This window comes from Humulus lupulus, chromosome 3, assembly GCF_963169125.1.
Source record: "Humulus lupulus chromosome 3, drHumLupu1.1, whole genome shotgun sequence".
Taxonomy (NCBI): Eukaryota; Viridiplantae; Streptophyta; class Magnoliopsida; order Rosales; family Cannabaceae; genus Humulus; species Humulus lupulus.
Genome location: NC_084795.1, coordinates 23,316,353 through 23,388,441, shown reverse-complemented (window position 1 = coordinate 23,388,441; position 72,089 = coordinate 23,316,353). Strand labels below are relative to the sequence as shown.

Below are 72,089 nucleotides of genomic sequence, written 5' to 3'. Positions count from 1 at the left end.
ATACCAGAAACTATATAAATGATAATAATAAATTATTATCAACGTAATGCAAATAACTCTTCATATAAAACCATGCTTTAAACCTTGCTCATAAGATAATGTACCCTTATGATAATAATAATAATAATCCCAACAAAAATAATAATTATCGTCTATAATTAAACTTATTTCGATATTAATAACAAAATACTTCAATAGCAATACGTATATGGATGTATATATTCAAATAGTCATTTTATAAAAGAAATCATATTTTTAACATAAAGTTGTAATAATCAATATAATGATAATAATATAAATATAAATATTTATATTATTATTAATTAGTCATAATATCAATTCCAGTGATATAATAAATATACTTTCTCCAAACTTCACTGGTCTTACAAATATCAATAACTGTAAGAAACTAATATTTGATATTATTTTAATATTCAAATATTAATATACAATAATAATGGTTAGATAATAGGTTTACTATAAATCATACTTTTCATATATATATATATATATATATGAATCTGTATTCTTGATTTACTTAACAAAATAATAACAATAATAATTAAAATTACTTAATCATAATAATTTCCATATTAATATAAAATCAATTAAATATGTATTTTTATACTTTATTTAATATCTAATATTTTCTAGAAAATTAGACAGCACAACGGCTATAAAGTGGACAATTCCAAAATCAAAACCTGTATCAAAAATATATATAATCCCAGACAGCCAGTAAATTACAGAAAATATTCCATATATCAATAATATATAATTATATACTATAAATACACATAATAACAATTACTCTAATCAATCACAATTAAATCACAATATATAGGTTAAAGAAATTATACCAAAATGATCGGGTTCCACAATAAGTCAAACGATGATTTTCTGAGACTCAAAACGTACTTCGGAACCTCGAACACTAAGTTTCGACCGTCGATCTACGGTGGATCGCGGTGGCTCGTGGTGGGCCCACCACCCAACTATGGTAGATGTAGGAACAAGTTATTGGGTTTTGAAGCCCACAACACGAGGAACACGATGGTGGTGACGGATCGGCAAACGGATGCCCGAGGTGGCCGAATCGCAACTTTAAAGTCGCGGGGTGGCCGAACTTAAATCGAGTGGTTGAGGCGTTTAATCGGCGAGTGAGCTCTAGATTCCCGCGTGGGTCGATAGTTCGGAGGCCTCTGAATCCAACGGTCCGGCGCGTGGCTAAAAATGGTGGCCGGAAAGTACTCCTGCGTCGTCGGCAACAGTGATACGTAGAGGAGAGAGAGAGAGAGAGAGAGAGAGAGGGAGAGAGGGAGAGAGGGGTTTTCTGAGGAGAGAGAGAGAGGGGCTCGGGTAAAAAGAAAGGCTGAAGCCTTTTATTTTATTTTATTTATTTATTTATTATTATTTTTTTAAAAATTACACTTGGACCCAAAATATTAAAATTCTTTTCAAATAAGTCCTTTAGCAAAACTTTCTTAATTTTATAAAAATCCCCAATTAAAATTATATGACATTCGGGTCCTATACTTGACTACTCAAGTTTCTCTCTCTTTAATCTCATTAAAAACATAAAATGATATTTTAAACACTATTTTTCCATTACTATTTCTTAAATTTGTAAACTTGTACATTTTATGTATTAAAACTCTGATTTATAATAAAAAAATGTATAATGAAAATGTTGGATATTACAATCCTTCCCTCGTTAAAATAATTTCGTCCTCGAAATTTCAAACTAAATTTGATAATCGGAGACAAGAACTACCATTACAAATAAACAGAACAACATTTCACAGCATAAGATTTCATACACAACACTTACTTTCATTCCGAAAACAAAACTTATTCCTGACTTGTAATCCTTATCATATATAAAAAGGCGAGGATGTGTAAACACCTCACATGAGGACTACAATATAGAAAGAAAGGAAATAAGCTATAACAATAGTATAAATTACAATGAATGTATACGAAAATACAAACGAATCCTCCTCATCCATACTTTTGAACACAAACCACATAACGTAAGAAGAGAAGATGACCATCATCATGAAAACATCCTTGATATTCATCTTTTACAGTCAATTTTTTTTTTTTTTTTTGGCATAAAATTAGATAACTAGAAAACAATTATATAGCCGATTAAGATTATTCTTTAAAACCAAGTCTTTATGAAACCCTTTCGTTGTCAAAACCGACCGCTTGCCCTGAATGAGAAATAGTGAGATAGGCCATTCATTAGGTACCATTTCAGAAAAGCCTGACTCTCATTATTTCTCTAAGAAAACATTTAAAAAATCAATTTTTTTTTTTTTTTTCCAAATGTATAAAATAATAAAGGGCACATTGATACTATGCTAGAATGCAAATAACCGTGGCCACTCGGAAATTCACACACTTAGCTTAGTATCCCTTCATTGAATAAAACATGGGATAAGTCTTGACTGACCAATCCACCACTTCATCTACGAAAACGAATAATTCTCACATGTCTAATAAGTTAGACATGTCTCATTTCAACACCTATACCAATAATACTCAGTCATCACTTCACACAAGTAATACATTATCTTACTTTCGGGATAAAACAGCTAATATACTATAATTTAATCGCCGAAAGTAATTCACACTACAGAGTAATTCAGTAAATAACATTTATCACCTCGATTCATTCAACAATTTACAAATTGTTTCCATGTTCAAATCAGGATCGCAAAATCAATAGAAGTGATTTCCATGTCGACAACATCTAATAAGTTTGACTTTCATCATCAGAGAGGATAGCGTAACACATTGAACAAGAAAAAAAATCTGTGATATCTATCTTGAAAACAAACAAATTCAAGGATCCAATGACCCAACAGTTCAACACATTTTTCTATAAATAAAATTCATCACATACACACTAAAACACAATCAATCTCAAGCTTTTGAAAACCAAATCATTATTACTTCCGTCCATTACTCAAGCTAAGCAACCCATGGCATCCTCATCATCTCAGCTGAACTTAGACCTAACTTTAGCTTTACCTGAGCCAAATCTTCCCACTATCGAATCTTCACCACAAATTTCTGCACCCCTACCACAGCTAATGGTGTATCCTACGGTACACATCCCAGAACGAAATACTCAATTTCCCAGAGTTTGGCTTCCCAAATTTTATTCTGATACTGGCCTTGTCACGGTGGAGGATTCAGCTATGCTCGATAAAAAGGTGGCCATTAGTATAGGTCAAAGCATACTCACCCCTAAAGACCAAATAATTTTATCCCATAGGTCAGACCTACAAGCTGTAAAAGATTCCTTAGTTCTTACCACTCAGGCGGCAGCATCGGTCTCAAACCTAGGCCAACGGGTTCTTGCAAGAGAACAAGAGGTTGACCACTTGAAAAGGTATATAGAAACACAAAAACAAGAGATGATAACCATTAGAAATGCCAACAAGGCATTGACTCGAGAGAAGGAGAAGTTGGTTAAGGAGAATGGGACTTTAACTACACTTCTTGCTAACTACTCAGTCGATATGAAGGAAAAATTTCAGACACTGCAAACTACTGGGGAGACCCTTAGAGTTGAACAACAAAAGTTGATTGACGAGGTAGAACGTGTCCAAAACCCCAATCCTTAATAGATTATGTATTTTTTATTTTTTTTTATCTATATATTACTACTGTTTCACTAAAGTCTCTTATTGTGTGTGCTCTCAGCAACAACCTAAAACTTTGCTCTCCAAAACACTAACCTGACATATTAACCCTTAACACACTAACTGAACTGATAGATCACTTTCAAAGCTTGAGAATATCAATTAACAATCCAAACATCGACATCGATAAATCATCAATTATTTATCACATCAATAATAAAGGCATGCATTCAGATAAATAACAAACTTCAATTTCTCTACCGTGCATGAGAATATTCATTTAATCCAAACTCATACTTATATCATGGAAACTCAAACACACAATGAGTTTCTAATACAATTATACAACATCATTAACATACATTAACTAAAATATGGATAAATTATACTAACCATTAACGTGTGGCTTGTCTTGTGGCGGAACTCAGTAGCATTTCAGATCCCAAAATCTAATAACATAACGAGTATACGACATCTACAAACTCAAAGCTCTGATACCATTTGTAACGTCCCTAAGGTAGGGTACGTCTGCCACATACTCGTAATTATAGGGTTTACGAGTATGTAAGGCACTTGACCAAAAGAATTAAATAAAATGATACGAAGAAATACAGAAAAATTTAAAACTTTTATATAAACTTATTAGTAGAAATTATTACACGTATGAATACTTTAAATTTAAGGCAGCCATATGAAAACTCTAAACCATTATTGCATTGCTACTGAGTCCGTGCTCCACAAGTTGCTCAACAGCTAAAGCCACACCTGGAAAAATGTTGGAAAATAACATAATGAGCTAACGCTCAGTAAGCAAATCTCATGCATACACATACACATGAATGTCGTGAGTTTGTAGTGCACATATACTAATATGCTGACTTATATACTTATGAATTTCATTTATTGCTCATGCACTTTCAAACTTTACTTTTATGCTCTTTCTTTTAGTTTCACATTTTTATGGGCCCAATATCACTTGTGCACACTGTTTGATTCAGCCAATGCCTGCAGGGCTTGTTACACATATCATATAGAATCCCATGGGTTCTCCTCCGGCTAGCCATCATCTCAGCTAGGCTCATCATAACACTCATTTCATCGTTGCCATAGCTGCCATACTTATTACACATATGGAGGAGAAAGACGGAAACATGGCAAACATATCTGAATGGTCAACTCTGACCTAGCCCACACTAGTGGGCAGCCACTATAAGTCTTATAGACTTCCGTCTTCTTTACTGAACTTACTTGATTGCTTCATCGAAACAGTGGCACCCTTTTTAACATCTTATTATCACTTTGCTTAAGCCTTGTGTCATTAAAATGTTTAACTTTACATAAAACTTTTCAAGGCATTTCATAACTTTTTTCATATTCATATGCATGGTCTTATATCACATAATAATGTATCACATAACTGTACATGCCATGCATACATGCTGATGCTGAAATGCCAATGTTCATGTTCATGATTCATGTTGATGGTATTCAATCAAGGCATTGTATCACATCTCATATAACTCAAAACATCTTTAGTCATAATACATGAAGCTTTGGGTTGGTGGCGTTGTTATACCTTAACGTAGAGCTATGGCTCAGGTCTAAGGTTTCCAGCCTAAAAACTTAAACGCTTCATATATCATAACATATAACAAATCATGAACATAGAGTAATCCACATATCCATCAACATAAGAACACATACTTGCACATAATTCATATCATTCTTAACCAAGTAAGACATCTTTCACATATCACAGAATTCATCAATTACATATCACACAACACCCTTATGGTGTTCATATAACCATTCTTCACATACTTATCATATGCATCATCATCATACCATACTTAACTCATCAGATGTACACAATCAATGTAGTCATGCATCTTACACTTAAGCACAAAAGGTGAGATTTACTTACCTTAGGTCCTTAGCTTATTTTAAAATTCCTCACCAAGAGTCAATCAATCAAATCCATACAAATCCTATTCAAGGCACATCATTTATTAAATTCTATCAAAATCATAAATATACACTATTGATAGTGTATATTAATAATACCAGAAACTATATAAATGATAATAATAAATTATTATCAACGTAATGCAAATAACTCTTCATATAAAACCATGCTTTAAACCTTGCTCATAAGATAATGTACCCTTATGATAATAATAATAATAATCCCAACAAAAATAATAATTATCGTCTATAATTAAACTTATTTCGATATTAATAACAAAATACTTCAATAGCAATACGTATATGGATGTATATATTCAAATAGTCATTTTATAAAAGAAATCATATTTTTAACATAAAGTTGTAATAATCAATATAATGATAATAATATAAATATAAATATTTATATTATTATTAATTAGTCATAATATCAATTCCAGTGATATAATAAATATACTTTCTCCAAACTTCACTGGTCTTACAAATATCAATAACTGTAAGAAACTAATATTTGATATTATTTTAATATTCAAATATTAATATACAATAATAATGGTTAGATAATAGGTTTACTATAAATCATACTTTTCATATATATATATATATATATATATGAATCTGTATTCTTGATTTACTTAACAAAATAATAACAATAATAATTAAAATTACTTAATCATAATAATTTCCATATTAATATAAAATCAATTAAATATGTATTTTTATACTTTATTTAATATCTAATATTTTCTAGAAAATTAGACAGCACAACGGCTATAAAGTGGACAATTCCAAAATCAAAACCTGTATCAAAAATATATATAATCCCAGACAGCCAGTAAATTACAGAAAATATTCCATATATCAATAATATATAATTATATACTATAAATACACATAATAACAATTACTCTAATCAATCACAATTAAATCACAATATATAGGTTAAAGAAATTATACCAAAATGATCGGGTTCCACAATAAGTCAAACGATGATTTTCTGAGACTCAAAACGTACTTCGGAACCTCGAACACTAAGTTTCGACCGTCGATCTACGGTGGATCGCGGTGGCTCGTGGTGGGCCCACCACCCAACTATGGTAGATGTAGGAACAAGTTATTGGGTTTTGAAGCCCACAACACGAGGAACACGATGGTGGTGACGGATCGGCAAACGGATGCCCGAGGTGGCCGAATCGCAACTTTAAAGTCGCGGGGTGGCCGAACTTAAATCGAGTGGTTGAGGCGTTTAATCGGCGAGTGAGCTCTAGATTCCCGCGTGGGTCGATAGTTCGGAGGCCTCTGAATCCAACGGTCCGGCGCGTGGCTAAAAATGGTGGCCGGAAAGTACTCCTGCGTCGTCGGCAACAGTGATACGTAGAGGAGAGAGAGAGAGAGAGAGAGAGAGAGGGAGAGAGGGAGAGAGGGGTTTTCTGAGGAGAGAGAGAGAGGGGCTCGGGTAAAAAGAAAGGCTGAAGCCTTTTATTTTATTTTATTTATTTATTTATTATTATTTTTTTAAAAATTACACTTGGACCCAAAATATTAAAATTCTTTTCAAATAAGTCCTTTAGCAAAACTTTCTTAATTTTATAAAAATCCCCAATTAAAATTATATGACATTCGGGTCCTATACTTGACTACTCAAGTTTCTCTCTCTTTAATCTCATTAAAAACATAAAATGATATTTTAAACACTATTTTTCCATTACTATTTCTTAAATTTGTAAACTTGTACATTTTATGTATTAAAACTCTGATTTATAATAAAAAAATGTATAATGAAAATGTTGGATATTACAGATTAGACCATACTTTATTTGTCAGGTTTTAGGAATTAATCATGAATGTCACAGAAGTGACATTCATGGGTAAGAAGGTCACAGGATGACCCCCCCCCCCCCCTTTTACCAACTTCCAGGTGCCCACTCTTATAAAAATGGAGACCCTGGGAGTTGCAAGGGGTTGGATCCGATTATGTAAAAAAGTATCATGTAAAGAATACCAGAAATATAGCAATAATATTGGCTAGTGGAGTAGAAAGATTTTAACATTTGAACCACCTAAAAACGCAGTTGTGTCATCAGTCCATAAAAAGATCATTAATCTATTTTGGTTCATTATTAAGCACTAATCTCATTCTCTTATTTGGATAAGTTTACATTAATTTTATGGCTGCATGATCATGATTCATAATATATGCAAATGGTGGCTTATACTAGACTTTGAATAGTCCCTCCAATATTGAAGATTTCCATTTCAACATTTATTTTCTTCAACGAAATTTCCATTTCAACTTCACTATCCAAACTTTAACATTTCATGGATTAATATACTTTATGAAAAATAATAAAAATTCCCTTCCAAAAACAATAATAAAAATATAATAAAACTATCAAACCAATAATCATATATAAGTAATATAGCCCTTATTAATTTGGATAAGTTTACATTAATTTCATGGCTGCATGATCATGATTCATGATATATGCAAATGGTGTCTTATACTAGACTTTGAATAGTCCCTCCAATATTGAAGATTTCCATTTCAACATTTATTTTCTTCGACGAAATTTCCATTTGAACTTCACTATCCAAACTTTAACATTTCATGGATTAATATACTTTATGAACAATAATAAAAATTCCCTTCCAAAAACAATAATAAAACTATCAAACCAATAATCATATATAAGTAATATAACCCTTATTAATTTAGATAAGTTTACATTTGTACGCCCTGATTTTCCAACGGGCTATTAGCGAGCTGAGATATGGCCTAATTATATCAGCCACGTGGATACCCCATGACCGGAGCTTCCGTCGTCAGGTCCTACTTCTTTAGCTCGAGGTAGTCAAAAGGTTCATCAAGATTACTCAAGGGCCGAGTCAGGACTATGTAGGCTGCAGGTCGAGAAGGCATCCAGCTCGGGGTACGAACTAGAGTTGGAAGCTATGACCTTTTATAAAGTCAACCACGCAATGTAAACGTGCATATATCAGACATCACGTGTCTGATATATCCCTGAATTCTCGGACACGTAGCATGAACGTGCGTATTCAGGCTCCCACGACTGGGTTGGGTCGTGCAGCCCATTATCCCCTTACCTATTGATTAGACCATACTTCATTTGTCAGGTTTTAGGAATTAATCATGAATGTCACAGAAGTGACATTCATGGGTAAGAAGGTCACAGGATGACCCCCCCCCCCCCTTTTACCAACTTCCAGGTGCCCACTCTTATAAAAATGGAGACCCTGGGAGTTGCAAGGGGTTGGATCCGATTATGTAAAAAAGTATCATGTAAAGAATACCAGAAATATAGCAATAATATTGGCTAGTGGAGTAGAAAGATTTTAACATTTGAACCACCTAAAAACGCAGTTGTGTCATCAGTCCATAAAAAGATCATTCATCTATTTCGGTTCATTATTAAGCACTAATCTCATTCTCTTATTTTCTTAATTACCTGTTGGCGAAGAACCGCGTCAACAACATTAATTTCATGGCTGCATGATCATGATATATGCAAATGGTGGCTTATACTAGACTTTGAATAGTCCCTCCAATATTGAAGATTTCCATTTCAACATTTATTTTCTTCAACGAAATTTCCATTTCAACTTCACTATCCAAACTTTAACAAATATAAAAAAAAGAAAGAAAAAGGAAAATTCCATCTAAAATCACGTAAATGAGTAAACACACACTGATCCATATACAAACCTTTGTCTCTTTAGGGTAAGAATCTCAAAACATGTGTCAGAGCCTACAAGGCCTATGTAGCCATATATATCTAACCTATGTACTACATAGAATCACAGCCGTTGGATTAGTGAGATCATCATCACAAAAAGTTAATGGTTGGTGAGGCTAAGGCTAGAAAATGAGAGTGTAGGCTAATAGAATTATTACTTGGCAGATAGTGATTGGTTTTGTGGGAGTGTGGAGTCAGCATGGGTCCGGACCACCCGATTCACTTTATTCGGATCAGACACATGGCCTGTGGTTCGAGTGCGTGTGTTAGGTAAGTGCTAAACCTTTGTACAAGTGTGTTCTTCTTGTGCCAAAACTTGCTATCATCCAAAAATAATGAGAAGAAACATACAAGCTGTCTATTATTTTTTTAACCAAAAAGACCACTCCAATGGAGTTGGGGACATTAGGGTTTAGGGTTTGGGTTTAGATCATTACTTTTTGAAAATTGCTTTTCAACTCGATTGAAATATTATCACGAGCTGATTTGTAACGATGAAATTAACTTGATTCCTTATAACTAATGTTTTTGGGACAAAGTCGAGTGAAATAATAAGTTACTTGTTTATATGGTTTGGATTGCCACTCGTCTCGAGCATTGCTCTTATTTTTTTTCTAAGTAGTTAGTGAGTTTGATAATACTAAGAATTATATAATTTTATTATAAAATGTATATTATGAACTGAAAAACAACCATTCTAGTAGAGTTGTACATATCAGGACTTAGATTATTACGTTTATCCAAATAATTGATGAGCTTAATAATGGTGAGAGATATGGATTCCGTTTCATAATTATTATTTTATGAAAATAGATAAGGATTCCAAATTCTACCGGACATATATGTGTATCTAAATAATTATTGAGTTTAATAATAATAGGAATAATTTGATTTCATTACAAAATGTCTATTTTAAACAAAAACAACCATTATTCTGATGGAGTTGGACACATTAGGATTTTAACTATTAAGTTATCCAAAGGTTTAGCACTTACTTATCAAAATGTCTAGTTTGAACTGAAAACCACCACTCTAATGGAGTTGTACACATCAGGATTTATATAATTACCTTTACTTAAATAGTCAATGAGCTTAATAATGCTATAAGTATTATAAATTCTATTTCAAAATTTAATTTTTTAGTTGAAAGTTGTAATTCATTTGAAAACATAAGGAGTCCAAGAAAATGAGGAGTAAAATTCTTACAGACATACGTTTATCTAAATAATTAATGAGTTTAATATAATACTAAATATAATGAGATTTCATTGCAAAATGTCTATTTTGAACAAAGACAACCATTCCAATGGAATTATGTGATTTCATCCGAGAATAAATGATTGGGGACAAGTGTAATCTTATCCATATTTAAAAAAAAAAAAAAACATGAATTAATATATCACACATTTTTATATTATACTAGGTGCACTGCAATTCTGGTTAGTTTTATTGAGTTTTTTTATAATTTTTATATAAATTTTAAATAAATAAAAAATATTATATATAAAAAAATGACATAAACATATTAAAAAAAATTAAATAAAACATTATTTATGATTTAAAAAAAAATATTAATAATATGATAACATTTTATATCACAAACTACCTTATTTATTTTTTATTATTCAAATCACACATTAATAATTGGAGAATAATCTTGTTTATTCTTGATAAAAGATAAATGTTATTCAAATTTCTTATGTAGTTACACAGTAATACTATTTGCGCACATACAGAACTTAATTACATATAATGTATTATAATAATGATATTTTATAACATTTGAATTTATATTAATATAATTATTAAATATATAGTTTTGTATTAAATATTATAATAATAATGATATTTTATAATATTTGAATTTATATTAATATAATTACTTAAAATTTATTCTACCAAAATTTTATAAAAATTAGGATTATATATTATTATAATACCATTTAAATTTAATTAATATAATTATTAAATATTTAGTCTTATATTATATATAATAATAATATTTTATAACATTTAAATTTATATTAATATATAATTGGTTTTAAAAGTATCAACCGTTAAATATTTAAAATATTTCGTTAAAATTAACAAAAAAAATCGTTAAAACTAATTAAACTGTTAAATACACGCTTTTTATATAGAGTGTTGATATTTGACACTTAAGATGTCCAACACCATATAAGGTGGCACTCCATGATTGGTTAGTGATACTCCATAATCCAAATATGTGAGACCTGATATTATATTACACTAATAATGGTATGTCACCTCCTTGTGTTGTTGGACACCAATAGTATCCTTTAGCAATTGTCTTTTATATATATCAAATTTATACTCCAATATTCTTCTAATCCGATAATTAGTTTTGCCCACTAATCTTATTTTCCACATGTGGGACACTATTTATGAGTTGCCTGTTTTGAATCATAAACTATTCCAATGGATATCGACACATTAGGGTATTATTAATCAGTGGGTTATATATAACCACTTTGAAGTGATTTGTCTTCTCATGCGTGTGGATTTGCTCTTTATATTTTTCATCAAGAAAAAAACACATGAACAAGTTTAATTTACTACTTCTTTGAATGTTCTTTTTCTCTTAGTTTATTTATGTATGTGTCAAATCAATTAACCAGACCAAATGATATTGTAGTAGAGAATTTGTATTCTTCTTTGGTGAAAAGTTTATACTATTCAAAGTATTGTGGAAAAAAAATCTATGATCTCACTACTTCTTTGAATGTTATTTTTCTTTTAGTTTATTTATGTATGTGTCAACTCAATTAACCAGACCAAATGATATTGTATGTGGAGAATTTGTATTCTTTTCTTTGGTGAAAAGTTTATACTATTCAAAGTATTGTGGAAAAAAAATCTATGATGTCTTTTTATTTAACGATTCATAATCTTTAGGGTTAGATTGGTACAATTATGCTGCGAGGAAAACTAGTTGTAGTTGTGCTGTGGGGAAAAATTGTTAAGTGTTTGGTAAATTACAGATTTTAAAGTGTTGTGAGTTGAAAAAGTTATACGAGAATGTCATATTTATTTTATTTTTAGCATGTTTAAAATAAATATATTTTTGATAAGAGACTAATAAAGTGATCACAAACAAAAATATTATATTATATAATATATATAATATTGTGTATATATATATATTATAACTAATCGATGTACCTAAGATTCAAATTATAATGATAATGATATTATAATCGTGTTCATGATATAATCACAAATATGTAAAATTTAAGTTATCTCAAAACTCTCATTTTTTATGTCTTTAATTATTTTTATTTTTATTTTATTTTTTGCTAAAACATAAAATTGATATGATTTTGATAAATTATAATTTAAAAATACCATGAAATACAAAAAGAATGTTTAGTATATAATAAACTATACATTAAAATATTATTTCTTTTATTATAATATTAATTTATTTTGAGTAATATATATTAAATAAGTTTATTGTAAAAAAATTAAAAATTTATTTTTTAGAAAAAGCTAAAAGTAGTTTTCGCCCATTTTAACTACTAGTTGTACCTTTTGCATAAATTTTTCAATAAGTTATTTTCTGATTGTTTACGGAATATCGTTATTATACAATTTTTTCATAAATAAGCTTTTTAACTTTTTTTAAAATTGTCTCAAACGGAGCCGACGCACACCTAACATACAAACATTGACTATACTTATTTAATTTTATAGCTTTGGAGCTTATGGCAAGTGCATCAATAGTGGCCCTCTAACTCTCTTGATTTTTTATATAGTACTTTTTTTTCCTTATCTTTCTTTAGTAATGGGCATTTTCCATTTGCCTATATTTTGTGGTTATATTATTCAAAAACCCACATGAACTATATAAACGTGTACTTTTGATCTATTAGTTTTGGCTTTAAGATGCTTTATCAACAAACATTATCCTTTATGCAGTGTCCGTATATGAATGAATCATATGCTAATATTCCCTATTGCATATAATAATTATATAGTTGAAGATCAATTCAAATTAGTACTACTCCTACTACTAATACTATTATAGTTCTACTATCAGAGTTTGAACATTTTGAATTAATATGAAAAGTGGAGCCAAAACCCAAATTGGATATTAAACAATTGAATAATTGATCAAATGAACTATTAAAGTGAAGACTAGAGTAGAAACAGACAAGTATGGTTTTGGTAGTGTATATAGTGGGTGGAAGTGCAGGTTAATGTGCTGGACCACAAAAGATAGGAATATTTTTTTAAGCCAATGAAGATGAAGCTCTTAGCTCTCTACCATGTGGTAAAGGAAGGGAACAACCTCTTATTAATAATTAACTTAATCAATCTAATTAGTTGCTTAATGATAGATGAATTTCAACTTTCCCTTCTGCTCATAATAAGGAGACAATCATTTAAAATTCTAAATCTCAATACCCTTTTCTATCTTACATGATTAACACTTAATGGCAATAAAACAATGAGTAATTAATGATATATGTTCTCGATTGAAAATTTATAATAAAAAAGGGGCTTTACATCAATGATATATGTTCTCGATTGAAAATTTATAATAAAAAAAGGGGCTTTACATAACAACAATGACTATAATTTTTTGATATATATATTTTTATAAAATACCTCCAAATTAACAAAGTGTCGAGAATTTTTTATAGAATATTATATGTATCAAATATCGGGAAAATTATTTTGCAAGTAATTATATATATACTAGATATATGTAATACAAGTTTGCTTAATATTATTTATAAAATTTATATATTAATTATTTTTATTATGAAAAATTAAACTGAAATATTATTTATGATTTTTTTTTTAAATATATGTGTAATATGATAACATTTTTAAACATAAATGATAATTTTTTAATAAAACTTAAGAATATGTATTATCTACTATTATTATAATAATATTTTATAATATTTAAATTTATATTAATATAAGTATTAAATATCTAATTTTGTATTAAATATAATTATAATAATAATATTTTATAATACTTGAATTCATATTAATACCATTAGTAAAAAATTAGGATTATATAATATTATTATAATAATATTTTATAATATTTAAATTTATATTAATGTAATTATTAAATATTTTGTCTTGTATTATATATTATTATAATAATGATATTTTATAATATTTGAATTTATATTACTATAATTAATAAATATATATATTTTTAGTTAATTTTAAATGTATATTCGGTTAAATATTTATAATATTTCTGTTGACTGCGTTTTTAGCCAACGACGTGAGAACGTCAAATACGACGAACCTTCAAGAGAATGTAAACGACAACAGACGGTATAAACAAGAAAAGTAAATAACACAGAATTTTTATAGTGGTTCAGCCCCGATTGTCGGTAATAGCCTAATCCACTTAGAGTTGTGATTTATAAATCTATACTCAAGATCAGATGGACTATGCCAACTGAGTTTCTTCAGTATAAATTGTGAAAATACAAGAATTCTCTCTAATTTCAGCACTTTCTCTCTCTAGAATAGACAGACCCAATTTTATCTCTCTAGAAAGAATAAGCAGAAGGGACCCCTCTCTCATCTCATAAGCTCTCTATTTATAGAGATGGGATCCTCAACTGATATCCCCTTATAATAGGGATATTTTATTATATTTATTACATTTATATTACAAATAAACATTCAAAATTCAAAATGTAACAAATTCCCCATTTGTGGGAAGAATGAGAGATTCCCGCGCATGTTGTTGAAGTTGTGTCTGACTTAGTCTCCTCTAGCTAGTTGGTCCACCTCCTACTCACTACCCATGCAAGTGCTGGTTAAACATGCATGGTGGTAGGACATGCTTTGGGTGGGTTGAACGTGCATGGTTCTCCTCGAACATGTACTCTCCTCTAGCATGCCATGTTCCTCCTTGAACCAATCTCCTTGGCTTCTCCTCGGACCAAGGTGGTTCGAGGCAACTTCCTTGGCACCTCACCTTGAACGACATTGAGGCAACCTCACCTTGGACAACATTGAGGGAACCTCACCTTGGACAACATTGAGGGAACCTCACCTTGGACAACATTGAGGGAACCCCACCTTGGACAACATTGAGGCAACCCCCTTTAGCATCTCCCAAACATGTCCGATCGAACAGTGTATAGACTTTCCTTATGAAAGTCTAAGTCTCCATTCTCTTGCATGAGACTCCTCCTCCTTAGCTATTTACCTTGGGCACGTTCGAGCCAACACTTAGAAAACCTTGGGAGGCTTACCTCCTACACACCCTTGGGGTCTCCTAGGACCACACCCTCCTTGGGGTCTCCTAGGACCACACCCTCCTTGGGGTCTCCTAGGACCACCCTCTTAGCCCTCCTAGGAGGCACTCTCCTAGATGCATTCTCCTTAGCCTCCTAGGATGCATTCTCCAATTTTTGGGTATAACATTTGCCCCCCAAGTTTATTATACGATTCCCCTCGTATGATAAACTTTTCTTCTAGCAAAATGCTCTTGAGGTCATCCAAAAGCTCCTATCCAGATGATAACTTTCACATAAACTCCCATGACAAAACTTGTCTTGTGATTTCTTCAAACTCTATTTTCTTGATGTAATGAAAATATAAGCTCCCTCTGTATATGTTGCAAAAACATCATAGTATAGAGGCAGGTTGTTGAATATCCTCGATTTGGTTGCGCTAGGATTAGAATTTCGGTGATGACATGCTCGGCTTGTACCATGCAAAACATGGTCTCCTTGGATGTGATCCGATCGGACCTGGACACTCTTCTTGGCATCTTCAACCATGTCCGATCGGACAATGCACTTTTGGCCCAAAACTAACTCCATCTTTTGGCTTGTATGGGACTTCTCCTCTGACTTGCTCCGAGCCAACCATTTTGGAACACATGCATGGCCTCCTCGGACATGGTCCGATCGGAGCTTTCATGACATGGTTCGATCGGGCAAAGCTTGACCAAGGAAGCGTCCAGCCTTCCTTCACGCGAGCCCAGCGTGAATTCCCCCAGGATGTCCGATCGAGCATGGGAGTTTAAGGGGGTTCAAAGTCTACTGCCAAGTCGGGCATTTCAATGCAAAGATAGGTAAGTGTGGTCCGATTGGACTACACAATTGCCTAAAGTTTTCAATGCCCGATCGGAAGTGATCACTCGCCTCGTTCAAAGAAATGCATGCCTCAAGCCTTAACAACAGCCCACCATCTCCGATCGGATGCAGCCTAGTTGTTCGGACACCAACACTTAGACGCACACGGGCCTACCTGAACACTTATGGCATCCGCTTTGGCTCTCCTCGGTCATGTCCCAGCTACAAATTTTTGGAAGCCCAAACTAAGGTCCGATCGGACACCTCTTGGCTCCTCCAATCATGTCCGATCGGATGCATATACTCTTAGACACAAGGCAGGCAGGCATGCACTCTTGAGTTTATCTTTTGGGCATGCATGGGACCTCTCCTTGGACTTGGTCCGAGCCAATCTTTTTGGAAGCTCACCAAGTTAAGGTCCGATCGGACCCTTGGCACACATGCATGGCCTTCTCCTCGAACATAATCCGATCGAAGCTTTCATGACCTTTCCTTGAACCAAGGTCCAAGCCAATGACTTGGCTTCTCCTCGGACATGGCCCGAGCCAAACATTTGGCTCCTCCATCAAGGTCCGATCGGGTACCACACTTCTTGTCCGATCGGACACTTCTTTTCTTATGGTGCCAAAGACCTAGGTCCGACTGGATACTTCTTGTTTCCTCTTGGTCGAATGTAGCACCTTAGGCACACTTCTTGTCCGATCGGACACTTCTTTTCTTATGGTGCCAAAGACCTAGGTCCGACTGGATACTTCTTGTTTCCTCTTGGTCGGATGTAGCACCTTAGGCACCAATATTTCTAGCCTAGATCCTTGGACGTAGGTGAGATGCTCCTTGGATCAACATGCATCCGATCGGCCATCTCAAAGTATGCTTGGACACCCAATTTTTCAAACACTTTAAGCACCTGTATTGATCGTGAGCATGGACAAACAGGCATAAGCCGTGTTAACATGAATGCAATGCAATGCAATGCAATGCAATGCAATGCAATGCATGGAACAGTAGCCAGCCTTCCAAGCATTCCTTCTCCGATCGGACATAGGCAGCATCACCATTTGGACGCTTCTCCTTGGAACTAAACACATCACCTCAGACGAATGCCCCCCACTCCGATCGGATATAATGTAGCTTCCAACCACTCAAGCGTGTTTCTCCTCCTCAGATGCAGTACCTTAGGCACCAATATTTCTGGGCCTAGATCCTTGGACGTAGGCGAGATGCTCCTTGGATCAACATGCATCCGATCGGCCACCTCAAGGTATGCTTAGACACCACATTTTTATGCATTTGCTTGGGCACTCTTAGGTACTTTTAGGAAAAACCATCAAAGCACCTTGTTCGACCCTCCCAAATTTATTTTGAGAGATTGATTTCTCTCAATCAATCTTAGTGAAAACTTGACTTCTCCTCCCAAGGACAAATTTTCACCATGTAGCATCTATTTTGCATGCATTTGTTTGATTCACTCCAGGGAATGTTGATCGATGATACATGCTTAGCCGACCAGGGAAGTTGTATCTGCTCTCCTGAGCAAGAAAACTTTGCACCTGGTGAGCTAAACTTGTAGCTGTTGGCACTTATACTTTACTTCTCTCTATTAGCTTAAAACATTCTAAGTCTCCTCTAGACTTAAAAAGTTATAAGTTTTTTGTGAAGAGTAAAGTCACTCTGGTGTATGCCTTAGATTTTCGCATGAGTACTTAGTTTTCTAACTTAGAAATTCTAGACATTTCATAAGTCCATGCTAAGTATACTTTCTCACACTCTTGTTGCTCTAACATTTTATGAGCATGATGTTTATGGTCACACGAATATCTGCTCCTAACTTGAAATTTTAAAAATTCCAAGTTACTTAAGCTTTGCCAAGCAAGTTAGCTTAATGGCCTTTTTGGACTTCGAAAATTTACAAGTCAGCCTAAAAACAGATATATTACCTCGTGCTCTTATTGCCTGTGTTAAGTTATATACCAGCATACCCCATGTGCCCCCCAGGTGGTTGGAGGTTGAAAGACCCTTAGTCACTTGCTACATGACTGAATCTGTTCGAGCAGTTAACTACTCGTGAAACACATAGGATATATGGAAAATACTCAAGCAGTTGAACACTGCTTGAACACATCGACCAGTTGAACACTGCTCGGATAACTAACACACATGCATATTTGTAGCAAGAATCGACCACGCTGCGCGTAGTCTCTTTTATTACTCGTAAATTAAAAATGACAAAACATGTTTAACAACGAGTCTTAAACAACCAAAATTGTTCAAAATAAAATGTCTGGTTAACAAATAACCAGTTCATACACCAAACTTAAATAACAAGTCTAAAAAACTCGAAATCAAGCTACCACTCTGAAAGCGGTATTTAAAAATAATATCTCCTTCGACGCTCTATGTGCACGCCACTCCAACGATTCCTGCTCCTAGCACTCCTCCTCAGCATACCCCTCCTCTTGCTTCGTTGCTCTCCTCAGCTAAGGGTGGACCTCCACATATAGTGTCTACGGTGAAGTCCACGGGTCCAGGCTGCAAGGGTGGAGATTTTTGTCGCTTGAATCCGGAGTTGCTTCTACCTCCTTCTCCTTGGGGTGTCTCTGCTCGGTACTTCTTCAACTTGCCCAACCGGAGAAGAAATTCTATCTCGTCCTTGAGGTGGTTGCATTCATTTGTGTCGTGACCATAATCTTCATGGAAGCGACAATACTTGTTCATGTCTCTCTTCCTCATCTCTCTCCTGATGGGTGGAGGCTTCTTGTAAGGAACCTCCTCTTGACTAGCAAGATATATCTCTGCTCTACTGGTTGAGAGAGTGGTGTAGTTGGTGAATTGAGGCTCATACTTGGTTGGCTTCTCACTTGAATCCATCTTTGCCTTCTTTTCTTCATGGTGGTCAGACCCATTACTTCTACGTTTCTTTCCACCATCACTAGGAGAATCACTTGGTCTGCTTGGGTTGTTTATGCCATTCTCCCCTTTCTCTATTGCATCATCCAAATTCATATATTTTTCCGCCCGGTCAAGAAATTGTTGAAGTGTTGAAATTGGATGGCGATGGATGCTGTCCCATAGAGGACTCCGATAAATTATCCCAGCAGATATGGCAACCATCTTCCCTTCGTCTCCTACAGCAGTTGCTCTATTGGCTTCTCTCATGAACCTCTGTATATAGCTCTTTAGAGACTCATCTTTTCTTTGTTTGATATCTGCCAAGTCGTTGGCATAAACTGGTGGAGTCCGGGCAGTGCTAAATTGTCTACAAAACTCCTTCCTGAATGACTCCCAAGAGGTAATGGAGTTTGGTTTAAACCTCCAATACCACTCTTGGGCAGTGTCCGTCAAGGTGGTGGGGAAGACTCTACACCGATAGTCATCACTCACCCCGAGTAGTTCCATCTGGTCCTCAAACTTCCCAACATGTCTTATTGGGTCCGCCTTTTCGGTATAAATTGGCAGTATCGGTGCTTTGTACTTTGCTGGTGGTTGGGCTGCTCTTATTCGAGCAGAGAACGGGCTGCCACTCCGGTAGTCTATCGGATCTATCTCGGAAGGTTGCTTCGACAAACCTTGCACTGCAGCTGCTAGCATGTCAAGCTGGGCTTGGATAGCTGGTGCAACTGATGAGGTTCCAAGGTTTTGACCGCCTGGTCGGGCATTACCATCTGGCACGCCACCGTCAAGTATTTCTAATTGACTGGTAGGACGGTCCAGATTTTGCCCTTCGACCGGGACGGTCCTCCTCTTGTTGGTGATAACGTCCCTCAGATCCTTCTGAGAAGCATGCTCTCCTACCCGATCAAACACCGTACTCTTCGATTTCCCAGTGGGCTTACTACGTGGGACTTCATCTCTCCTGCTACGCCGCTGGTCGGGGTGCAATGGAGGCTTCTTGGCACGCTCTGGGCAGTGTTCTCCTCCTTGTGGGTTGTGGCCCTCCTTTTCCTTGGATTGGCTGGTTGGATGACTATCAGCCTCATCCCCACCATGCCCATCTTTGAACTGAGAGGTCCTCTTCTCTCTAGGAGATTTATTTTGCTCCTGCCCAGGTGGAGTCTTTTTACTGCCCGATCGGTGACTTCTGGAGGGGGTTCTAGAGTGCTCCCCTTGGGTTGAGGTAGTGTGCGATCGAACTCCATCTCCCTCACTAGGTGGGTTATTACCACCCCTCCTTGGTCTATCATTACTCCTACCACCAGCTTCTGTGGTCCTTGCTCCTGGAGTGGTTGCCCCTCGTGCTGTAGCTTGGGCATTGGCCTGGGCCAACTTGGTAGCAGCCTCCAAAGCAAGCGCTGCTTCACGATGTTTCTGGTTGACCTCCTCCTGTTGTTGTCTGAGCTCCTCACTTCTGGCCTCCATATCGCGTTTTTGCTGCTCTAAGGCAGCTCTCTGCCTAGCCATCTCTTCAGCAAACGCCTCTTGCCTATCGTGGAATCGTGCCATCTCCTCCTGGAAGGCCCCCATGGTCTCTTGGAGCTCTTCAACTCCTGGAGTCACATCCTCAAGCATGACCCTAGGTTCATTCTCATGATATTGTGGGCAAGGACCTTCAGATCTAGCAGGTTCTTTAGAGGAGTTCGTCCTCTTGGAAACAGCAGTGGTGTTCTTAGGCGCCATCTTGCTTCAGGGACCGTCTGTTCTTCTCTTCAGGCTCTCAATGAAAGCACCAAAATGTTGACTGCGTTTTTAGCCAACGACGTGAGAACGTCAAATACGACGAACCTTCAAGAGAATGTAAACGACAACAGACGGTATAAACAAGAAAAGTAAATAACACAGAATTTTTATAGTGGTTCAGCCCCGATTGTCGGTAATAGCCTAATCCACTTAGAGTTGTGATTTTAAAATGTTGACTGCGTTTTTAGCCAACGACGTGAGAACGTCAAATACGACGAACCTTCAAGAGAATGTAAACGACAACAGACGGTATAAACAAGAAAAGTAAATAACACAGAATTTTTATAGTGGTTCAGCCCCGATTGTCGGTAATAGCCTAATCCACTTAGAGTTGTGATTTATAAATCTATACTCAAGATCAGATGGACTATGCCAACTGAGTTTCTTCAGTATAAATTGTGAAAATACAAGAATTCTCTCTAATTTCAGCACTTTCTCTCTCTAGAATAGACAGACCCAATTTTATCTCTCTAGAAAGAATAAGCAGAAGGGACCCCTCTCTCATCTCATAAGCTCTCTATTTATAGAGATGGGATCCTCAACTGATATCCCCTTATAATAGGGATATTTTATTATATTTATTACATTTATATTACAAATAAACATTCAAAATTCAAAATGTAACAAATTCCCCATTTGTGGGAAGAATGAGAGATTCCCGCGCATGTTGTTGAAGTTGTGTCTGACTTAGTCTCCTCTAGCTAGTTGGTCCACCTCCTACTCACTACCCATGCAAGTGCTGGTTAAACATGCATGGTGGTAGGACATGCTTTGGGTGGGTTGAACGTGCATGGTTCTCCTCGAACATGTACTCTCCTCTAGCATGCCATGTTCCTCCTTGAACCAATCTCCTTGGCTTCTCCTCGGACCAAGGTGGTTCGAGGCAACTTCCTTGGCACCTCACCTTGAACGACATTGAGGCAACCTCACCTTGGACAACATTGAGGGAACCTCACCTTGGACAACATTGAGGGAACCTCACCTTGGACAACATTGAGGGAACCCCACCTTGGACAACATTGAGGCAACCCCCTTTAGCATCTCCCAAACATGTCCGATCGAACAGTGTATAGACTTTCCTTATGAAAGTCTAAGTCTCCATTCTCTTGCATGAGACTCCTCCTCCTTAGCTATTTACCTTGGGCACGTTCGAGCCAACACTTAGAAAACCTTGGGAGGCTTACCTCCTACACACCCTTGGGGTCTCCTAGGACCACACCCTCCTTGGGGTCTCCTAGGACCACCCTCTTAGCCCTCCTAGGAGGCACTCTCCTAGATGCATTCTCCTTAGCCTCCTAGGATGCATTCTCCAATTTTTGGGTATAACAATTTCGTTAAAGTGAACAAAATTAAAACCAAGAATCTTTGTTATCTCCACACAATTTTGCATCATAACTTTATATATCTCTTCTATATAAAAAGTGTGTAGATGATGGAAATTCTTGATTTTAACGGTTTTATATTTTTTCCTGCTAACTTTAACGGAATATTCATATATTTGACAGAATATTTTTATATTTAACGGTAGATTGTAAACATGACTTAAACTACAATAAAATTAAATAAATAAATAATTAAACAAATTAAAATATGATATTTTTGAGATATTTTACAATGATGATTATTTAAAAATAATACCATATATTTAATAACTTAAATAAAAATTTAATTAAACTTAAATTTAATATTATATTAAACACATAATATATAATCTCTTGTTGTCACTGCTAAATTCAAAAATTAGAATAAATATAAAATTAAAAAATTAATTAATTAATTAAAATAGAATATTTTTATGATATTTTATGATAATTTAAAAAATTAAATCATATTTATTTAAAAATAATAAAGGCATACATAATATTTTTTTTATCTTACAAATTTGTGTGATAGTTTGTTTTTTATTAAGTGATTTGAGTTTTTTTTCTTCGTCAAATTCACTAATGGACATTGTGAGATACATTTATAACTAAAAATAGTTGATGGATGTATACTACTGTCTACACTATGATTTTTTATAATATTATTTTATTTCTATAATTAATTTTTTTTAAATATTATTGTATTATATATATGTGTCTGTAGTCATGTAAATATATATGCTAATATTGTGTTTTTATATCATATATATATATATAGATTATTGATATAAATATTTATATATACTAAAGAATTATAATTCATTCTATTATATATTTATTTTAAAAAAAATACAATAAACCAGTTTTTAATAAAATCATATATAATTTTTACAAATTTAAAATTAAACAAACTTACATCGGACATTGCTTGTAATTAGTATATATATATATATATATAATTGCAAAACACCCTTTAATATAATGTGTGATTTAAGACTACCGATATGTGCTAAAATATGCACCAAACAAAAACATTACATAAAAATTGGGATATAGCGATATGACAGTCATTTATTTAAACATAAGCGAGACATTTTGGCAAGACAAAAATTGGGATATGTAGGAAAATAAGATTCAATAATTAATACGACAACAAAGGAGATTAGTCAATCCTTAATAAATGAGATGATTGTTATGAGGACAATGATTAAGTCATAGTGTCGACACTTTGATGAAATGAATAGGGCATATAGCCTATAGCCTATTGGAAAGGACCACCACAGTCCACAAACACAAACACAAACACAAACACAAGCACAAGCACACCTCCTGCCAATTGGCTTTTGGTTTCTTCACTTCCTTTCCTGGATTGTTCCAGACTGAGGCAAATTAAAGTGGCTTTCTAATTTGACAACTCCTTCTTTTGCTATCTCATCATTCTCATCATCTTAGTCAGCTTATTTTGACAAATTCCATCACCACCAACCCCTTTCAAAATCCACATCATCATGAGCACAAAAAAGGATATTTCCACCTTATTTCCCAACTCAATGCTCAAACTATTCTAACCACAACCACTCTTGTTTTATGTATACTTGTATAATTGTTTTATAAGGGGTTTTACTATCTAGTGATCCAATCTGGTTTCACTTACTTAACTACTGTTCAACCGTTGTTTTTTTCTTTTCTTTTTTGTTCTTTACCACTCAAAAAATAATAATAAAGAAAGAAGAGAGAAGAAAGAATCAGCCTGGAAAAAAATAGAAAAGAAAAAAAAATATCTCTAATTTGATCTCTACTCAACTCTCTCCACTCTTTCATCAATCTATCGTAAAAAATAAAATCAATGTCAAAATTGTGAAAGAAGATAAAAAAAAAATACCGAAAGAGTTCAGATTTTTATGTTCAAAATTTTTGATAAAGTACTAAGGTTTGACCTTATTTTCTTTTCATTACTGTTAATATATTTTCTTTTCTAATAAATTGTCTTCTTTTGTCTTTGGTCGAACTCACCATTGATTTTTTATGATTCTATTCAATTCATTAAATTCTCGAAAATGAGTCAAAATATAATATACTTGTGCTGTCAAAATTATGATTTTGATTAAAAAAACAATAAAACAAGATTAGTATATATCATATATGTAATAGAAATCGGTATTATATGTATTAATGATGTACGAAAGTGAACAGTTATATGACAAAAGAGTATGTATGACTCATTAATTTCTATTTGAATTTCTTCTAGACCCTTCGTTTACTGCCTAGTCACAGGCTTTCTAACACTAAGTCATTCACTTTGTCACATGTACTGTATTTACATATATATATATATGTTCAACTTAAAAAAAATATATGCACATATAATAATGATACATATCTAAGATCTAATGGCGGCGCCCAAGTCTAAAACGATCAAATATTCAAAGCTTATCATGATATACATATATGTGTCACTTATATACATATATGTAGGTGTACATATAAAATCGGTAAATTTGACTCCAAATTCCAAGCCTAACCCACCAAAACAAAAGAAAAGAAAATTAGACACAATTCAAAGAAAAATGGTGAATACAAAACCGAAAGACATGTGCTTTAAAAGAGAAGAATGTATATTTAATTTAATTAGAGAAAATTGAGAATAATGGAATGTGAAACAACAAGTAAATATTTCAATTAAAATTAAATACGACAAGATATAAAAAAAAAATTAAAAATATAAGTCATCATATCTTTATCAAAAAATATTGATGTCAAATATTATATTTAATTCTAAACTATAATATTCAAATTACTTTCATAATAATACAAAGTCTTAAGTAATTTTGAATTTTATTTCTCAATTCTCATTAAAATAGAATTGTAATTCAAATTATCTCCAAACTTATTCAAGTGAGAATAAAAATGAATTTCCTACCAAAATAAACTCAAAGTCTCCAAAGAATACAAATTTAACAAAAATTTTAAACTACATTGGACTTGATTGCTCCAAACAAAAATTCTAAAAAAGGTCATTCACTTTAACAAAAATTATAAAAAAGGTCATTCACCTCAACACAAGTTCTAAATTAAGTCATTCACCTCAAACTCTTCCCTCGAATGGTGAGAATTTCCAAACGAATTAATTCTTCACAAAATTTTCAAAGATACAAAAATTCATAAATTACGTTTGACTTGATTCATTTAAAGGATACGTAGCCGACTTTATCGCTAAAGCTAACTACAATCACAAATACCACAAATTCTCAAAGTTCTCAAATATCAAACACAATTATGAAAATTCCATAAAAGATCATTCATATCGGAATTTTTCATAATTTCCAAACATCAAATAATTCCATAATATGGTCATCTACCAAAATTTCGTAAATTTCTAAATGGTCATTTACTAGAATTCCTCCACTCATTTTCTAATATATCACACTAAGAACTAAAAGTGACATGATCCTTCACAAAAAAAATATGTGGACAACTCAGCGAATCAAATTTACTAAGTGCAGTCGCAATTTTAAATTCACTCAAAATTTTCCAAAAATTACCACAATTAGTTAATATCATCATAATTAGAATTAAAATGTGTTTCTTTAAACAAAATGATCGCAATTAGGAGATTATTCTTATAATATTAGATGTATGAAACTCAAATTGATAAAATTTTATGCTATAAATTTGTCATATATAAGTGAAATTATGTTGTGCATTAATTTTATAATTTAAATTTTGAAATTTTTGTTATTCAAGACATTAATGATAACATAAACTCACTCAATCTCAATCAAGGCTCTGTTGGTTAATCAAAAGTATGAGGATTTTGAGCTGGTTTTCACTAATATGGTACTATAAATACAATAGTGCCAATAATGTACTGTACAAGTGGGGGGCTGAGGAAATTGAGTTGGAAAAAGGAATGGTGGGATATGACTCATAATGTACATATTTGGCTTTGGCAAACCCTCCCAAAGTTGATGTATAATTTGTCCACTTCCCAAATTCTCTGGAACACAACACAAACTCAACCCAAAACAAGGGTATCCATTTATTCTTCAGACCAGGCCTACAAAGTTGCACTAGTCTATTTCACAATTCTTCATGAAATCTTTTTCTTTTCTCTTTTTAATGTTTTCCTATGAAAGACAGATTCCCCTCCCCCCCCCCTCCCCCTGATGATGTACATGTACATTATCTGAAAAAGCTGAAATATCAATCATCATAAGAATGGTCACCCATGAAGATAAGGTTAATACAGCCAAGTATCCAAACTTTGAGAATCTAAGGTTTATGTACATGATGTTTTTAATTTCTTGGCATAGTTTACAATGGATTCATTCTTGTGTACTCAAAACCAAAGTTTGGTATAAGAGTTGAAAGAACAGCTCATAAATAAAAAATACTGTAGTGTGTTACACAGTGAATTATTTACCACACAATGATCTTATCTCCAACCATCAAAACATTTTCTGTATGCATTATTTACTTGTACCAAAAGGGTCTCTGTCTATCCTATCAAACATTTAAGAACCTTTTTAAATATATATATATATATATTGGTGAGATTCTTGAATCTTAGAGAGGATCTTAAATAGTTTATTAAAGAAAACTTTACCAAGCAACAAATTTGTGTTCTCTTCTCTCATGCATTTTAAGTATAACAAGAACAACTTCAATGCATACATAATTGTTTATTAACAACTAAGTCTTTATATATATATATATAATAGCTAGTCAAATGAAATATTATATCATAAAAACTTAGTTATGTTATTAATCAAATAGATTAAATAGATATACAAGGTTAAATACAATCTGATTTTGCCGTTTTGTGCTAGAAATTATGTACAAATTTTTTTCATTGATTGTACGCCCTGATTTTCCCACGGGCTGATTAGCAAGCCGAGCTTCGGCCTAACCATGATTACCTCATGATCATCCCCAGGGCTGGAGCTTCTGTCGTAATGTCGTGCCTTCTTAGCTCGAGGAAGCCCCAAGAGCTCGCCTTCACCGCCCAAGGCCGGGGCAGGGATTCCGAAGGCCGAAGACCGAGCTAAGTATGCAGCTCGTGGTACGAGCTGGGGTTGGAGGCTGTGACCCTTTGTGAAGTCAACACACGCAAGGTAAACGTGCATATATCAGGCATCACATGTCTGATATCCCCCTGACTTCTCGGACACGCAGCAAAAACGTGCGTGTTCAGACACCCACGACTGGGTTGGGCCATGCGGCCCATTACCTCCTTACCTATTGATTTGACCACACTTATGTGTCAAGTTTAGGAATTAATCATGAATGTCACAGAATTGATACGACAGCTAAGAAGGTCACGGGATGAACTTCTTACCAACTTCCAGGTGCCTTCTCCTATAAATATGGAGACCCTGGGAATTGATAGAGGTTGGAAAAATAATCTCTTGTAAGAAATACTTTGTAATCAAATACTCAGTATAGATCAATAATATTGACTGGTGGAGTAGAAGGATTTTAACCCTCGAACCACTTAAAAAACGTGTCTTGAGTCACCTCTTTCATCCTCTAAGATCATATATCTATTTCGGTTCACCTTTAGCACTAATCCATTTCTCTTCTTCTCTTAATTACCTATTGGCGAAGAACCGCGTCAACATTGTTATTCATCATTTGATAAAGACAAATGTAACATGTATATTTATAAGAATAAATAGCATTTTTGTCCCTAGATTATGACCATTATATGATCGTGACATTCGAATGATTCATGATGTTAAAAAATTCTGTTACGTTACTGAAAAATGAGACTTCTGTTAGATTTCGTCTTAGGTGGCTAACAGATTGATGGTGTATCATTTCGTCTGTTGATGTGGCACTGTCATGTGTAGAATAATTAGCAATTTCGTTCCTCGAATTTTGACCTCTACCAAATAATACCCCTTTTATTAAAAAAATATTGATTTTTTTTCTAAAAATAATAATTAAATCCTTAAAAAATTAAAATTTTAATTAATAACAAATTAAATTTTTTTAGTTTTACTTTTTTATTTTATTTTACAATATAAAATAAATCTATTTTATAATGAAAATTTAAAGTAAATATCAAGAGAAAGAAAAACATTTAATTAAAGAGGAGGAAGAATGACGAAGAGTTTCAATAAAAAAAACTTTTAATTTAAGAAGAGGAAGACGAAGGGGAACAAACTTTGTTTTATGATTTATTTTTAATTTTTATTTTAAGATATATTTATTTTATATTGTAAAAGAAAAGAAAAAGTAAAAAAAAAGTTATTTGTTATTAGTTAGATTTTTAATTTATGAGTATTTAAAAATTTATTTAATTAATTTGAAACTTTTAGTATTGTTTATTTTCTTAATCTTTTAAAATGATTTTTTTTTAATTTTTAAGGATATAATTATTATTTTTAAGAAAAAATTAGGTTTTCTTCAAAAAAATTAGTTTAAAAAAATAATATAATTTGGTAGTGGTTAAAGTTTGGGGGGATAAAATTACTAATTATTCTACACGTGACAATGCCGCATCATCAATCTGTTAGCCACCTAATAAAAAATCTAACAGAAGTCTCGTATTTCACTAACGTGCATAGTTTGGGAGGTATCGCGAATTATTCAGAGGACATAACCATATAGTGGTTATAGTTCAGGGGAACAGAAATATTATTTATTCTATTTATTACTAGTGTACAATTTTTGATACGACACTACGATACAACTTGAAAACTAAACAAAATAATTTTTAAAACTATATCGTGTTCGGTCTTAATTGTATTGTGTCATAAACGTTTCATAACGTTTACACGGATTGTGAGTGCTATTCGTTATATTACGTACTTTTAACATTATTTGATATATTATTATAACGGTCAAATTGGGCTTAGAAGCTGCAAGATTAAGTCAAATTCAAGCCCATCAAACAATTAGGCCAAGTCAAAATAACAGTCATAAATTGGGAAATTTTAAAAAAATATGGCTTTTATATTATCAATGTGCAAAAATATGGGAGTTATACTTTTCTTAATTTGTATAGGAAATTTATTAAAGAAAAAGTTAAAATATGGGAAACACAATTAGTAGCTAACTAAAATATGGAAATGTCACATTTTTTTATCATAGTTATGTTATCTTTGATTTTGAAAGTAATTTTTTTATTTTTTTATTTTTTTTCCATCATTTTTTTATTTTTTTTCCTTACTTGTTTTTTCTTCCATTTTTTCATTTTTTTTTTTTCTACCAAATTTTTTCTTTCCATTTTTTCATTCTTCTTCTTCTTTTTTTTCATTTTATTCATTTATCTATTTTTTTCCTTCATTTGTATTGTTTTTTTTTCATATTTTTTCAGTTTTTTTCATTATATTTTTTCTTCATTTTTATATTTATTATTTTATCCTTCAATTTTTTTTTTCACACATATAAGTTTTTTTTTTTTTCTTCTTCCATTTTTTTTTCATCTTTTTCTACCAATTTTTTCATTCATATTTTTTTTTTCTTTTCATTTTTCCATTATTTTTCTTCTTCTTCTTTTCATTCTTATTTATTCATCTATTTTTTTTCATTCATTATTTCTTTTGTTTTTTTTTTCATTTTTGTACTTATTCTTTTCTCATTCTATTTCTTTTTTTTTTTCATTTTTTTCACACATATATTTTAACATTACATAATTATTCTACTATTTTTTTTATTTATTATATTTTATTATTGTAATTTTTTTTATAGTTTTTTCCACTATATGTAAAAAAAAAATCAAATAAATTTTTTCAGCATTTTCTTTTTACTGTAACACTTATAGGAATACCAAAATTTGGAAAGAAAACTAATAAAAATATGAAAACGTGAATGGGTAACTGGTTACCTTCACATTCTTTGTATGTATATTTCTGAGGGTAACTGGTTACTTTCATGTTCTAGTGTGTGCATATTTATGGTTTCTTTATGGTAACTAGTTACTTATGTTACTAAAATCATAGTTACTTTTCTTCCTTTTTTAATGAAGTGTTCTTCAAATTTTTCCTTCAAATTTGATGTTTCTTTTCATATTTAATATGAGTAACTCGTCAACCCTCTTAGGTAACTGGTTACCCCTCCTGGTGCATGTTATTTAACCTAGCTTTATGATTTTTTTTTAAGATCAATCAAGTAACTGGTTACCCTATCCAGGATTTGAAAAAAAAATGTACAATCTTAAAAAAAACATGTTTATAATAAAAAATAATAATTTTAAAAACAATTCATATTACAAAAAAAATTGCAAAACAACCAAAGAAAAATTTAATATAAAATTTGTAATAAAAAAACAATATAAAAAACAAATAACCTAAAAAAATAATAATTAAATTACAAACATACCCTTCCAAATTTGATTAAGAGTAAAACTATGGCATAAACCAATTTTGATACAAAAATATGGGAAAATAAACCCATAAAAGTGAAAATTATTAAAAAAAGTCATAGATTAACTTTTTTTGAAAAAAAACCATATTTTTGTACACTCTATTAAAAATCTCATATAAAATGTAATTTCCTCCGTAAATTGCGCCTATGCCTACGTATCCAAATGCTACATTAGCTCAGCATTATAAGCCCAACCCAATATATTTTAGGCTGTTACATGGACTTCATCAGGTCCAGATTCGTGGGGAAAGAGGGCTCACATTCGTTCACTAGACCCATTCAAAACCACCAACAACCAAGAGGCTTGTTGAAACGATCTTCTATCAAATGGTCTATAAAATAAATACCTGTCCCCAAGTGACTTTTGGGGCATATGTGAACTGAGACAATACTCCTATGGTTTGTTTGTTATATTAGTTTAAGTGGTCTGGGAATTTGTTAAAAGGATTAGTTTTATAGTAATAAGGGGAACTTCAACATTTTTATCAGTAATCAATTCAATCAAATTAAATGTTGAATGTTAGAAATTTTTATCTAATCCAATCTGATTTGACCAAAATATCAAATCAAATCCAATCTAATTGTAATTAGATTGAATCGATTATTTTATTTTTGAACTTAAATTTTAATATTAAAGAAATTAACAATTAAAAAAAAGCATACAAAAAATTAGACACTATTTAATAATAATACAAATTAAGTCTTTACAATTATCTTATTAAGTCATTGAAATATTAAGTTTACAACATTAAGTCTTTGAAATATTAAATTCCTTAAATTTTTATTACTAGTATCTCAAAACTAATAACTAAAGTGTTATAATAACAAAACATAAAAACAACAACAATAACATCTTCAAAGTGCTAAAAACTAAAAAAATATAAAATTAAATATATTTATAATTAATACGATATATATATAAATAATATATATTTTGTAATTTGATTAGATCAGTTATTAATTAAATTTTCATAATCTCATCCGTTATTGAACCAATCAAATTAGTATTCAATTTTACAAATCCAATTATAATTGGATACCAATTTTTTTTTTTTAGTTCCCATTCCCATATATCCAACACCATATACCAGCACCATATAAGTTATTTTTATATGCTTTTAGATACTAAACAAGTTGTCAGTGTCAATTGTCAAATCCACAATTGTAGATTCTAGCGTCTACAACTATATAGTAATTATATATTAAAGTTTTTCATTTGTTACAAACATGATTCTTTACGTAAATTTCAAGTTATATTTCACAACCGAATATATAAGTTGAACTCCAAAATTAGACAAAGCTATGGAGTTCTATTTTATATATTGAGTATGTCTTGAATTAATCATGGAAGTAGGATTTTATGTATCGAGCTCTTATATACGTTAGATGCATCTTTTTACTATCTTACCTAAATTAGACTATTCATTCTCAATTTTGGGCCAAAATTGAATAAAAATAGCAAAAATCATCATACTTATTTTGCCTAAATTAAATGAAAACTACCACAATCTCACTCATATTTCAATTAACAAACAAACTTTTTATGAGTTAAAATGGAAATATATTGATTTAACTTTCTATTAAATTTTGTTATGATAAGATTTTATTTTACAAAACTTATCCAAATGAATCATATATTTAATTTTGGTAAAATATTTCATTCTTATTTATTGTAATTTATAATCATGGTAGAGCAAAAGTAAAATAATTAATATATTAAAAAGTTTGTTCGAAATTGTTGCTATAATTAATTTAGATAATTATTATTTAAAATTTCTAAAATAAAAAATTAAATTTATTGCATTTATAAATGGTGGGTACATTAATCTAGGCAATTTACAAAAACACATGAGAAAAATAAGTTAATTTCTATATTTATGATATAAAATTTATGCCACAAAATACGGTAACTCTAACAAAAAAAAAAGTTTAAAATATGGGAATCCCACAAAATATTATAAACAAAAACACTTTCTCTTACTTTCATCTCCCTGTCACGTATCTTTCACTCTCAACAATGGTAGCTAACTATTTTTTCTCACAACAATGGGAGTTCTCTCACACTGGCAACAAAAGATAGACGTCGTACGTTCGATCACCGCCGATGTCATCTACGGTTTGTCTGCTTCTTCTTTATCTTTATTGTTTCAGATCTGATTTTTTACGATTTGGTTTTGTTTCTGAGTTTTTTGTGGACCTAGCTGTAACCAGTTACATTATTCAATCTTCTTATTCTTCTTCTTCCCATCTGATTTTGCATTTTAACTTTGATTTTGCACTTAAAATCTGATTTTTTTCTTCCAGCCCTAACTGTAACTGGTTACCATAACGATTTGTTCATGTTTTTTTGGTTCAGATTTGATTTTTTTTCCAAACCTGTTTAAGTAACCAAGTACCATGTGACTAATTCTTTTTATTAATATCTGATTTTTTTTTTAGATATAGATGTAACCAATTACGATAACGATCAATTTAGTTTTTTTTTTAGATCTGATTTTTTTTCAAACCTGACTATAATCAATTACGATTATGATCAGTTTATATTTTTTGTTTGGATCCTATTTTTTTTCCAGATCTGGCTAAGTAACCGGTTACCATCACAACTGGTTCCTTTTTTTTCAGATGTAATTTTTTTCAGACTTAGGTGTAACTAGTTACCTCACGATCAATTCAGTTTATTTTTTTAATATAAGTTTTTTTTCCAAATCTCACTAAGTATCCAATTACAATTCAGTTGATATTTTGATAATAGTACATTACTAAGAAAATCAATTTTTTTATAGTTGTAACCAATTACTACCACACCACTTCAAAAAGAAAACTGATTTTGATAGTGGTAACCAGTTACCACTCATCGCTAAATAAAAATTACTACGGATAAAATGTTGAAGAAAATATAAAATGGAAGAAAAGAAGAAGAATAAAAAAGCATGGTAAAGAAGGTCTTAGTTTTTTTCTTTTTAAAAAATGTTTTATAAAATATGAATGACAAATAGATTAAAATTAAAAAAAAAGGATAATGACGTCAAAACTACTCAAGTAGTTAAATACTCATGTAGAAATTTTGATGGCAAAACTACTTTAGTAGTGGATTTTCTTACACTTAACTTCATGTCGTTAAGTCAATTGTTAAAATTAACTTTGTGGAACACGTGTTAGCCTTCAATTCGTCCAAAATATTTTAAAAATAATTAAAAATATGTAAAAAATTCAGGAAAAAATAAAAAATTATTTTGATTGTTAAAAATAAAAATAATTAAAAATTTAGAAAAAAATTAATATTTTAAATTCCAAAAATTAAAGCAAGTATTTTTAAAACTAAAAAAAATTAATTTAATGAAAAATCTAAATAAAATAATGAAATTTCATTTTAATTTTGATCAAAATCTAAAAACAAACTAATTTCATGTTGATTAAAAATGAAATTTTTATGATTTTTATTTACATTTTTCATTAAATTAATGTTATTTTTTTAGTTTTTAAAATACAAGTGTTTAATTTTTTATGAATTTAAAATATGTTATTTCTTCAGGAATTTTTAATTCATTTTAAATTATTTAAAAATTAATTAAAAAAATAGACAAATTAGAGGCTCTCACGTGTTTCATAGGGTTAGTTTTATCAGTTGACTTAATAGCAGGGTGTTAAGTCCAAGAATTGCCACTAAGTAGTTTTGCTATTAAAATTTTTACTTAGGTATTTAACTGTAAGAATTATAAGTATTTGAATAATTTTGTCACTATTATCTCTTATAAAAACAACCTCAAAATATATTACGACTAGTTATACTAAAATATGATATACAAATAAAATATTATAAATATAAGAAAAAAAAACTACAAGAAAAATGTAAACAAAAAAAAATATGCTATAAGAAACTTAAGAAAAAAAAAGGTCACATTTTTCAAAGTTTTAAAAAAATTCTCATGTTTAGTTTAATTTCCTCACAATCTTTATACAAGTTCCAATTGACACAGCCTAATTATTTCTTTTTTGATTTTTAGCTCTTAATTTATTTATGATGAAAGGTCCAAAAAAAATTATTATTGCCAAGAAAATCATTATCATTATTAATAAATTAACACATATATAATTACTAAATTGAATTTAAGCTATAATGAAATATATTTTTCTAAAAACAACCATTCAGTTTCCTCCTATGTGACATCAAATTAGGGCCGTTGAAAGTGACATCCCATTAATCCCTAAAAAAACAAATATTAAATTCGAATAAAAGTGGGACCCACTTTTTCCTAATTTTTAAAATGTTACCGTTGGCCTCGAAAAGGTTCCAAAAATAAACTAGCCGTTGTTCTTCCACTCATCTCTTCACTGCTAAAAATCTGATCTTTATTTCTTCAGCCTCCAATCTCGCATCACTCAAAGTTCAATTTTTTCTCAATCATACTCGAAATCAAGCCCAACCCATTTTCCAGTTTCGTTTCTTGAACAAATACCATTTGTCTTTCTTCCTGAAAAAATAAGAGATTTCTTTCTTAGAAAATGGCTGCAAAGACAACAACTAAAGACATAATTACAATTCGAGGCTCTGCGGCGATCGTCAGCGAGTTCTTCGGTAGGTTTTTCTCTCGTGTGTGACTTTTCTTTGGATTCTTTTTACGTTCATTTGTCTGATTATTCTACTTTTAATTTTCTTTTGGATCACTTTTTTTCAGGCTATGCTGCAAACAGGTTAGGGTCTTTATCTCTTTTCTTGTAAATTAATATATACACACATATATATATATACAAGTATGTTGATCTGGGGTTTGGAACTAATGTTGAATGGATAATGATATAGCATTCTGTATAATCGGGGAGTTTATCCTGAAGAGAGTTTTGTAAAAGTGAAGAAATATGGGCTCCCTATGCTGCTTACCGAAGACGAGGGTGTCAAATCATTCATTTCCAACCTAAACGCACAGCTTTCAGGTTAGTCTATTCTGTTTGGATGCCTAGAAAATGTAGGAAAAGGGGATCAATTATCCATTTCATCATGTATGTTATCCTTGGCTTTGATCATGACATGGAAACAGTCGATTTCTGCCAATCTTTTGGATACTGAAATTTCAAATTTTGAATATTTCCAATAGAGTGGTTGGAAGCTGGCCAGTTACAAAGATTAGTTCTTGTGATAATGAGCAAGTCTACAAATGAAGTTTTGGAGAGGTGGAACTTCAGCATTGAGACCGATGGCGAGGTTGTTGAGAAAGGGTAAAAATAATTTAACTTCGTCAGCCAAACTTTTTCTTTTCTCTAAAGATTTTCTTTTCTTTACTTCATGTTATTTAATCTTGTTTTGTGTTTGTTTATTATTTGATTTCTCAGGGTGTCAAGGGAAAAAAGTGACAAAGAAATTATGAGGGAGATTCAAGCAATCATGAGACAGATTGCTTCTAGTATTACTTACTTGCCATGCCTTGACGAGCCCTGTAAGAAAGAAAGAAACAAACAAACAAATAACACTTGTTCACTCAGCTATGGTGAAATTACACTTTACATGTTACTTATTATGGTATTGTTTTTTGTTTGTGTTTAGGTGTGTTTGATGTTCTAGCATATACAGATAAAGATGTTGCAGTACCATTCACTTGGATTGAAAGTGATCCCAAACTGATTGCTAATCCCCAGATGGTGAAATTGCATTCTTTTGATACAAAGGCAAGTCTTGGAAAATATGAATTTTAAATATGGTTTGATACAAATTATGGATTTTGATTGAGTGGATTGTTGTGTTGGGTTTATGCAGATTCACAAGGTCAACACTCTAGTATCATACAAGAATGATGAATGGGATGAGGAGTAGTGAGTAGAGAATAATAAGACAAGACCTCCCTAAATGGTGTTTTCTCTATGTCTTTCCTTTGAATTTGAGGGAGTGTGAGAGTTGTGAATCTTTTATTCACATTTTGTATCCAGAGTGGGCGTTGTACCAATGTCTTGTATTCGTTTTTTGTGTCGTTTTTAATGAAGAAGTTGCTTCTTTCGTCAATGGCTGCATAAATAACAAGAAACCTTTCACAACTGCTATGCATATGCCATATCATTTGATTTGACTAGTGTGATATTAATAAAAATGACAAGAAAAACGAATCAAGCTAAAATTCTAGTTTTAGACTCAACGTTTACGGGGGAATTAAAGAATATATAGAGTATTTGAAATGTTTTTATTTTTTGCCACGAGTCTTAAAATTCTTTGCAAAATAAAATAGTAGTAAATTTCAGAAAAATCTGCTAACAATGGCATCAACCAATAATTGAATCTCTAACTTGGGAACAATAATCCATGAATAAAAAAGAACTAACCAACTTGGAACTAAGAGTTAACACTTGTTTTCAAGTCTGTTACAAGTAGTTACTGTTGTTACTCACAATTAGAGAATGTATCTCAAAGACTTGCAAAATTTACCAGCCTTGAGAATTAGCCTTTATTTATATGCAAAAGATTACAAGAACAGTTGGTTAATAAAAGAAAGGTTACAACTGTTTAAGTGTAAATAACAACCAAAACAGATTTAACTAATCTTTACAACGAATTAACCAATTGAGCTACTGTATAGCTTATCATCCCCCTCAAGCGAAATGGTGTTGACCACACTTTGAGCTTGGATTTTAAGTAAGCAAATCGATCACAAGACAAAGCTTCTGTTAAAACATCAGCTACTTTGTTGACAGAGGGAACATATCGCACGTCAAGTTGCATGGCCAAGATTTGATCTCTAACAAAATGAAGATCAATCTCGATATGTTTTGAGCGAGCATGGAAGACAGGATTTGCAGCCAGTGATGCAGCTCCTTGATTATCAACCCAAATGATTGGAGCAGCTGGAAGTAATACATGAAGTTCAGCTAAAATGGATGAGATACATTTCACTTCAGCAGCTGTATTTGCAAGTGCTCGGAACTCACTTTCCGTACTCGACCGTGCCACAACTTGCTGCTTCTTTGCAGACCAAGAAATGAGATTGCTGCCTAAGTAAACGGCATAGCCACCTGTGGATCTTCGGTCATCTGGACAGCTAGCCAATATGCATCAGAGTAAGCATAAAGACAGAGATTCAAGGCAGGTTTTAGGAGCAAACCTTCATGAATCGTCCCTTTGAGATAGCGTAACAGTCTTTTACAGGCTTCCCAATGGACTGTGGTAGGAGCATGAATGAACTGACTTAATTTGTTGACAATGAAAGCAATGTCAGGCCTGGTTAAAGTCAAATATTGCAAAGCTCCTACAGTGCTCCTGTACAGTGTGTGATTAGAAAAAGGTTCACCAACAGTAAGTGACAACTTGTGAGCTGAACAAGTCGGGCTCGGGCTAGGCTTAGCACCATCCATTTTCAACTTGACCAACATATCAGCTATATACTTGGACTGTGATAGGTACATAGACACAATTAGAGAATGTATCTCAAAGACTTGCAAAAGTTACCAAGCCTTGAGAATTAGCCTTTATTTATATGCAAAAGATTACAAGAACAGTTGGTTAATAACAGAAAGGTTACAACTGGTTAAGTGTTATTAACAACCAAAACAGATTTAACTAATCTTTACAACGAATTAACCAACAGAGCTTATAGCTTATCACTCATTTATGTTACCACGTACTGTCTGTAACTTCATTAGCAGCAGCCTATTCGTGGTAAACATACAATTCAGTTTAGGAAAATACATTTCTACTTTTTTCTCCTTCTTTTGCTTTGTGTCTTCTCCTTCTTCTACACCAGTGTGGACATAATTTATGTGTAAAAAGTAGGTGTTTGAAAAGAAATTGCCAACCCATCGAAATTGTACGCACCACACACTTTTAAAATATTTGCAGTACAGTACAATGTAGGTTGTATATGAAAATTTATAAGCATAGCTAAAACAGTTTCGGTTCAATGTAAATATTTCAATTTGTTGTTGTTGCTATGATTTTTATATTTTAATTATTTGGTAACTTTTATTTTGGGATGTAAGTTTTGTTATATTGTTTATGTTTGATTAGAATTGTTAAAAATGTTAGAACAATTATTATGAAGAGTTTATATTTTATTTGGATTTTAAAGTTTATTCAACGCATGACATTTGTACGTCCTGAAATTCAACACGAGTCATTTAGACAACTCGAATACAGCTGGCTAGCCAAGAACTGTAATAGATGATCCACAAGTTCATATTCCCTCTGTAAAGACAGCGCGATCCTCAGGTAAATAGCACGAGCTGATGAATACAAAGCAATAGGCACGAGCTGGAAACACTTATGAAGCATGGCATCCGAGACATGAGCTGACGTTGCACTCAACTCGGGGGATGCTAAAGATCTGTCATTTCCCTGGATCTTTATAAACCTGGATACGTTATATAAACGTGCGTGGACAGACATTATATGTCCACAAATCCCTGAATTCCCGGACACGTAAGATAATCGTGCATGATCAGACATCCCATGTCTGTTTATCCCTAACGACCCATGATCAGTTTTTCCAAATGATTAGACCATACCTTAATATAAATTGTAATAATTATATTTAATGTGAGACAGGTCACACGAGGGATTTGAATTCACGTGATGACCCCAATGCATATCCAGGGATTTTTCTCTATAAATACTAAGACCTTGGATAGGGGAAAGGGTTGTTTTTGTGTGATACAAAAACTCTGTCAAACTATAGAGAGATATACAGTAATAATACAGACTCGTGGACTAGGAGATTTTAACATCTGAACCACGTAAAAAGGGACAAGTATTCTTGATATTTTGTTTCTAGTATTTTTTAAGTATCATTTTCTTATTACGGTTTACCATTAAGCACTAATCCATCCCAACTATTTTCATAATTCACTATTAGCAAAAAACCGCGTCAACAACATTATTCAATTCAATCTATAAAAATAGATTCAAACCGCACCACTTACACTGCAAACAACACTAATTCTACTCTTTTTTTTTTTACATTTTACTATTATTATAAAAAAAATATACGGTTTTTTAAATTTTAATTTCATTTTTACTACTAATTGTTTGATCGACTAGATTTTAAAGAGCTCTTAAATCTGGTATACATTGATTAATGTTAAGTATATATTTATGTTACGTCTAAAACATTATCTTCGAAGATTAAAACCTTATTTTGAAGGAAACAAAATCCAAAATGGTAAAAATATATATATATAAAAAATCTATAGACGAGCTTGGTATTGGGCCTGGCGGCCCAAATGTACTATTAACAGCTGAAACGACGACGTAACGTTGCGTTTGTTTGTTGTGTCTTGGAACGAAATCATCGGGTTGTTGTCTTCTTCCCCTACTCTTGTTTTTGTTTTTGCAGAATATCTAATCCTGAATCCATTTTCTGAGGAACTGGAAGACCATAAACCCTAGTCCACCATTAACGTCCTTTAACCAGCTCCAACTTGAGCTATCTCCTACTCTATTTTTCATAAGGGGGCTGTGACTTTATAGCCATTTTTTCTTATCTGCATTTCTTCTGGCAATGAAGGTCTCCGTTAGAGCCTCTTCCTCTCTGTACCAAGTTCCCCTTTGCTTTATCAATGGAGGTGCATCTTCTATTCTGAGAAATACCTCAAACCCACCAGCTGTTTCCTTCAGCTCTACAGCTCACTCATTCTCAGGTACACATATTAAATACCTTCAGCAATACATGATACTAGTACTTCAGCAATAACCAATTGTTATTAACTCTGATGCTTTACTTTTTAGGTTATTAAGCTTATTGATGAGTTTCTATCTCTTGAGTATATATATGAGAAATACAAAATTATGTTTTCTTTTTTGTTTTTTGATATCCAAATTTCAAAATGATTCTCCATGTTTGCACCAAACTCAGTTTAGTCAGCTTTTTTAGTTATATAATTACTTTCTGATTTCATGTAGTTTGGTACTATTACTTCAGCAATAACCAATTTCTATTAGCTTTGATGCTTTATTTTTTGGGTTATTAAGCTTATACACGAGTTTCATATCTTTCGAGTATATGAGAAATAAAAATATGTTTTGTTTTTTAATATCAAAATTCCAAAATGGTCCTCCTTGTTTGCACAAAAATAGTTTAATCAGCTTTTTTAGTTATATATTTACTTTCTGATCTCATGTAGTTTGGTACTATTACTCCAGCAATAACCAATTTCTATTCTTTGATGCTTCTTATAGATGAGTTTTCAATCTTTTGAGTGTATGAGAAATAAAAAATTATGTTTTTTAATTTTTGGGAATATACCATTGTAGTATGTTGTAGTTTATCTTGAAACCAACTTAGTACCTATTGTTTAATTAATACTATTTTAGTACTTTGTATTAATCAAAGAATAGGATACTAAGTTGGTTTTTGGACAAACAATAAGATACTAAATTATATATATATATATATTCTTCTTCTTTATATCCAAATTCTTACTATAAGCTTTTCAAGCAGCTTGTGGCTTTTGCAGAATGATTCCTCATAATAAAATTACAAGGAACAGAGAAATGTTATTGGCAATGTGCAACTCCTGTGTAACTAGATTCTATGGCACTCACAGTAAAGCCAAAGCTTCAATTTTTCCTAGTAGCAAGTCTCATCATAGAAACTCAAGAACCTTAACGTCACTAGCATTGGCTGCACATGTTTCACCATCTGATACACCTCAACGATCTGAGGAGTGGTTTGCCCTTCGTAAGGACAAGCTAACCACAAGCACTTTCAGCACTGCATTGGGCTTTTGGAAAGGACAGCGTCGAATGGAGCTTTGGCGCGAGAAGGTGTTTTCATCAGAGGTCAAAATTATACAAGGTGCACAAAGATTTGCTATGGATTGGGGTGTTCTCAATGAAGCAGCAGCTATAGAAAGTTACAAAAGCATTACAGGCCGGGAGGTTGGTTCACTTGGATTTGCAGTTCATGCTGAGGAGCGATTTGATTGGGTTGGTGCCTCTCCTGATGGTGTTATTGAATGCTCTCCGGAGGGCGGGATTCTGGAAGTGAAATGTCCTTATAACAAGGGTAAGCCTGAGATGGGATTGCCTTGGTCCAAAATGCCTTTCTATTACATGCCTCAAGTGCAGGGTCAAATGGAGATTATGGATAGAGAATGGCTTGACTTGTACTGTTGGACCCCAAATGGAAGCACAATATTTCGTGTGTGTAGGGACCGTAGTTATTGGGAGTTAATACATGGGGTTTTGAGGGAGTTTTGGTGGGAAAATGTAGTTCCAGCTAGGGAGGCTCTCTTGCTGGGCAGTGAAGAAGAGGCTGAGTCTTATAAACCGAGTTCAACACACACAAAAACAGGGCTTGTGATTCACAAAAGCTTAAAGTTAGCAGATGAATCAAAGTTATTATGTAGAGAGATAGCAGGGCATGTAGAATTTTATGGATTGTAGCCGCATGTTTTATTTCCTCCATTTGATCATTGAACTATATAGAAATCGATTTTCTAATTAATCATAAATTGAGTATCAAAGGTTCCTTTCTTTTATGGTGTCCGAACACACACGCACACATTAATTAGTGAATATATACTTCTCTTTTTCTTTTTGATGTCGTTTTGCAGAAGAATATTCTTTTGATAATTCTTTGTAACATGGCCTTTCAAACAAAGTGGGTGTGTTAAACAAGGTATCAAGTGTGTAAACAAGGTATCAAGGTATTAAGTGTGTATGGTAAGCTATTTTGTACATTGATGTTATTGCGAAGTGAATTTAAAAAAAAAAACTAATTTTTTATTTTATTTTTTTAATTCAAAATAACAGTATCCTTTAAAAAATGGTAGAGTGAGTCTACAAATGCATGAATAGTTATAATTGAATACAAGTCTGGTTGGGCATGAATGGAGGGACTAAACTCGTATTGAATGAAGCCGCTAAGACTCAGTCAACTACTGTGTATAGTAACCAAAATAACAAACTTATTATAAAATAAACTATTTTATTGTTTTGTTCCAAAATAAGCATAACGGCCAAATTAAAATTCGATTTTAGAAAGAAGAAATGGAAGGTTTAAAACAAGCAAATGAATAGGTATGACAAAATTCTAAAAACTAACAATCCAACTAACTTTTTTTGCCCAACTTCTTTCTCCAATCATATACATGAAAATTATTAGAACCTAAGATTGATTAGAATTTTGTGCAGAAAGAAGAGGAGCAATAATGGATTCCGGTTTGTCTTGGGCTGATCAATGGGATTACAATTCTGATCCTCCTCCGGTTTCAAAAGAAGATGACAAGAAGAAGAAAAAGGATGAGTCTAAGAGCAAGCTCAAGAAATCACTTATGAAATTCAAATGGATGAGAGAGCTATGCAAGAAATCTCAAAAGTAATGACCACCAAATGAAATTGAGAAACCTCTTCCTTTTTTGTTTTTTATTTTATGTTCTTGTTTTTTGGGTGTTGCATTCGTGTATATGAACTTGTTATAAATTCTACAAATCCAATAGTGTCACACAATAAAATTTTAGTGCATAAATTTATCAATGCAATGAGTTATATTTTATTAACCATTTGCCTAATACTTTGGTCTTATTATGGTTGCTTAACAACACATTCCTATAAATAGATATATCCTAATACTATTCTTTAAAAAGCAAAACTTGTTCTGAAAATATTAACAAAATGAAACCCCTTTCGATGATGAAATTTTTGGTAACTTATATCCTTTTGATTGAATTTGGCCATTTCAATTCTACCCCAAAACTCAAAAATCACGTATAATTAATTTGGTGGGTGATAAAACTACAAGTAATTTAAAAAGCTGCATCTACTTGTATTTTGTTGACGATTAGAGGATGTTGCAGAACATATAAAATACAAATGCAAAAAATAAACATTATGTCTTGTCAAAACAATATAATAAATACTAAACGTCATCATTATGATAGAGTTTTCAGATCAAGTAGTTAGTAAGCATAATGTAGACATCAATAAACGAGAGAGAGATGTCATCATTATGGTAGAGTTTTCAGATCAAGTAGTTAGTAAGCATAATGTAGACATCAAGAAACCAGAGAGAGAGAGCAATTGAATAGTTTTATTCATCGACACACAAACACTGATAGCAAGGCATGCATGGCAAAGAGTTGCAGCGCCTATTGCATATACCAAAAACAACTGACAACGAAAACAAGGCACCAAGAAAGAGCCACAAGAAAAAAAGGGTAGGAGCTACAACATATTGTGGAAGATAAAAAAACTATCAAAAATTACATAAAGACTGAAAATATTATCACATGATATGATATTATCACTTCACCACAAAGACATAACTCTGCCGTCCGCATCACATCACTGATTAGTTATCAATGCTCCAAGTGTCTGTCTGAAGCATAAAATAAACAGCTGCATAGCTTGAAGACATCAGCAATAATCATCAACTCCTCAGCGGCAAGAAGTTGAAAATAAATGAGCGCTTTTCAATGAAGGGGCCAGCACAGACTTGTGTTGATGCAAGCATATAATACAATAGACAAATCATCGTTCCTACACTTGATGAAATAGCACTCCGAGCATTATAGCACACTGATGGTAGTCATTGTCACATCCCAATTAGAGACCAGCCCAAAACATATTCCCCATTCGACTTCCTAGCGTGTCAGAGCCAACTAAAGAAACTAACAAGAATAAAGATCCTTCAGGCATTTCTACACTCTTTACTACCCCTTTTTTTATTGCACTTTTTCATTTATTTTTTTCTTCCTACATTACTTACTGAAGCCAAGCAGGCGAAAACATTCCACTGACTTGGATGTCAATAACATATCATCTTACACGATGCTTATTCACTTGATAGAGAGATGGTCTGATCAGGCAAGTATGTTATTTTGCAACCATAACCTGTAAACAGCAGGTTCCAACTGAAATGAAGTCCTTAGCCATGAAGACCAGCGTTATTTTCAATGGTAAGAGCAGACTTGGACGGACCAACCAGATGATCCTGGTTCTCTTGGCCGTCAACCATTAAACAGACTGAGCAAAGCAATTCCAGGCAAAATGTTTCCTCATACTCACTGTCATTAATGCACCTACCACACTGAACGCAACGGGCTATGCAAAGTGTGCATGCCCTGCACCATTGTGTGGCGTGATCTTTCCCTTGACAAGCCTCCACAGGACAATCGTAGACAAGCCTCAGGTTCTCACATCTAGGGCACATTTCAACATCTATATCATTATCATCGTCACAGGATAGATAAAGGTTTTTCCTGTTATAAAAACGTGGCTTCCGGGTACTCTGCTGTATCTGGCCATCAGTGCCCAAAAGTGCCTTCAATTCTTCAAAATGCTTTGGAGTCACACCATAGAGGCCACCAATTCTCAAATGCTTCACACCTTGTGCACCCATGGACTTAAAAGCCCTTAAGCTACTCAAGATGCCCTCGATACTGAGTCTTGTACATCCAGGCACACTTAACTGCCAAATCAAATAAATATTATTTATCAGAATATCAATATAAATAAGTCTACGTGACACAAATAGTAATCAAGGAAAATATTAAACACTCGAATAAAATGAGAGCACGGTCAGTGGAAAACATCAATCACACACAGACCTGATGGTCAGCAGATCCAACGCATGTGCCAAGGTTATTTGTAGATCGCAAGAAACAAGAGAGAAAGAAAAAGTAACAAGATAGACACTCAACACAAAAGTCCGCTAACTCATACGCATTAAAACACCATGGTAAGCACTTTAGTTTATGAAATTGCCAATTTCTGGGGATCAAACGTAGAAAGTTTAAAAAAATGGATTCAGCAAAGAAGCCGTATACAGCTTGGGCACAAGGTAAAAAATTTATATGTTCACAATAAATTCAAAGTTCTACTATAATATGATAGAACAGAAAAGAAGAAAAGATCATTACCGCACACAAGTGAAAAATTAGCTAAATTTCATAAATAAAAGCCATACTAACCTTAGATAGCTTAGGATTACTTTCAATAACACGTCTCAGACCATCATCAGTAATCCGAGGGCACTCCACCAGGCTCAAAGATTGCAAATTACCTTGAGCCCTGTTAGTTAATTGCAGAAGAACATCATCGGTAATCTTCTCATTCAAAGGCTGATCTATGTGAATACTCCTCCAGAGAAGGGTGTCACCTCTCACTGTAAAATGCAGAGTTTTGCATACCCTTTCAACAACAAGTAGATCCCGCAAGCCCAGATAACCAAGGGCGAAAGGCAAAGCACTATGGGGAGATCCAACATCTTCACTAGACCAAATTTCATCATCAACCCCACACTTGTCAGTTGGCTGGGTAGCGACATCCCAATTTACATTGCCAAAATTCTGAATGCTATCAACAGCAGATGATGACCCACATTCACTGCTACAAGATGCAGGAGGACCCCCACACTTCCCATCAGAACAACCGAACCCATTTGCTACATTAGATATATGATCAAATGCCGCATTTTGAGGGGAAGCCTGGAACTTCATGGCTTTGTTCCAAATAAAATTCAATTCTGCAAAAAGCTGGTAGCTCCCACCACTTGACCCAACCTCATCCCTTCCATAACCACCATAGTCCACTTCCAAATCTTCAAGCCAACCAGTGATCGCCGTAAAAGTTGTACTAATGTCCATCCCAAAGGGATCAGAAGGCAGAAGGTCAAGAACATCGTTCGAGGCAGTCTCCTGGGCACCACCCCTCTCAAATCTTTCCCTTCCATAATCAAAGGGATTCTCTATTTCCCTATTCGACCGCCATAAGCCATCTCCATTGTTCTCTGAGATACCTTCCAAGAGGTACCCATTAGCAATCCTAATCGGTGAGACCACTCTATCTTCAGCTAGATGCGCCGAAAAGACTGGTCGATGAGAAAAATTCAAGGCCATTGTAAATGGTATACACTCGAACTCTAAATACGCAACCTAGTTTTTTTGGTTTTTTTCTTTTCTTTTTTTTCCCCTCTAAAAGAGAAACGAAGAGAACGAAAAGGGAATTTTCGTGGAAGATCTAACAAGGAAACCCTCAATTTCGGATAGCAAACTAAAACGACGCATCAAAAATTTCACCGAGTTTCTTTTTCTTGTAGAAAAGCTAAACTGAAAAGAACCAAACAAGATAACTAAAAAAAACCCTAATCCAATCTTATCTACACCAAAAGAATCAAAGAATTTAATTTTTTTCCTTCACTTTTCTCTCAATTTCCTCCTTTTTTTTTCTTTCTTTTCTCTCTTAATCTAAACCTAACAGACCTAGGGTTTACAGAGAGGCCCAAAATAAAATTGACAAAATGGATCAAATAAGGAATTGAAGACAACGGAAAAAAAAAAACAACCCAAATCGAAATCGAATTGAATAAAACTGATTTACCAGAAAACCCTAAACTTCAGTCGACAGATAGAGATAAACCAAGAGCCTCTTGATATCGAATCCTCCCACAATAAGTCAATAACGACAGAAGCAAAGAAGTATTTTTTTTTGTATAATTTTTTTTTTCTGAAATAGGGATTGAAAGAAAAATCTAGGGTTTTTAGATTGAAAGAAGAAGAAGGTGGCGTTCCTCTTTCTCCTGAGGAAAATTCGACCTAGAGAGAGGTGAGAGAGAGAGAGAGAGACGGCCGATCGAGTATGGGAGGAGGAGAGAGAGAGAGAGGAGTAAAAATGGCGTGGAAATAGAATATAATGAACAAAATGTAAATAAATATAATAAATATAATAAAAAATGCGGAGCGGTGAAATTTCGTGAAGAGGAAGATACACGTGGCAGTTTTAGGGAGACTTACTTTGTGTTTTGGTATTAAGATGTGGCGGGAGACCGTATGCCCCTTCCCTCCCTCCCTCCTTCCCTTCTTTTTGAATTATAAAATTAAATCTAAAATACAAACTACGCAAACCTATTAAATTTTTCGCTTTTAGTTTTGTGACACAATACACTATCATTCTATCGTTCCCCCTTATTTAGCTAAGGGATTGTTTGTTTCGTAGCTCACAGCTCGAACGAAAATCTGAATACAATGACGACGTATCTATAATTTTTATTTAGTGGGTACTTAAAATAAAAAATAGAAATTATAATAGCATTTTATCATGTTACTTTTAGTAATTATATCTATTTTATGGGATTTTTATCATTATTTAGAAAACAATTGCTAATTTAAAAATGTAATTTATATATTTCTAAAAAAAAACTAAGTAGGGGATTCAGCCCAGTGAACTCCATGTGAGTTCGTCACTGTTCAAACAATTTCTTATATTTAGTATTGGGTTTAAATTTTTCTAAGCTAAAAAAACAAACTCAGGGATTATTATTTTTTTTAAATTAAAAAAAATCTTAAACTAATTGATTTTTAGTTAATTACTTATTTTATTTTTGAAACTTATAATATAAAATATACATATAAATTATAAAATGATAAATAATGTTTGTTTATTTAAAGAAATAGTAATCAAAACATTTATATTATTCGATTAGTTTAAACTAACAAATGAAATACTATTAAAAATAAAATAGGAATATTATTGTGTTTCGTAAAATTATATTTTATTCTAGTATTTAATGAGTATATTTTTTAATTTTGTTAAAAAAATTTCAAGAGTAAAATTATCTATAAATTATAATTTAAGAGAAATTTTGGTATTTTATTATAAATTATTTTGATAAAAATATATTATTATATTTTAATGTTATGAAAATACAAAATATTGACGGATTCATATGCCCAACCAAATACATAAAATGATTTTTCCAAAAATTATAAATAAGATTTTAATACACAACCAAATATAGTGAAGTGAGTTTCCAAACTATCAAATCATCATCTTCAAGTTATAATATAAAATATGTGAACTCGTCCTACCAAATTGCTACTAAGTGTGCAAGTTCATCCCTTAGTAGAATCATGAATTTTCATTTTGTAAAATTGAACTGCAAAGTTATAATCCAATTCATTAATAAAAAAATTGGAGCAAGATATTTTTACCCATTAAAAATGAAAACTTGATAGATTTGAATTCGTTAATAAGAGATGTCATCAGAATGGAGAATGTGCGAAAATAGTATTCTGCCTCCCTCCCCATAACCCTATATCATTCTTTGTCCTCGTCCTTGTATATATTATTGTTAAGGACAGGGTGGAGAATTGTTGTGTGAAATTATTTATTTTTAAAAAATATATATTAAAATTTTAATAATAAAAATTATGAATTACACAATATTTATAATTTAAAATATCAAATATTATTCTAAATAAAAATTAACAATCTTTAAAATATCACAAATATACATAAAAAAAAGACATAAACAAAAATATAAAATATATAAATAATACCCTATTGAGATAATGAGTGTCATTCTCGCTGCCACCTTATTTAATATTCGGGGACAAGGATCATTTTCTATCATTGCCTAATTCCTCATTAGGGAAAGACATTGCTACCTAAAAAATATAGGGGTTTTTTTTCATGTGCAGTCCCTATTTTTTATATTTTGTAACACTTAGGTCCCAAAAGTTGAATTTGTATTAGTTAGGTCCTCAACCTTTTCAAATCGTATCATTTAGGTCCCTAAATGCTATTTTTATTTCTTTTTTCTTTTAAAATACATAAAAAAATGGTAAATTGTAAAGACCCGACTAATCTAAGGACCTCGGAACTTTAAAACTACTAAAATGTACTACTATCTTTTGGATACATACATAAAATAATAAAATTTTATTATAGAAAATCCAAAAGTACGGGATCCCATTATTTATATAAAAATAATAAAGAGAACAAAAACCTTTATTTAAATGTTCAAAGTACTAAGTGCGAAAATCATAAAGACATAATTAAAAGACTCAAAATATCAACGCCATGTAGCGCTGTAGCGCCCAATAGGAAGTGTTGTAGCGTTACTCAGCTTTCAAATTTTGATTTTTCAGTACTTTTTAGGGTTTTTGCTCAGGGGCTCGGGGGACGATTTCACCACCTCATTTGGTGGAATTAGAGGTCCCGAGAGCGCGAGATTGGTCCCGGGATTGTTCTTTGGAATTTAAACTCATGGAAGTACCATTTATGGATTGTGACTAGGTGTATGCCAGGGCTCGGAACGGGATCGTGCTCGAGGGTCGTTCTTATTAACCAAAGCACTCAGACCTAAGGTAAGAAAACTGCACCCGTTTGTGTGGCTATGTTGGGGCTAAGGTTCCCTATATTTGAATATAACGGATGTATGATTGTGATATGCCATGTGAGCATGAAATAAACGACCTAAGAGTGCCGGAACTAATATTTGCGCACAGAACGCGGCTCGGCCACTGAGAGCTGAGGTTAGCTAAAGAATCACTGAGCTCGGCCTAAGCAAGCCGGAGTCAGTGAGTTAAATAGAGGGTGCGGCCTAAGGGCATCAACCCTGGGTATTGTATGATGAGTATTGATATGTTTACGATTGCTAATTTGTTGCTTATAACTTGTTAAATACTGGATGAATAACTTGTGAATAAATTGATTGTCCTCTCTAATTAGATGGCCGTTGTGACATGTTGAATAATTGGTTAACTATGTTTATGGATCATTTAATTGTCTGTATTGTTTATGCTATGCTTTATGGTTTTCTTGTTGGGTCTTGGCTCACGGGTGCTACGTGGTGCAGGTAAAGGCAAGGGTAAGGTGGACCAATCCTGAGTTGGATAGCTCTAGGGGCGGGATGTACATAGTCGGCTGCTCGTCCGCCACGACCAATGGATAGTACAGGGGCAGGAAAACCTAAAATGCGTATTTTGCCATTAGATTGGCATGTGATTGTATATGATATTTGAAATTTTGTAAACTGTTCTTAAACCCTATTTTTGGGATCTCATGTACCAAACGTTTATTTAAATGAAAATTTATCTATTTATGACCAAAATATTTTAACCCTAACTTGATTATGGTTTTAGGGTCACATTTTTAACTAAACGACTTGATTAACAAGTCTTGCACACTTATAAACACACATTGTAACAGTCTTGGTTATCCAGGGTGTTACAACTTGGTATCAGAGCAGTCTAGGTTTAAGGGTTCCTGAAGACTGGCTGGACATGTACACTCGTCGCTAAAGACAAGCTCGACTCAAGGTTTGGTAGTTGTGTATTCGTGTTTATATGCTTAAGTGTTTGAAAGGAATATGAATGCTTTTATCTGTTTGATTAATAGAGAGTATGAGATACTGATAGGGCTTGACCCTTGACTGTTGTGTGTGTTATATTATTTTATAATATAATATAATGTAATATTATATTATATTATAATATAATGTTTTAGATTAAATAAATGTGACAAAGTGTGTCACATATTGTAACATATAATAGAGAGTTACAATATTTAGATATATGAGATATATCCAAATAATGTAACATATTTGGTGTTACAAATTTGTAACTTCCAAATATTACCCTTTATTGTGTAAAATTGTTGTTACACAATATTGAGATGAGTTTCATAAAGCCATATGTGATATGGCTGTTAGAGATATGATTTTAACCTCAATAATGTGTTTTGGGAGTTACAAAATCATTTGGGAGGGTTTGGAACCGTTTGGAAAAACAGCACATTTTTTAGTGCTGAAAATGGTCGGTGGCCGTGGCCACTGAATGTTGGTGGCCGCGGCCTGTGGGACAGAGGCTAGTGGCTGCGGTCACTAATGTCTCTGGCCGCAGCCACAGGCCAAAAACTGACCATTTATTCAGTTTTTCAATCTTTGTTTGAACAGCTCAAAAAACCCAAATAACTCTCGAATATCGTTTTTAATTCCATATTAATCTAATTAAACATTGGTAACAGCCATGGGGGTTGGTGGAATTTGAAATTCAAAGGGTGTCTCTAAACTCTATAAATAGAATTCTATAGCTCACTTGTAAGACACAACATTTCTATCCATTATGGTTGGGAGAATGTGTATCGGTGATGAATGGATTCAAGGAGTCGAGAGTTCGATTTCGAGGATGTAGTCTTTTATTTATGGTTTATGTGTAATTTTTCCGCACCTATTTATGTAATTTCTTTTCATTTCAATTAAGATATGTTTTCTTTTTAAAACAATGGGATCCCATATCCTGCTTTGAGTTATGTAAGTTTTAACATTGGTTTTTACAAGTTTTTTATGATCTTTTTCACTTGTAAGTTCTATTAAAGATTAGGGTCTATGTATAGTTTTCGTTAATGGTCCAAAGTCTAGAGTAGTTGGGTCATTACAGTAGCGCTACCCTGTCTTCAAAAAGGGATTTTAGGGTTGTTTGCAAGGGTTTTTTACCAAGGGTTGGGTTTGGTTCCACCACCTTGTTTGGTGTAACTAGGACTTCCCGGGGGCTCGGGATTAGCCCCAAGGCTAGGTTTTGGACTTGAGGTTTGATGATGACTTTGGCCTATGGTTGTGTATAGGTGAGCGCTAGGGCTCGAAAGGGATCGTGCTCAAGGAGTCAAGTGATCAAAGCTAGCAAATCGAAAGGTAAGAAAACTGCACCCGGTTATATGATTGTGATAGCGGCCTAAGAGTGTAGAACACAATATTTGCGCACAGGGCGCGGCTTGGCCACTGGTAGCCGAGGACAGCTTAATATTCACTGAGCTCGATTTAAGTGGGCCGGAGTCAGTGGGATAACGGAGGGAGCGGCTTGAGGGCGCTAGCCCTAGTTATCATTTGTGAAATTTTATGTGATATGAGTTAATATGTTAGTATGTTGAATACTTGATTATACTGGATGTTTATATGGTTGAGAATATGTGATGCAATATGAGATATTGATTTGTCTGTTGGTTGCTTATGCTCTGTTGCTGCATTTTCTTGCTGGGCCTTGGCTCACGGGTGCTACGTGCTGCAGGTAAAGGCAAAAGGCAAGCTGGACCAATCCTGAGATGGGGAGCTGCGGGGTTGAATGTGCATAGCCAGCTGTTCGATCCCTATGGTCGAGGAGTGAATCAGGACAAGGATTGCCTAACTGTCTGTTTTGCCTTAATATGGCTTGATATTGTATTTAAACTTTATGTCTTTTGTAAACGGTCATTAAACTTAATATTTTTGGGATCCCGTGTAAACAGGAAATGTTTCTTAGTGAAAATGTGGCTTTTGAGACCAAAACGTTTTAACCCTAGTTCCTTTATAATTTCAATAGCACGTTTTTAATTAAACGACTTGATTAGCAAGTCCAGCACTTTATAAACACACAGTGTAACGGTCTTGGCTATCCAGGGCGTTACAAAAACTCATTACTGCATGTATATAATTTACGATGATGATTATGATAATCATCCAGATCTTATAGCCCTAAACAAATGAGTGACATATGTGTAAGTCACTAGTGTGGGTTCCGCACCCTTCACAAATGAGTGACCGAGTCACTAGCTTAAACCAGATGAGTGATTGATGAGCGAGTCACTAATGTAAACCAAATGAGTGACCATGGAGTCACTAGTGTGGGTTCCGTACCCTTAGCCATGTGACGATGCAGTCACCTGTTCCTTCTGGCCCTAGCTCTGAGTGACTAGTCATGGAACTAGACAAGCTCTTTTAGTTTTCATCGAACTTGGGGTTGGTCAAGCATTAATGCTCATGATGAGTCATTCAATGTTTATATCGATTAGATCTAATCTTTTTGGCTCTGCGTTCATGATGCTTATGCAAGTCCTAACTCATAGGTCAATAGCATACGACCAGTGCTTAGTACTACTGTCGAACTTGATTAGTAAGTCACAGCTTCTCAGTCAGTTCTGACACCATTGCCGATTCTGACTAATAAGTCAGTGCCATTCACAAGTAAGCAAAATTTGCTAAGCATTTGATATGCAATCAATGTCCATTTTTAAACATTCAACATGCCTCATGAATAATCATGCATGTCACATATGGGGTGCAGTTTTCTTAACTCTGGTTCGAGCGAGAAATAGTAAAAGAATGACCCTTGAGAACGATCGACCTTTTGATTCCTTAGCGGTTACCTAGTCATAACCAATTATAACCCCCATCAATGAAAATCAACAATAAAAGGGTCTTGACCTAAACCTCACTCCCGGGACCCTGAATTGTACCCAAACGGTGAGTAGATTCGATCCCGAGCCTTAGGAATTGAAACCCCGAGACAAAATCCCTCAAAAGTGCCTAAAAAAAGAATATGGAAAAGCAGGGTAGCGTTGTAGCGCTACCCCCTAGTGCCCCAGCGCTATTGGCAGAGTGGAATCACTCCCTGGCTAGCGCTGTAGCACCCAGTGATGGGCGCTGTAGAGCTACAACCAGGGTTTTCAACCCTGGTTTTCCCATCCTTCGACATCACCAATTCCAACCTGAAAAACCAGCTTCCAAACCTCATTTAAAGTACCAAATTAACCCAAAAACCATCTACACATGTCCTAGGCATCATAACCCAAGTAACCCTAGCCAAAATCTCCCATCAATTCCCATTATCCAACCTATAAATCCCAATCGAAATCCAATAGAAAAACAGAGCAAACCAGAGTTTTAATGGCTAGAAATGTATCTCAAGCTCAGTTTAGAACCCTCTTTAATGGTGGAACACAATCCTAAGCCCTCAAAGTCCGCTTCCCTAGCTTGAATGCTCAAAAGAAGCTCAAAAATCCAAAGGAAAAAGAGAAGGAAATGATGTACGGGAGAGAAGATCTTGATACTCTATTTTTGGAAAATTCTACAGCCTTCAATGGCTGATATATATCTTAGGGTGAAAAGACTATTTTGCCCCTAGGTCAATTAAAGTCTTCTAAAGGCTCCCAAGGGTAAAACCGTCATTTCCCGCCTATTTCGTTAATCATAATTAACACCCTCAAATTCCAGTTATTCTGAATATTCTCAAATACCAATAAATCATATCCCATTACCCTTTAATTCTCGGTAATGCTCTAATCACCAAATTACCCCGAGACTCACCCCGAGTCCCGAACTTAATCTCGTTATGACCAAACCACTAGCTTGCACTCAAAGATTGTCTCATGCCGAATGGCTCAAACAAATCCACATTATAACGTGGCCTCATCAATGATTCATCAACATGCATGAAAATACACAATTACGCCCTTAACAAGCCAAATTACCAAAATGCCCTATAATGAAATGTGGACCCACATGCATGCGTTTAACATCATATTATAATATAATTCACATAAACATGCACATAATAATTTAATGGCATAATAAATCAATTATGGCTCTCCCGGCCTACTAATCCAACCATTAAACCTCATTAGGGATTTTGGAGCATTACAGAAAGTTAGTCATTAAGCCATCACCAGCAAAAGTTGGAATTGAATCCCCTGGATTTCTTGAACGAATTCAGGGTGACATATGTGGGCCTATTAGCCTACCATGTGGACCATTTAGATATTTGATGGTATTGTTAGATGCATCAACTAGAAGGTCACGTGGTTGTTTATTATCTACTCGTAATGTAGCATTTGTAAGATTGCTTGCTCAAATAATTCAATTTCGAGCACAATTTCCAGACTATGCAATCAAAAGAGTTTGTTTGGATAATGCTGGTGAATTTACAACACAGGCTTTTAATGATTATTGTATGTCAATAAGGATAAAAGTAAAACATCACGTTGCCCATGTACATACACAAAATGGTCTAGCAGAATCATTCATTAAACATCTCTAGTTAATCGTAAGACTATTACTTATGAGAACAAAACTCCCAATTTCAGCTTGAAACAACTAATCAAGAACTTCAACGCACTATATAAACTATTTTGCCTTTTTGTACATAGCGTTTTTATTGGTCTTTTCTGTCAATTTTTTTTGTTATTCTCATTTGTTTATTATTATTATTATTTTTACCAATAATAACTTTTTGTTGTTGCATAAACTTTCAATTATTTATATTTTTGTATATTCTTTCCACAAATTTAAGTTAGTTTATATTTTCTTACTATTCACTTAATGTAAATCATGATGAAAAATATACTTAAGTGTTTTTTTTATTATTTCTTTAATCCTTTTTTTTTATTATTTTTTTAATATTTTGTCCATACTCCATTATATATATATTTATATATATTTTTAATTAACGGACTATGTGCCTAAAGTAGGTAGTAATTGACTAGTACTATAAATAAATTTGTTAATGTATTTATGTATTTTCTTTCTTTTTTATTAAAAAAAACCATTATCTTGTTTTCTTGTTGTCTACAATTTTATTATATTGTTTTTAAAGTAAAAAAAAAAAAAAACCATTGCAAAAAATATTCTTGAAAACAATGAAACGATTACAAAAAATATTCTTGCCTTCTTAAAAAAAATGTATGGTACTCTACTTTTATGCCACCTGTTATAGTGGACATTGCCACCTTTTATGATCAACTATATCTACATTGGAGCCATAAATATTTCGCATTTATCTCTAATTTTTCATTTATTTTTTTATTTATACTATTATATCATATATTTATTTTTCTATAATTATTATATATGTATATTTTTTTGGAGAGGACAATATTTATTCAATGGTTAATTTGACAAAATCCTACAGGTGAGACGGAGACAAAGCCGCACAAATCTTACAAGGAGATGATCAAACAAATGACAAACCAAACCAATTACAATAAGAGAGTACAACCATCAAAGAAAAACAAGAATGTTGCTAAGCATTATTTCCCTATGCTTGCTGGAGGTGGTAAGTTCCAGGTAAATTTCTTGCAAAGCATCAATGCTCAATCATTTGTTGTGAGCTTGGAAACGAAAACATGCACATGTAGGCTATTCCAATTGTCTGGCATACCGTGTGGGCATGCTTTAGCTGCTATCTAGTTTTCAAACTTAGATCCAGTGAGATTCATAGATGACTACTACAAGAGGCAAGCATATGAAGCAACTTATGCAACACCAATCGAACTAATGCCTAGCTCAGATAAGTGGCTACACACAGGTCTGAATTTGATACACCCTCCAACAAAGACAATTTTACCTGGAAGGCCTAAAAAGTCTAGAAACAAAGAGGCAGATGAACCACCACCTGCTACTGCAACAAAGGCTAGAAGAGTTGACCAAGTTAATCACTGCAGCAATTGCAAGCAGACATGCCATTCACGAGTAACATGCAAGAATGCAACTATGGAGGTAAACTTGGTACTGTATTTGTATTCATTTGCAATTAAAATATGTAATTTTCTTAAGTATGATGAGTTATGTTTTTGGTTTAATTACAACGTGAAGGCCAAAAAAAGATAGGAAGACTACCAACAAAGAATCCTACTACTCAAACTATTAAAAGGAAGGAGCAAGCTAAGAGACAGAAACAAAGGAATGGTGGTTCCACATCTCAGAGCAACCAAGAAGCTGCTCTTTAATCTTAAACCCTTTTGATGTAGAAAACTTGTTTTCTTTTTGGTGTAGTGGCCATACAATATAGACATTAGACATACTTTTGACATGTAGATATTGAGTCTAACTTTATCAATATTTTGGAACATCTTGGCCATTATGAATACTTTTGACATGTAGACATTATGCTACTTAACAATATGTCATAATTTTTCTCTGTAAAGTTGAAAATATTAATCAATGAAAAAATGCCATGGTTTGGTGCATCGTTCTATTATACTTAAAAGCAACACTAAATAAACATATTAGTCTCTTACACTATTTCAATGAAGCCAGGATCATTACAAGTAAAATAAACAGGGAATGGTTGAACATTACATAATTTTTTTTCAGCCAATACACAATTACAAATAAAAGAAAACAAAACAATATCATCTCCCTCACATTTCCCTTTACCAACCAAGAATTTACATGCACCCTTCCATCCAAACTTCCATTTATATAGCCGCAATTTTGACATTGAAAAGACTCCACACTAGGTTCAAAGCAAGACTCATATCTATCTTCGTATTCATAATATCTGCTCAGATCACCATCAAACTCATATACTCTTCTTAGCAAACCAGGTATGACCATCTTTTACCTTTCACACATAGGGGATCAATCCATTGGAAATAATTATAAACCCCATTTCACTGTTTACAAATAGTTTTCACGAATTAATTTATTTTCAAGCTAATAATATATAAAAGAAAAAGAAGACAAAAAATATAAACGGGTTCACTTTCATCCTATAGCAAGATTTGAACCGTCACCCTGTATTATCATCGTTCCATGATGTCCTATCCACCCTCTCCACCCCACAATCACAACACTTACGAAAAACTTGAAATACACCTTGTGCCCTAGATCTCGATGACTTCATTTTGAATCCACCTCGATTTTCTGATTTGCCTCAAGACACACTTGGGTCTTTGCCTTTCATCTCCTCTCTCTTCTTCTTCGTCTTTGATGGTTTACAAGAATTTTTGGGTTAATGTCAACAATGGAGATCTCTCGTCCATATGATTTTTAAGGATTTAAAGCTTTATTTTTTTTGCAATTAATATTTAAAAACTTACTTTAAAAATGATGTATCATATGTCTGGGTTTGTACACATATCTAAATTAAACAAGCCATTGACCACGTAAATATTTTTAATACTGTTAGGGGTTGAGTAGTGATAGAGACATTGTTCATGTGAGTTTGAGTATATTAACTGCAAAAAATAAAAATTAAGTATAAAAGTAAAATATCGTGAAAACATTGAATATTTTCAATACTAAAAAACTTATTTGAAAATAAAGTTATTTTCAACTTCTTTCATCTTTTCTCATGTACTACACATTTTGAGATATAAAATTTCATTCGTACAGATATTTCTTTATAATTTTCCATGTATTACCAGTAATCTTAACATTTTGGGATCAATTTGTCACTACTGAATGCTCAGCTATTTCAGAATTAATAGCAACAAAACCTGTCATTACTGTTAACTAGATGTTACTTTTGTCCTAGCTTCTATGTACATATAAGTTTCTTCTTATCTATATGTACACCTTTGACTTGTGATATTTTTTTTCATGGTCTTTCTTAATATTATTCCAATTATGTAAACCAGTTTATAAAATATATTCTCTATATAAATACTACATTGAATATTTTAACGGGCTGCACGTGCCAAAGGCACGTTTATTTCACTAGTATAAATATATAGATTAGTTTATTTACATGAAATAACTTTTTTTTAATATAACACAATAAAAAGAAATTGCTGTGCAGTAAGTAATAAATTTGTCTCCGAAATGAATTAACACAACCCATATAATCATGATATTATATTATATTATATATACGGTTAGTACTAAATATTATTTTCTATTATATACAAATATAAAATCCAACTGAAAATTTAATACTTTATCCATAATAATGTTCGAAATTTTGATACGATGATGTTATAAAAATAAATATTCACATATAGGATAAATATTTATAAATGAATTTTGTATTTACATTTATTTATGAATATATGCAATTTAAATTATGAATTTGTTTACTTTGAAATCGTTCTTTTTTTGTTTACTTCCATGGCAGGTGCCAAATGGTAAACTGAAATAAATATATATATATACTAAATGGGGAGAGGAACCTGAAAAATAATAATATTAAAATATTATATAAATAATATGTAAATGTTATGTAAATGTAGATATGAATTAATTGGAGTTTGTGCATAGCTATTATAAATATATGTATAAATGAGCTGATGAAAGATGTTTTTATGAGTTTTAGCTAAATATTATAGAGAAAGTGTATTACAAAAGATATCACCAAAACATACATTTTTATAATTTACCTCAAATTTTTACATCATACCATACAACTGCTTCTCTATTTTTTTTCTACATTATTTATATATTATATTTTTTAAAATATTTTATTCATTTTAAGAAATAAAATAATTAAATATAATAGTATCATACTCATATATAAATACAAAAGTTTATAAAAAAAATAATGATAAATAGTATTTCACTACATATAGAGAAATACTATTTATTTAGGTAAAAAAATATAACTTTACATTATCTATTGAAAGACTACTTAACAATTTTTTCTCTATATTATAAAGAATAATATATTTTAGCTTATTTATTGGGAGTGTTCTTAATAGCTAAAGGATTAAAATTTGACTTAACTTTTAGGATAATTAAATATTAATTAATATATTTAATTAGACAGTTATTTGAATTCTAATTTTGTATATAACAAGTACTTTTTTATAATAAAAATCTGAAAAAGAAATACATTGCCTTGCAATTAATTATAAATGAGTTTATGACGTGTACTACTTAGTTTTGTTAACGTGTTATGACTTAATTGGAACATTGTTTTCAGGGAGAAAAGGATTTTTTGATGTCCTTATTTATTAATCAATAAATGTAAAAAGTCTTTTAATATGCTGTTGGGTAACCATTAAAAAATCAGTTTTTCGTTTAATTAATTAAAAATTTGACAATTAAATATGAAATAGTGTTTGATTGATAACTCTATTTTTATTTTTTATTTTTTTAAATTTTAAACAAAATTTATTAAATTCTGAAAATAGAAAATTTTCACTTTCAAATTTTTTTTAAATTGTTTTCAACTTTTAGTTTTGTTTCTTCTCTTCTTCAAATTACCACCTCATTTTATATTGCTAAACAAAACATAAAAATAAAAGTTATCAAACGCATTTATTATTTTTTATTTTTAAAAACAAAAAACAAAAATAGTTATCAAACATATTTTTATTTTTTAAAAATAAAAAATAAAAATAAAAATAATATTTCCATTTTTGTGTTTAAAAAATTCAAAAACAAAAATTTTACCAAACACAACCTAAGTGTTTATACTTTTTTTTTCCTGTGTTTTGTCCTATTATTTGTTTGAACTCTATGTTTTGATAAATTATTTTTTGGACCTTATGTTTTATAAAATAGAACTTTAAACTCAATTTTGATAAAAAAAAAATTGAATATAACAATACAGTTTTTAAATAGAATGATTTTATTTTTGTTCTGAATTGTTAGTTTGGTAAATTATTTGTGATTTTAGTTGAGAAAACATTGACTAAAATCGAGTTTAGGGTTCTATTTTAACTATAAATCCATAACTTAAAGCAGCATTTAATTAAAGGATGGTTTTTTTTTATTAGGAATATTGGGATTTTTTTTTATGTAATATTCTATGTAGGGACTACTTGTATTAGAGCAAAAGTTGAGGAGGAGATAGAATGTGAATGTGAATGTGAGTGTTGCTGGAATCACTCCATACTATTTTGAGATTTTTGGGTGCGAAAAAGGGTCAGAAGTGACCCCACTTTGAATGGCCTAGCACATTTCATTGGTTTTGAGTGGCTTTGACATTATCAACAACAATCCGAATTAGAGCACCAAACTCTAAAAAAAGATATCTTTTCTTTTCACCCAAAAAAATATTGTTATAAAAAAAAAATGGTATCTTTGTATTATATGTAAGGGTGTGGAAAAACATATATACTAAATACTCCTCTGAACTAGGAAAGCTTCCTATACATTTCCCATCCTTAGTTTGATTTTGTGTAGAAGAAAAAGGTGGGGTTTGAAAAGTATATACATAAATTCAAAAAAATAAAAATAAAAAAGGGTTTAATTTTTACCAAAACCATAAAAAAAGGGTTAATGGGAATGGTTGCTTGCTCCCGAAGTGTACAACCTCTTTCTGAAGAAGTAAACCAAAAAGGACCCAAATAAATAAATGAAGACTCGTAGCCAATCTAAATTGTAATAACACCAAATGATTGAAATTTGGGATAGGCCTTGGGCCACAAGAAACATACACACATTAGAAATGACATGTATCTTTTTGTACCCATTTGATTGGCCAATTCTAGTTTATTTTAAAAATGAAACTTTTTATTTTAATACAAGGAAAGCCCTTGTCTTTGTTACAACCCAGGAATATACTAAACTTTCAACGAGGAAAGAAAAAAAAAAATTCTTTGGCATTGCAATGAGTGGACGATATGAAATATCCTTGGAATCCTTCAAAACTTGAACTTTCTTTTGTATAACTTCTTGCAAAAGCAAATGTTTCTAAGGCAAAACTTGGCAGCAACGTAAGTTACATGATTGTGCCCAAAAGCAAAATCAATACCAGTACCAAAATTACAAGTCACAGTAGAAAAGAAAGAGAGAAAAAAAGGTGCAAATTAACTCAACCATAAATACACAACACAACCTATAAAGATGTCATTATTATTGGAGAACCCAACTCATTGATTGCAAGGTGAGCGAACTTGGGTGTGATCAAGCCATCTCATACCCAACATGATGCAATAAAGTACTCGGCAAATCCAAATTAATTTTAAAAGATATGAATTGGGATAAATTGACATAAACGCATTTCAAGTCTCCACTGAATACCAGAAAATAGCAAACAGTTCATACCATGCTCTCTGTAGCTAAACTAATCAACTGGTTTATAACGCCTTAAAACAAAGTAACGGCAAGGCCGAAGATGCACTTTTAAATACCAACTAGCTGTAGTCATTTAAGGAAAATGATCAGAAATTAAGCAAAATCTGCAAAATGTCGAATGGGCATTAAGAGTGGGGGAGGACAAATTAAGGTTAGTTCCTGGACTTCTTTTTTTTGGACTTGGATTTAGGTTGGTCTGATGTTGAAGAGGCTGCTTTTGAGGTGGTTGCTTGATTTGATTTTGAATTGGAAGTACTGGAGGCGGCACCCGAAGAGCCACCTTCATTTTTATCTCTAGTTACAGCACCCTGAGAACCTCTTATCTGAGCTGCTCTCTTATCCTTTCTCTTTGGTCTGTAGCTTGACCTCTCTCTCTTAGGAAGCCACCTTTCAGGATCTGGAAGAGGTCCTGGATTTGCAGGGTCAAACCCTTTAGGATACTTTGGCTTTCTCTTTCTCTTTTTCTTTGCCTTTGCTTTCTTCCCCTCGTCAAACGCTTCAGTGGCCTTGTCATGAGAAGCAATCTCAACATGTTTAGCCCCAGATGTCTTTTCCAAACTATCCACATTGACTCCCTTCAATCCTGGTAATGGTTTAAGCTTTTTCTCATATGCTTCTGCTTTGCTAACATCCACACGAGCAACAGTACTTACCAGCCCAACCAATGCTTCAACACTTCCATGGCTTTTCACAAGCTCCTCGTACAGACTTGCAGCATCCTTTTCTCGACCATGTCTGAGCATGAAGGAAGCAGTCTCTTGCATGATGACATTAAGCTTGTTGTCATCGTTCATGGAATTTGACCACCATTTGATTGCAGCATCAAGCACAGCAGCTGCACCATCAACATCTCCTGCACGCTCTTTGAGAGAAACGATGGTGGCAACAGTGGCAGGCATGTGCTGGATATCGGGTATACTGGCGAGGGACTCAGCAGCAACCTGATGATGATTGGCAGCAGCAGCAACTTGTGCCCTTGCTAAGATAACAATCTTGGACTTTTCTGGGAACTTCTCAGCAAACTGCCCCAAGATTTCTTCAGCTTTCACGGCTTTATTTTCTCTGACCAGAACTGCAGCCTGGAGTAGTACTGGCGTTACAGAATGAGGAAACATCTCTGAAATTGTAGCAACAAGCTCTCGAGCCTAAAAAAATTTACCGCCAAAGTGTCAGCAAGATAAGGAAGAGCAGATAAGATAAACTATAAATGGTAAGCTATGATGAACAAGGAGACCAACCTGATCCAGCCGATTTGCATGAAGAAGTAAAAGTATCCGATTTGCATATATTGCTTCCCTTTGCTTCGGCGACAACTTTAAATCAAGACCACGGGCAAGCTGAAAGTTTTGTATATCCTTCTCTTTCAGCCTATCAAATTTCCTTAGACCATCAGAAACATCTTTTGGACCTCTTACCGCAATTAGGTTGTTCACAGCCACTGCAAGTGATGACTCATCAGCTAGATCTCGTTTAAATATGTCTGTGTATGCTTCAGCAGCCTCTTGTTTATTCCCAAGGAGCTGTTAAAATGTACAAAACAAGCATTAAATTAAAAGGTATTTGCAATTTCTCAATCAACAAGGTGAAAGATAAAGAAACTAATTAACAGGAAAATATCATCTCAAGAGCACATGTTTTCCAGATCTGTTCCTTTAATCTTTTCCTGTAATTGTTTCCCTGTCATTGTTCTGAAATAAATAAATAAAACAAAAGCCTTGCTAACTCAAGTGTTACAAAATTACCTGTTTAACATAGGCCAACTGAACAGCTATCGGTGCCAACTCAATTTCTATCTCATCATCAGGCAAATTGTCCTCCATTAATGTTTCTTGACCAATTCTAACAAAAGGCAAGCGAGTTTTTTTCCATGAGTTTATTTCAACATTTTCATATTGCAAAAGTTGTTTGGGTACTAATTATGAATGAGAAAAGAAAATGACAGCTATAATACAACTTCAAAAGATGAAAACCAAAAAGAAAATACTTGGTAGAAATCATTCGATTCCATAAGTAGAATTAGAGCTTGTTTGCATCAATTTAACAAATTACCTTCTGGCTGACAACAGGAGGTGTTCAGCATCTGCATACTTGTTTCTGTCAATTAATGAGCAAGCAGTGTTAAATGCCAATTCAAAGCTGCTAGTCGCTTTAACCCGTAGTGCCTCCAACATTCCTTGTACTTCTGAAGCCCTTCCAGCAGCAACCAAGCTAGCCACAGAATTTATCTCCAAAGAATCAATCTTGGACTTCTGAAGCTTTTGATAGATCTCAATACAGGCATCCAATTTTTCTAAACGGTATAGTATCTGAGATTCTAAAAGCATGGTTGCAGGATCTCGCTCTTGATTTTTCAGGGAGCCCAGAGCTTCATCTAACTTGTTTTGTCTGTACAAGCAGTATGCCTATTCGGGGATAAAAGAAGTAAAACATCAACAAGACACCAATACATTTGTTTTTAAAGTACTGTTCATCGCCAAAGATGCATTTGACAATACTTAAAACATCTAGGTCAGAAAGTAGCCAACTAAAATCTTCATCTGAGTTTACACAATGATCATTTGACCAAATGCACTAATGGTTCAAATGAAGAGAGGAAAATACCAAATCAAGTTTAAAGGAAAAGCAAAATTTATAAAATATATGACAACAAAATTCAATCCAAGCTAACAAAATCATCAACACGGTGCCAATTTAAACAACCTTGCCTTCTATCATTTTATTTTGTTATACATTCAAGTTATCAGAAGCATGCATATCAATCAGTAAAATATGAGCTATGTAACAAAGAGCAAACATACGATTTAGTTTAAAAATTCAGTACAAAAGATTGTCATTGTCATTAAAATGCTCCAAGTACATAATTGAAGATTTTCATAACACAATCTACTTCAAGTGCATGATTATTGCCATACATACTAATATACACAGAGGTCGCGAATAATGGGGAAAAATAATAATCTCAAATTACCAACCAACCTTGAAGAAGTTGAAATCAACAGTTGATTTCTTGTAAGTCTCAATGGCGGAAAGAGCCCCCTCTATATTATCAGCCTTGATCAAAGCCACAACCTTGCATCTAATCGCGTCTTCGTCCCCAGGGACAATTGACAGAACTGTCAAGGAGAAAAAGAAACAAAATTATTCAAAACAACAATTCAGAAGATACAAATGAATAAGAAGCAAGAACGAGATAAAGTTTCGACCTTGATCTGCGACTTTGACAGCTTGTTCAAATTCGGATCTCTGAATGTGCTTGTTGAGAGAAGCAAAGAGATCTTCAATAGGAGGTGGCGGCTGCGATGCCGCCTGTGGGGGTTTCGCTTTGTCTTTAGGCTTCGGAGCCATGGCTTTGTTTCACACTTTCTTGCTTTCCAAACAGAAGCTAGAAAATCCAACTCCAAGAATACAAGGCAGGTTTCAGCCGTCCTTCTGCACTGAAGTGGTATCCGCTTAGGTAATCGGGTCAGCGGGTCAATCATGTACCCATACTATTTGGGCCAAATAAATATGGGCCTAATTAATAGAAAAAATTATATACAGTACCCGTTTTTAATTAAGTGCTTTCATTTATACCCACAATTTTAAACTTTTATTAAAATGCCCACTATTTCATATGATATACCTATTATACCCTCTAAAACAGAACCTATTAAGTTTCTTCAACACTTATATACATATATATGCTATACTATTTCATATTTTCATATGATATACCTATTATATGTATATGAAATATATATAATACATACTACAACAATACTTAGAACTTTGTGCTCAAATAAATGTAATTTAGGAAGTCTCATAATAATAATAAGTAAAATTTAACTAAATATATTTAGTTTCTAATTTTAGTTAACTACTCCTAAAAGTGAGTAGTTCTCAACTTTTCTCTAATTAATAGACGTACCCGGCCCATCAACTTTGAAAGCGGACTTGGTAAGTCTAACAGTATGTTTGGTAGTAGGAGAGATGGATAAATGGACAGACAAAATAACATATGTAAATACCATAATTACTATGGAGTAATTCTCAAAACTTATCATATGTTTACAATATATTATTAATAGCCTACATCTGCAACCACCACTTAAACAAATTTGATAGTTATTATTCAGTTGTAATGATAATTAGTTGTCTAGGTGTAAAGTGGCTATATAAACCAGTTATTTATTTAATTTGAAAGATTGATTCTGATCGTTATAAAAAAGAAGGTAACTTCGAATCCTAATTATAATCATGAAAGAGGATCACTTCAAATTTTACGTTATAAAACTAGCTTGAACCTAAGCTAAAAATAGTCCAAGATTTATAACTTGGTTACTTGGGAGGCATATGGGTGTTGGATATAACCATACCACGAGCTTGGAGAAAATCTATACATCTTTTAAAAGAGTTGATTTGAACTTTTGGTAAAAAGTTAAAGTGCGGAGATAACCAAATACCAAAAGGCACAATATTACAAATTTTTTGTACAACATAATTTTAAGTAATATTTTAAGCCTATTATGCTTCTATGAATAAATGAGTATGCATTTTGAGTAGTTATAAACTTATCATACTTATATGTTTAAATAAGTATGCAAAGTGATTGTGAGAATTAACGAAATAAGTAGACGTACTTGAAAGTTTAATTAACACAATTGAACTTTGAAAAATTCAAGTTAGTATAAAAGAGAAATTTGGAAATAAAAACGAACTAGTACAATAACTCAGATTATCAAGTATTATTCCAAATTAAACTTAACCAACTAACATAAAAAAATCAAAGTTATAAAATCATACTCCTAACCAGGTACAAGGCTTGAACACTAATAGGTAACTATTAAGCAAACACTTAAACCTGGCTGAACCAGGCTTGAACTGAGTGGATAAAATCATCTCGGGAGCATCCTTAGAAAAGAAGACAACCTTGAGCTATGATCGAGGATAACTTCAAATTCTGCTCGCTATTAGTTTAGAAGATAACCTCAAAATCTAATCATTATTAGAAAAGAGGACAACTTCTAAACTTTGAATGATCACCATAAAGGACAACCTACAATTTTGGTCGCCTATTAATTTAAGGAACAACCTTTAATGGCCTGTTTGCCCATAATGAGTACTAATCTTGCTCATATTGATGGAAAACAAGACTATTTTTGAACCCGTTTGCCAATTTGCATGTAGCTAAAATGAAAAGGAAAAGAAAATCAAGATTTTGCAAACCATGAAAAGAAGTCTCGCGATATTGTGTTCACATATCATAGCTTGTTTGTAACGCCCTGGTTAGCCAAGACCGTTACACTGTGTATTTTAAATAGTGTTAGGCTCGCTATTTGGCACAAACGTGTAACTAAACGTGATTAACGATTTATGGTTCAAAATTTCGGTCAAAAGGAATAGTTATTTCGTGAAAATGTTAAGTTGTACATGGGATCTCATAATAAACGTTTACAAAGTTGTTTATAGTTCCAAAAAGGTAATTACAATTCAAAAGTTATAACCTACCGACCTATGTAGCAAAAATAGGGTTTAACCCTAGTTCCTCTGAGAAACCTTGGCTGTGATGGTCAAGCGGCTGCATATGTACACATTGCCACTGAAGCTCTCCAACTCATGGCTGGTCCAGCTTCCCTTTCCCCTTACCTGCACCACATAGCACCCGTGAGCCAAGGCTCAGCAAGAAAACTTAAACATGCTCATAAGAAGTTAATAATACGTTACCAAATCATAATAAGCATGCCTAGCAGTAATAACCTTACTCATGCATGCATATCATTCATATAAGTGACTACAACGTCATATGGGGCCAGCTTCCCGAATCAAATGATTAATGAATCATACCGGACCCATTGTCCAAAGTACATGATTAATAAATCATATTGGGGCTCTGTAACGACCCAAATTCGCTAATAAGGCTTAAGGGCCTTGATTAGCGTGCCAGGAGGGCATGATGGGATTTATGTGTGACTTTAATGAGTAAAATGCATGGTTATGATTTAAAGCATGTTATATGACTATTTGACTATTTGAGATGCATGACTATGTGTATTAGTATGCATGTAGGCCCTGATTGTGTTAGAAGGGCATAATTGTAATTTTGGCCATTTTGGGCATAACTGTATCGTTATGTGATAATCGTATTATGTGATTTGTACCACGTGAGTGTGGTGATATTATTGTGATGCACGTGCCAAGACGGTCCTAGAGAGGAAGTTAACTCCAAAAAATCACAACGGGATTTTATACCCGGCTCGGGAGGAGCCTAGGGGTACTTTGGGGAAATTTTATGAGTTGGGTTGTGAGTTTGTGGTTAATGGTTATTGGTGATTAGGTAACCTGAGTAACCATTAGTTACTGCTTTGAGTAACAAGTTTTAGATGGATAATGGTAGAATTGAAATAGAAGTGAAAGGACTAAAGTACCCTTGGAGGTTTAGTAAGGAAATGATTATTAGAAGGGGTAAAATGGTCATTTGGCAGGGGGTTTAGACAAATTTGAGCTGTGTTATAGGGGTGCACGGTTTAGGCTTGGTCATTGTTGGTTTTGATAAAATTTGAAGAGAAGAAAAGAAAACTAGAAGAAGAAGAAGAAGAAGAGTAGAAGTGGCTGAAGTGGGAGTTTAGGAGGAGAATCAAAGGAGCTTGGGGTGAATTCTCCACTTGAGGTAAGAAGTTTTATGCAAATTTAGGGCTTGTTTCTGTTTTGATTTGAGAAAATTAAAGCATGAGTTAAGTTTTTAGGTTTTGTTTGAGTTGCTGAAATTAGAGATCAAATGGGTGGATTTTGAGTGTGATTGTGTTATTGAGCTGGGTTATGATGTTTATGGGTTGTTGAATGGTCTATTTGGAGTTTTGAGTTGGTTTTGGGGTTTAGGTATTTGTTTGGGATGATTTAGAGGGGTATTGGCTCGGTGAAATGCAGAGGAAAAACCCAGAATTTCTGGGTTAGCGAAGGAGCGCCGCGGCCCTGTTCTTGGGCGCCGCGGCGCGAGGCTGATTCTTGGCAAGGGAGGCTCTCTGACTTGCTGGGCGCCGCGGCCCTCTAGGGCAGCGCCGCGGCGCTAGGCCATTTTCAGAGCACAAGATTTTGCAATTTTGAGCCTTTGCTCCGGGGGTTCGGGGGATGTCTTCGGTGTATTGTTTTAGGGATTTGGGAGTTATGAGAGTATGGGATTGGCCCCGGAAAGTGGTTTTGGATTGGCTAGCCTTAATGAGTGTTTTATATGTGTTGTGACTAGGATTTTGGAGAGGCTCGTGCTAGAGGACCGTGCTTGTGACCGTGGTGCATCGGAAAGCTCGGGATACAGGTAAGAAAACTGTAGCACCTGTAGGACAGGGCATGGACCCATAATGTTAATGTAGGGCACGACCCTAAGTTGTATTACATATTATGGTATAGTTTTGATTGAATTGTTATATGTTTTAATGTTAATTGAATTGTACTATATGTGATTATAGTAGAGAGAACAGCAAAGGTGCCGAGAACGGCAAATGAGCCGAGAACGGCAAAGGGAGCCGAGAACGGCAGCGGGGCCGGAAGTAACACTTAGCACGTGGAATGCTTATAGTCAGGGTGGGACCCCAATGGATACATGGGATATCCTTACGGTGAGGACCGAGATACTAGACCGGGGTAACGCTTCTGGAACGGCATGGCCGTGTTTGTTTAGTCTGATGGACTACTTGGTTATCTGTGGATTATCTGATAAGTTGATTATATAATATGCATATGATATGTGTTGTTTGAGTTTTCTTGTTGGGCTTCGGCTCACGGGTGCTCTGTGTTGCAGGTAAGGGCAAGGATAGGTCAACCAACCATGAGTACGGAGAGCATGAAGCGGCGCGTACATGTTTGGCCTGCCCGACTGCTTTGGTTGGGGGTTTATTTGAGAAATGGCTGTAATAATCTGTGATTTTAATAATTAATCGATTGTAAACTTATTTTAAGTTGTAAATAGTTTTCAAACCTTATTTTGGGATCCCAAATGTTAAATACAAGAAGTTTTCAATGAAACAACGCATTTTAAAGATTACAGCCTTATCTTTTGCTTAACCACACTTTTGTTTTAAAAACCTCGGTTAGCGAGTTATTGCACATTTTTCGTTTTAAAACTCAATTAGTAACGGCTCTAAGGAAGTAGGGCGTTACAGGCTCAACGCCCTAGGATATGGGACTAATAAGTCACCCCGAGGCCCATTGCCCTATCCTTTGTATAACCAACCTTGGAGCTAGCCCAGCATACCTGGCGCTTAATTTTCCACGACCATTGGGTCAGGCAAGTGTATGATGTGCTCCTGATTAGGTCTAGCCTTATCGACCAGTGCTCAGTGCGCTATCGCTTCCCTTGAATTATAAGTCAATGCTTTTTGACCAGCACTCAGCGCTATTGTCGTCCTTGACTCATAAGTCAAGCCTTTCTCAAATAGATAATGCAGACAAACATTCATTATATAATAAATATCTAGATACATAACTTTCAGCATGCTTAATCAATCAGCCACATGCATAATCATAATCATGTACATTTACAGGGGCCCAAGCCCTAATTAAATCTATATTCAACATTCGGGACAAGCCCTAATCATGTACATCACGTATTGGGTGCATTTTTCTTACCTCAGGTTTGAGTGTAATGTAAAATAAGAATGACCCTCGAGCACGATCCTGAATCCGAGACCCTAGCAGTAAGCTAGTCATAACCAAATATAGAATCCCATCAATAACGAGTGAAAAAAGGCTTCCGGACCAAGTCCTAGCCTTCGAGACCTCGAATTCTACTAAACCGGGTAGTAGGAGCAATCCCGAGCCCTTAGGTTTGAGTTCCCATCACTCAAAACCTAACTTGGCTAAAATTGACTATGCGGGCCACGACTTGCCCCTGGGGGTTGTGGCGCGCCTCTAATCTGAGGCCTCCCTTGCCTTTGCCCAGGGACATTCTCTGTGACTTGACCTTGAGGGTCGCAGCACGCCTACTCTAAAAAGAGCCCCTGTGCCTTGGGTTCACATGGGTCCCGGCGCCCCAAGAATAGGGTCGTGGTGTGACCCCACGAACCCAGAATTTCCCTTGTTTTCCTCAGCCAAAAATCACCCCAATCAATACCCAAAACCAGAATTAAATCCCATAACAACATCAACACTAAACCAGCAACAAAGCCCAAGCTCAAACTCACTTAAAACCCCACCAAAAACTCAATTCAATACCTTGAACCTCAAGCTCAAGAACACCCAAAAACCAAAATAGAATTCAATTAAAAATAGAGTTTACAACCTTACCTTAGCTGTGAATTACACCTATTAGCTGCAGCTAATCAATCCTAAACCTTAAGCTTTCAATTTCCAAGCCTTGAATTCACTTAGTTTTTCCTCAAAATCAAACCAAGCAAGTGAGTGAGAGTGGAGAGAACAATCGAGAGAGAGAGAGAGAGGTATAAGTGAGTGATGTTCTGTTTCTTTTGGGGTTTCCTTAAGCTGAAGGAGATAGTGTCTAAGTCACTAATCTTTACACACAAAGACCTAAATGCCCTGTAACGACTCCAAATTCGCTAATGAGGCTTAAGGGCCTTGATTAGTGTGCCTGGATGGCATTATTGGGTTAAATGTGATTTGAATGATTTTATTGATTTAAATGAATAATTATATGATTAATAACTCTTGTATGATTATATTGGTATTAATGTGATATGTATATATGGTAATTGTGAGAACCACATTATTATGTGGGTACGTTTGCAGAGCACGACTCGAGGCGATCCTAGGGCTAGTTAGCGGGGGGAAAAGTCACAACAGAGCTTAACAGCTGACTTTGGATAAGTCAGGGGTATTTTAGGTATCGGGTAGTTTTTTAGACTATCGGGTTATGAAAATAAATATATGGAGATATATTTGAGGTTAGGAAGTCTAGGCGGGAATATTGGGGGATTTTACCGTTTTGCCCTCGGGGACGTTTCCAGCACCCCGAGCCTCGGGATTGACTTAATGGGATAAGATT

General features: G+C 33.4%; 5 protein-coding genes and 1 long non-coding RNA gene across 6 annotated transcripts in view; 3 read left to right on the top strand and 3 right to left on the bottom strand.

Moving 5' to 3' along the window:
- Positions 1 to 5,396, bottom strand: part of LOC133822313 (uncharacterized) — a 6,636-nt gene extending 1,240 nt beyond the window's left edge. Inside the window, exon 1 of the long non-coding RNA XR_009887857.1 lies at positions 4,490 to 5,396. This is a non-coding gene — a long non-coding RNA (uncharacterized LOC133822313). The remainder of the gene's footprint in view (positions 1 to 4,489) is intronic.
- A 29,797-nt stretch (positions 5,397 to 35,193) lies between these two features.
- Positions 35,194 to 36,864, top strand: LOC133821008 (mitotic spindle checkpoint protein MAD2). The gene is made up of 7 exons (XM_062253548.1): positions 35,194 to 35,448; positions 35,549 to 35,564; positions 35,674 to 35,804; positions 35,966 to 36,086; positions 36,201 to 36,304; positions 36,412 to 36,533; positions 36,622 to 36,864. Exons 1-7 carry the CDS (start codon positions 35,376 to 35,378, stop codon positions 36,676 to 36,678), a joined length of 624 nt encoding a protein of 207 aa, XP_062109532.1. The 5' UTR covers positions 35,194 to 35,375; the 3' UTR covers positions 36,679 to 36,864.
- A 3,277-nt stretch (positions 36,865 to 40,141) lies between these two features.
- LOC133822312 (uncharacterized) lies at positions 40,142 to 42,333 on the top strand. The gene is made up of 2 exons (XM_062254589.1): positions 40,142 to 40,484; positions 41,285 to 42,333. The coding sequence occupies exons 1-2, from the start codon at positions 40,346 to 40,348 to the stop codon at positions 42,229 to 42,231; spliced, it is 1,086 nt and encodes a 361-aa protein (XP_062110573.1). The 5' UTR covers positions 40,142 to 40,345; the 3' UTR covers positions 42,232 to 42,333.
- Positions 42,334 to 42,925: 592 nt separating this feature from the next.
- On the top strand, positions 42,926 to 43,276 carry LOC133822311 (uncharacterized). Its single transcript, XM_062254588.1, has one exon. The coding sequence runs from the start codon at positions 42,999 to 43,001 to the stop codon at positions 43,167 to 43,169; it is 171 nt and encodes a 56-aa protein (XP_062110572.1). The 5' UTR covers positions 42,926 to 42,998; the 3' UTR covers positions 43,170 to 43,276.
- Positions 43,277 to 43,858: 582 nt separating this feature from the next.
- LOC133822310 (F-box protein SKIP14) lies at positions 43,859 to 47,467 on the bottom strand. The gene is made up of 2 exons (XM_062254587.1): positions 45,759 to 47,467; positions 43,859 to 45,256 (listed from the first exon to the last, which is right to left on the bottom strand). Exons 1-2 carry the CDS (start codon positions 46,683 to 46,685, stop codon positions 44,714 to 44,716), a joined length of 1,470 nt encoding a protein of 489 aa, XP_062110571.1. The 5' UTR covers positions 46,686 to 47,467; the 3' UTR covers positions 43,859 to 44,713.
- Positions 47,468 to 62,000: 14,533 nt separating this feature from the next.
- LOC133822309 (uncharacterized) lies at positions 62,001 to 65,540 on the bottom strand. Its single transcript, XM_062254586.1, has 6 exons — positions 65,323 to 65,540; positions 65,096 to 65,232; positions 64,169 to 64,521; positions 63,862 to 63,958; positions 63,358 to 63,639; positions 62,001 to 63,264 (listed from the first exon to the last, which is right to left on the bottom strand). The coding sequence occupies exons 1-6, from the start codon at positions 65,462 to 65,464 to the stop codon at positions 62,272 to 62,274; spliced, it is 2,004 nt and encodes a 667-aa protein (XP_062110570.1). The 5' UTR covers positions 65,465 to 65,540; the 3' UTR covers positions 62,001 to 62,271.
- Between the last annotated feature and the right edge of the window lie 6,549 nt (positions 65,541 to 72,089).

Excerpts from the sequence above, each read along its gene's own strand:
- LOC133821008 (XM_062253548.1), top strand. The coding sequence starts at position 35,376 with ATGGCTGCAAAGACAACAACTAAAGACATAATTACAATTCGAGGCTCT. Across the intron at positions 35,805-35,965 it reads CCTAAACGCACAGCTTTCAG|AGTGGTTGGAAGCTGGCCAG; the intron begins GTTAGTCTATTC and ends TATTTCCAATAG. Across the intron at positions 36,305-36,411 it reads GCCATGCCTTGACGAGCCCT|GTGTGTTTGATGTTCTAGCA; the intron begins GTAAGAAAGAAA and ends GTTTGTGTTTAG.
- LOC133822312 (XM_062254589.1), top strand. The coding sequence starts at position 40,346 with ATGAAGGTCTCCGTTAGAGCCTCTTCCTCTCTGTACCAAGTTCCCCTT. Across the intron at positions 40,485-41,284 it reads TACAGCTCACTCATTCTCAG|CTTGTGGCTTTTGCAGAATG; the intron begins GTACACATATTA and ends CTTTTCAAGCAG.
- LOC133822311 (XM_062254588.1), top strand. The coding sequence starts at position 42,999 with ATGGATTCCGGTTTGTCTTGGGCTGATCAATGGGATTACAATTCTGAT.
- LOC133822310 (XM_062254587.1), bottom strand. The coding sequence starts at position 46,685 with ATGGCCTTGAATTTTTCTCATCGACCAGTCTTTTCGGCGCATCTAGCT. Across the intron at positions 45,257-45,758 it reads GTAATCCTAAGCTATCTAAG|TTAAGTGTGCCTGGATGTAC; the intron begins GTTAGTATGGCT and ends TTGATTTGGCAG.
- LOC133822309 (XM_062254586.1), bottom strand. The coding sequence starts at position 65,464 with ATGGCTCCGAAGCCTAAAGACAAAGCGAAACCCCCACAGGCGGCATCG. Across the intron at positions 63,640-63,861 it reads AGTTGGCCTATGTTAAACAG|CTCCTTGGGAATAAACAAGA; the intron begins GTAATTTTGTAA and ends ACATTTTAACAG. Across the intron at positions 63,265-63,357 it reads ATGCAAATCGGCTGGATCAG|GCTCGAGAGCTTGTTGCTAC; the intron begins GTTGGTCTCCTT and ends AAATTTTTTTAG.